Source organism: Argentina silus (genome assembly GCF_951799395.1).
Source record: "Argentina silus genome assembly, chromosome: 8".
In the NCBI taxonomy this organism is placed as follows: domain Eukaryota; kingdom Metazoa; phylum Chordata; class Actinopteri; order Argentiniformes; family Argentinidae; genus Argentina; species Argentina silus.
Window position 1 is genome coordinate 7,523,211 of NC_139662.1, and position 56,718 is coordinate 7,579,928.

General features: G+C 40.4%; 2 protein-coding genes across 7 annotated transcripts; both read right to left on the reverse strand.

Annotated features, from left to right (window-relative positions):
• Positions 1–24,263: 24,263 nt before the first annotated feature.
• znf217 (zinc finger protein 217) lies at positions 24,264–32,464 on the reverse strand. Of its 3 annotated transcripts, none has more exons than XM_083675397.1 (6): positions 32,359–32,464; positions 28,282–29,909; positions 27,744–27,869; positions 26,053–27,525; positions 25,782–25,886; positions 24,264–25,665 (listed from the first exon to the last, which is right to left on the reverse strand). In XM_083675397.1, the coding sequence occupies exons 2-5, from the start codon at positions 29,603–29,605 to the stop codon at positions 25,783–25,785; spliced, it is 3,027 nt and encodes a 1,008-aa protein (XP_083531523.1). In that variant the 5' UTR covers positions 29,606–29,909; positions 32,359–32,464; the 3' UTR covers positions 24,264–25,665; position 25,782. The 3 variants fall into 3 exon arrangements, with proteins under 3 accessions (XP_083531523.1, XP_083531522.1, XP_083531524.1); XM_083675396.1 differs by lacking the exon at positions 32,359–32,464 and adding an exon at positions 32,251–32,284; XM_083675398.1 differs by lacking the exon at positions 32,359–32,464 and adding an exon at positions 31,517–31,644.
• Positions 32,465–39,209: 6,745 nt separating this feature from the next.
• On the reverse strand, positions 39,210–55,481 carry bcas1 (brain enriched myelin associated protein 1). 4 transcript variants are annotated; one of them, XM_083675620.1, is made up of 13 exons: positions 55,175–55,481; positions 54,713–54,772; positions 54,520–54,601; positions 53,304–53,650; positions 46,797–46,985; positions 45,623–45,679; positions 44,892–44,939; positions 44,478–44,696; positions 42,122–42,157; positions 41,715–41,837; positions 41,546–41,626; positions 40,887–41,108; positions 39,210–40,635 (listed from the first exon to the last, which is right to left on the reverse strand). In XM_083675620.1, exons 2-13 carry the CDS (start codon positions 54,752–54,754, stop codon positions 40,558–40,560), a joined length of 1,524 nt encoding a protein of 507 aa, XP_083531746.1. In that variant the 5' UTR covers positions 54,755–54,772; positions 55,175–55,481; the 3' UTR covers positions 39,210–40,557. The 4 variants fall into 4 exon arrangements, with proteins under 4 accessions (XP_083531746.1, XP_083531747.1, XP_083531749.1 ...); XM_083675621.1 differs by lacking the exon at positions 42,122–42,157; XM_083675623.1 differs by lacking the exon at positions 41,546–41,626 and having other exon boundaries at positions 41,715–41,834.
• Positions 55,482–56,718: the final 1,237 nt, after the last annotated feature.

The window sequence follows — 56,718 nt, forward strand, 5'->3', positions numbered from 1 at the left end:
AATTCATCTTTTTTCAAGCAATCAAGTCCTCAATTACCACCACCCATCAAATCTCTGTTTTATAACAGGCAACTGACATTTGATGGTAAATGGGAGAAAGCACATGGGCGCTATGGTGATTTGAATACTGTGACACCAACTTGCCCTCTATTGTTGGAAATGAGCAGGCAATCACAGTTGTTCATCAGATGACTCCTAATGCAGTTAAAGTATTCAGCTATAATTTCTCCTTGCATTTATAATTACTGTCATAGACCACACACCTCAGTGAACAGATTAAAGCTATAAATTATTTAGTGCCTCGCCTCACCAATGGATCCCTGATTCGTCTGTAGAGCCATTATGTTTTAGAGTAGCAACTTATTTTAAATTGAGGCCAGAAAATGATCTAAGATATGGCAGAACAGTGCGGAGGTGGGGGGTGGGGGGGGGGCTATGAACACAAGATTCCGGTCGTTTGTGTTTATTAATTGAAATTAAAATGGGTAATCATTCAGAATTCACCATTTTGTTCTTTATAAAACTATTACAGAAATCCAACACAGCAGTGTGTGGGGATAAATCATTATTCATAGCATACAAGGTAGGTTCTGTGGAATCAGCACAACATGCAAGTGAAGCACATACATTAGGCTTTCAAAAGAAAAATGCTGTCATCAATGCAATCAGCAGGAGGAAATTTGTTGTTTTTTACCTTAATTTGGTCTAATAAGTCAAAGTCACATTGGGATTTATTGTTGCTGTGCAGGAAGAGCTACAGTATCTATAATAATAATAATAATAATAATCCAACTAAAACAACATGCCGCAAGGTTGAATTTATATTTCATTACACCAATTTGTAGATATGTTTTGTATAATGTATAATCAAACCATTCAAAGTGTAAGAAAATAATCAAGACATACAATTAGCTGCAATACATAAAACATAACTAAATTCCATGGTAGAAAAATGCAATGAGTTGCAATGAGTGATATATATTTATCAAAAGTCAATTGAACCATTACCATTAAAATAATAGATGGAGGAATAATATGATACATAAAGAAGTTTATCCTACACTTAAGTCCCCTAGAGTGGCCCTTTTCTTGGGATGGCGCCAAACACTTTGCTTGTTGAATAGTGTTCTCTTTTGAAAGAACAGAAAGACAGAGTGAGCAGGCAGACGGAGTTCTATACAGTACTGTGCATCCAGCAAATTACACTTGTGGTGTTCTGATGAAGCGAGATGGTATTATGTTTCATCATATTCCTTCTCAACCATGAAAAGTTGAGCGAAGGAAAAATAAATAAATAAAACTTTAGCAATATAGGGTGTAAAATCCTCCATCTTAGTCATCGCGAGTTTAAGAAATTATTCCTACAATGATTTGTAGACAATAACAAGTAACAGCCTGCCTATACCATTATACACAACGTCTAGCTGTAAAAAATTGTTTTGAAACATTTAAACCATCTTAAGGTTCATAAATGTCATGATTCTGATTATTCATAGTCTGATGGATTCAAAACATCAGAACAGATTACAGTCTCCACATAGGCCTGGCATGGAGTTTCTTTTTAAAACTGTACTAATAGCTTAGTAGAAAAATCAAATTATGCACATAAGTATGCTTGCATTGCAGAGGCGGCATTGAAAACCGAACTTAGCAAAATTGATGCCAGCTCGCATTTGCAAATCCTTTGTCAATCTGTCATTAAACATGTTATCAAATAATGATAAGTGTACGCTCCTTGCTTGCATTGCCGTGCTTCTCTCTGATGTTGATGTGCTGTAATAGGGCAAATGTGCATTGGAATTTGCCTGCTTGGATACACACAAACATTTACTATCTGCCTGTGGCAGACGAGGATGGGCTTTCTACATTATCTGTAAATCATAGGGGAAAGAGGGCTCAAAAAGAGGGCTCAAAAAGCTCATCACACAACATGGGTAAATCTCATTTGTTTAATGAATGACGATAGACATGATAAGCATAAAGACCTGGAACGTTGCTCTTCTCGATCATTTCACATTCCTAAACTCTTCATGACTTGTGATTACCTTTTTAGACATAAAAGACATCAGAATCATACCACTCCATCCCTGCATTTGCCCTCTACATCTGGTTTCACCACCTGAGCTCTACTAAATTGGTGCAAAATATGTGTCTTATAAAAGGAAATGTGTCGCTAGCTGCTAGATCGTGTGGCTTAGTGTTATACCTTCTCTGTTAGATAATTCTGTTGTTCCAATATGTTAATTAAGTCAAGCAAGTGATAAATGGAATACATTTGATCAATCAAGCAAATCCCATGATACTGCATATTCATCTTGCATCATGAATATAAAATCCAAGTCATTTATCAATTAATAGCACATTCATACAGTACCTTATTAATCATACAACCTGATACTTAATTTTAGTCAGAAAAGCTGAGGGATGATGGAGCAGGTGAAAACTGAATGTGGTGATGAGCCAAAAGGTGTCATTGAAACTTTCTTTCTCAAATAGTCAGTCCAAACTATAGCTTGTCATAATGTTCACATGTATTTCTGCCCGTCTCTTGCCATTCTCGCTTCCTCCTTCTTTGACTGTCTCTTATGGTTCAACTTGTAATGGTTGTCCTTAATTATTCATTTGTTTCATGTTACATCCCTGTGTTCGATACAAAGGACATAGTTGATGCTTTGAGTCATGTTGCAACTTCTCTGTGAGAAGAGAACCATATTTGAAAGGCTTCAAATCCATGTCTGTCAGTCAATTGAAGTCACCTTTAAAGAGTTTCTCTCTTGAAGTATTTTGTACAGTAAGCATAGAGTGCGAAGCTATAGGGTGTATAAGTCTTTCACTTTGTAAAGAGGACAGAGGCTATGGTCCCATAGAACAAGCCATCACATCTATCTCAATGTTCTGCAGGGCAAAGCTTTAAGGCTTTGGATTCAAATTCTGTCTGTCGTTGAAGTGACTCAATCTACTTTATATGCTGCCATAGTACAGTACATTCTCAAAGATATGTCATACAACTTATGTGATAGTGTTCATCATGTGATAATAAATCTCTGATGATAAATCTGGTATAGATAATTAAGAATTAAGTGTCTGACCCAAGTTTCTGATGAAGTGGTATCACTTTGTATGTATTGGTGTGGTGATACATCTCGGATCCAAAACTGAGGGCTCAACCAATATGTTCCGATTGTTGTTGCAACTGTGATGCTTTCCTATATGTCAGAAATAGTCTCTAATCAAAATATATCCAAACTCTTCTTTTGAAGTTAATGCACAATTTGTATTTCTCTATTCCATTCCAAACTTCTTGTTCTAACTGACAGAGTTTTCCACAGAGACTCTGTGTTCTGTAGGAACGCATTGGTGTTTTCATTGCCATCGTTTCCTGGATGAGAGAACTACTGTAACACTCGATTGCCAGCAGTTCATCAGTGCATCCTTCAAATGTGTCACCCAGCTTGCCTCAAGGCAGCGTGCTGGCTCAAATTGAAGCTGACATCTCCCAAATATGAAAGCAACAAATCACACATTTTTATTGGGCCTAATCTCCAGCCTAGGCCCTTGCAGACGTCAGCACAATCATGGAAGCTTCTCTAATTCCTGCCGACTGGCTGCTTGTGCCTCCCAAGCATCTCCGGACTCACAGACCAAACGCAAATGGCCAGATGCCAGAGACGGGGGTGACACCTACGCCTAGACGACTCTGATACGGTTGTAACAATGTGTTTGTATAGTGTATGAAGCAGAAGTAATCCAATGGTGAGTTTGTAAATCAAGATTCAGTCTGTACCAACGTCCATGTTGATTCCAATTGGGTTGTTTGATGGATGGAAATGTGGGTGCACAAATGTGCATGTGTTGTATTTGTTATTGTATTTTGTGTAAAAGGCATCACAAGTCTGTATTGTCTACAATCTACAATATGGTTACCTACAGTAATGCAGTTTGACCAACATGATCAAAGACATGGTAGTGGAAGAGTGTGTGTGGGCGAATACATGATCATCATGAGATCCCCCTGGCTTGCAGCTACATACTGTAGGTCTACATGTAAATATTGAGTAGTGAAAAGCCTAATGAAACGGTAATAATGTGGCTGTAGGATGCTCTCCACTCCCTCTCTGTCTGTCAGTCTGTCTAGGTCTAGGAGCACACAGGGAGAGAGAGCAGGGGATGGGCTGGTTCACCTCTTGCCCTCCTCTCCTGTCATCTGTTGCCCCACAGCAGGCCAGAGGTTGTTGGCGTTTTGTTCACTTGTAATCCGTCTCACTGTCAGGCTGCCGGCTCCTGGGTCACCTGTCACTCAAAGTGACATGAATCAGCATTGACACCAGCAGATTTAAACCATTTCTCTCACTCTGTAAACAGAGCAAGGGTTCACGCGGCCTAAAGCCAAAGAATAACCTGCTCTAAAACCACTGGCCGGCGGTGGATGACCCACAAAACTGTAAATAATTTCAGACAACATGTTGTTGCTTTTTGAAAACAATCTACCATGTTAGCCCACTGAAGTATCAGCATAGGTACTAAGTATATTCAACAACCATAGAATGATAGAAGAAAATAGAAATAAAATCACAAAATGTAAATTAATCCAAATTAAACTATTCCAGTGAACATCTACAGAAGGAAATTCACCAGTGGAAAAAAAAGATGAGTGAATAATCTGATTATCTAAAACCTGGAACTGTAAATAACATTGCTATCAATCAATTGCTCGTCTTGTCATTGTGGTGGAGATTCAGACATGGACATGTGCGCTCTTAAAAAGCCCAGCCAGTGTGCAGACAGGGAAATCAATACAGCATTTTGTTATCTATCTCTATCTTACAGCTTAAAAGAGAAGGATTATATGTCATAGAATGAGCCTGAGCAGACTGAGGTGGAGATCTATCATTGTAGAGAGTCACTAGCCTTTCCTGTGTAAATCATGTGTCACATAGCCTGCAAGTTCATTCTCCGGCCACGGAATACATTTAGGGTCTGGACGTGGGCTTCCATTTTTCTTGTTTGATTGAGAGCTTCCTGCAGTGGTGGACTTGGGTTGTAGCCTAAGTAGATTATTTTCTAACATACCGGTACACCTTTTCATTATTTGTTGTGTGTATATTGTATCCATACACAAGGAAATAACAAAAGGTTTATAAATAGCTTTATGAATTTAAAAGAGGATTGTTTTTCTTGTTTTCCAATTTAATTACGAACTGTGAGAACTAACTGTGAGACCTGCCCGAAGTTTGATTATGACAAAGGTTTGACAGCAGGACAAGAAAAGCAAATGGCACACCTGTGGTAAACTTAAGACGTTGTTGAATCTCTCCCATCAGAGTACTCTGTGCCATACATGTCAAAGCATTCAGTGCTGCCACGGGACCCTCAGAACCCAAAACACAGATGGAGTGCCAACAGTGAATGATCTGACTTCATCATTTACAATCCCCTCAGCCTTGTGGAAGTTCTAGAACCATTTCTCACATGGAACATAATGCTGACTACTCCAACCAGTTGAAAAGAAGTAAGAAGTAGGCACACAAAATATGAACTGTGTCAGTGTAATGGATTCACTCTGAATGGTTCATTGACTCAGATCAACATACTTTTGGTTGAAATAATTGTACAAATAATGAAATAATTGTCAATTGGAATGGCGAAATACTCAAAACAGTGTTTAGACATGTATCTAATCAGCATTGGAGGGTCACTTGGTGGTATGATCAGGAATACTGATCATACCACACTCCAACAACTCCTTGAATCATAACATAATCAAATTGTGTGTTTTTTTTCTCATATATATATATATATATGCAATACATGATTTTCAGGACAGAGAGCACATTGTGAATATCCAGCTCTCCTCAGTAACACATGGGAGATTCAGATACAGATATCACACAGTATATTCTTGATCTCAATAGGTTCATACCCCGACCTGCAGGTAGTCACTCATTCAAGACATCTATATTACATCTGCGGGATGAGGTCCTCCAAAGACAATCATTTCTTCTCTTCACTTGCAGCACACAGAATCATCTTAAAGTTGTGAAAGTAGCTATGTGAACACTGAAATTGTCAGACAGCTCCCACTCCGAGCTTTCATCATTCCTCTCCTAAGCATTTCTATTTAATTTAAGTGTGCTGGGAAGTACTTTCATTTTGTTTTAATGAAGTTTCTAAAGTTGACTGATCTGTAATGTAAGCTATTCCAGTCCAATGTTTCTCTTTCTCTCTCTCTCTCTCTTTCTACCTATCATTTATTCTCTGTATGACTCTCATATGTGATATGTGGACTTTTTAATCATTACGTTGTGTGGACTATTATGCACTTCTTTGCTAAACCTGAGAACTCAAAAGTGGATATAGAGGTACAGTAGGCTATAACTAGGGCCCGCGGTTTTCAGTGGTCAGGTCCAGTCGTTAGCCCTAGAGTTTAGCAAAAGAAAGCTTCAGATAAGGAACCATTCAAAGCAAACCTTAAAAGAATCCCACACAAAGCTTGACAACCAAACTTTCAGATCATCATCATGATCTCTTAGTACCAACAAACATGATATACCACTGCACCACCGTACTAACCTCACTGAATGCAGTCCCACATGATCCTATACTGAAAGCAGTGAAATTGACCCAAGATAAAGTACTAATGAAACAAAGACAGGTAAATGTCGTCAGCCACGCAAAAACAATGAGATATTACATTGAGTGTCATGACATTAAGTTCTAGAATGTTACAACAAAGAATCAGAACCATAGAACCATAGACAATATCTGCTTGGAAATGGAGAAGGCTTTTAGCTGCCACATCAAACTGCAGAAAAAGCCAGCACATTTGAAAGCCTAAAGGCTTAAACTAATACAAAAAGTCTAATCAGACTAGCAATCCCTGATGTTAATGAAGGTGTCACACATTGCACAAAGAAAGTTGTGCCTGGCAATCTTCCATTTTTCGGCTGCCTACACCAGTGACATTTCATCTCACATTCAAAGAGCGCCTAGGCCTTAATGAAATGCATAATTAACATATTCTAATTGTGCTGAGCACAGTGATGGTTTTGACAGAGCTCACTTTCCATGTCTAATTCAATGCTAATTTAATCTGTTCTTTTCCCGCCGACATGACCTTTCTTGATTGAGTTTCACCGCAAAGAATTTTTTGATGGATTGATTTATCAACCTCGAGTCTTAGAATGCAACAAAAGCACCAGTTTCAGACAGTAAAAAAAGAGAAAAGGTGGAGAAAATGAAGACAATGAAGAGAGAGGAGACAAAATCAGGTGACAGGAAAGAGAGAGAAAAAAACAATTAAAATTGAATGAAGTCATGCAACCTAAAGTGTGTCCAGTGAAATATCGTGTTATAAAACCATCTCTCTGCAACACATTTCCCTTCATTTCTTTATTTCAGAATGCTGCAGGTCTAATGGCATATTTTCCCAGTCATTTAATCACACTTGCTGAACATTTCTTAAGCCATTCAGCTGGCTTACCTTTAACATGGGGATTAGAGGGAGTCGAAAGGCTTCTTTGCTAGAAAAAGAGCAAAAGAGACCTGCTCTATTCATGAATCTCCTTTAATCTGAGTATTTACCAAAGGTTGATGCTGAACAGGCAGCTCAGAGTTCTTCAGCCCACTCAGGTAAAGACATTCCTCTCCTTGAGACTGGAAAAGGTTTGGAAAATATGACAATGTCTTGCAATGAATCACATTAATTTCACCAGGGCAAAAGACCGCATGACATATTAAGCTACTGGATAGTCTCTGTAACTATTACAACATGTTTCCTTCTGTCATTTAAATAAATTAGATAAATTGAATATTCTTTTCTCATACATGACATTCGATATTTCATTAAATGTTCGTTAAAGTGACATTTATACTTCAATAAAACAAATGGGATGTGTTGATCAAAATTCCTTTCAATGGCTGTTTCCATGTCCCACTCTTTGTCAGAAATCAGAATCAAGGTATTGAAATGGGGGCTGGGGGGGGGGGGGGGTGGGATTCTGGGGAAATATGGAGCTGTCTGTCTGTCTGTCAGTCAGTCTCTGAGATGGGGGATTATGCAGGGCTCAGAGCAGTAATTGAACACCGTCGGGCCCGCCCTCATTTACATCTTTCCCTTCCGCCGGCTTTGATTGGCAGCTGTACATGAAATGCCACATCAGTTGAAAGTATGTTGTGAGCTGGCACTAACAATCCTGTGGCTCCGGGGAGACCTGCCATATTGTAATTTGGTTATCAGGCATGAAGGAAATAATTCTAAGTGCCAGGAAATGTGAGGCAGAATAAATGCTTCATTGCTGCAAGTTGCCCAGGGTGACAGTTCTTATTTAATGTACAAGAGCGTCCTGTTGCCTGCAGGTTTTAGGGAAGGGAAGGGGGGAAGTAGGGGTGGTAGAGAATCATTTAAAGAATTTCAGTTTTCTACTCAGAGAGGTGGGGTTGGAAACCTGCTCTTACGTAGACAAAACAAATTATACTCCAGATGCATAATTTTGGAGTTAGATTTTCATCCTATTTTCAGTCGGGGAATAAAAAGATAGAAAAGAAAAACCTCAGAGATACACAGTTATTTATCTTTCCCAATCCATATTAAAGGGTCATGCAGAGGACTGCCAGACAAATGGGTGATGAGGACATGGTAAGACCTCTATATGAATGGAATTGATGCACTTCCATGTGAGCCCTTGCATCATTCGGTTGACATGTTGTGAAAATGGGCTCTGATCGCAGCCACGTCTCTTAAGTGGCGAGGGCCTTATTTGTTTTGATGCACTGTTTTTGCATGGGGAGTCTTTTCTCATGAGATGGAGCTGTCACATTGTAAAAAGAGGCCCTCGATGCTGGCAGCAGCCCCCGGGCAAAATGAAAACAAGTAAGTGGCATAGATAAATCATGCCAACCAACGTCTTCCTGATGAATCAAATAAGACCAGAGCATCTCAGGAACAACTGGGCATAATGGAGGTCCCAATGGCAGCTGGGGATGGAGTTATAATAAATATATTGTGTTGTTTTTTTGTATATATTCTCAATAACATTTTAGATAGATAGATAGATAGATAGATAGATAGATAGATAGATAGATAGATAGATAGATATGGACATAAATGGATTGACCACCATCTCTCACAATTAAGCTAATTATTCATAAACCATAGGGTTAACAGAGAGTGGCCTCACCAAAACATCCTTCATGTGAATAGACTGAAAGGCGTGATGGGTTGACATTCTCTGGCAGAGTGTGGATCATTTGTCCTGGGGAATTGGAGCTCCACAGTTCCAAATGCCATGGTGTGGGGTGCTCAGACAATAGGATCTGTGCTGGTCTATTATCCCCAGTGTCAGCAGGGATCGCCTTCCCATTTGAAGAGGTCTGCTCGTCTGCATCCATGCCGCCTCTGAGAAACATCATTAGGTGGCCTGTCAATTTTCCCCCAACGTTATCTGGACTGGATGCTATAAATACTGTACCGTCGTTGCATCACTCTCCTCATATGTTCTTCATACCATACCATACCATTCCACACAGCTTCTGGTCATGGGTAGATGGTCTGCAGAGTGCCAAACAATCTCTGCAATGCTCACCCATTTGTTTTTAATGGTTATGGACAAAATGGTACAGTTGGCAGCCAAATGCCAGAACACATGCATTAGGGCCAACCTTACACCATGTACTGTACACCAAGATGTCTCTCTTCCTCCAAATATAGAGTATTTCTCTCCAGTGTAGTGAGGTTCTGGCATATTGTCATGGTGTATACCTTCACAAAACATTTAAAACGTACCGTATCTCCTCTTACAGCTCATGCAGTAGCAACCTGCAGCCTTTTCAACTTTTGACTACTCCATGGTCTGTTGGATCCTCAAGTGCTGTAGCCTTACCAAGACAGGCTGACAGACAGGCTGACGGACACTGACGGATGGATCCGTCAACAGACCTCATAGTAACCCTAATGTTCTGAGGTAACTGCTGAGGCTATGTGGAGGTAGTGGTGGTGGTGATGGATGCTTGGTGTGGCATCGTCGATCTGATTCCTGATCAAACAGCCCTGTGAACTGTCAGACTCAGGGCATCATTAGTAGCTGACACAGTGAGGTGGTGGTGGTTGTAGTTACCCTGCAGATGAGACGAGCAGCCTAGACTCACTGGGTGTCTGTCGGCCCCGAGGTGTTTGATGCCCCCGATGATATCTGGTCGTGGCTGCTCAGTTGGTCGGCTGGTTGATGTGATGGTTGATCCTCTTCTCTGGGTCAGGTGGGAGGAGAGAGCCTCATTAACATCTCTCGCTCTGACTGTTACCATCACTATCAGATCTTCCAGGGGGGTCCAGGGGGTGTCAGTGGATGAGGGATGTTAGTGGTGTCAATGGATTCACAAAGATTGTACAACATCTAACCCTATTGAAGCAATGTACAGTAGCAACCCCCAAAGATACCATTATACCATTCTGGTGGTTTAGGTGAGTCTTGCAGGCCCCATAGTTTAGCAGACCTCTGGCCCTCCCTCTTGACCATTTTATCACAAAGCCTTTTGCTCACAAATCAAAGATCTTGACATAAATCAGTAAACCTGCTGAGCAGTTCAGTAATTAATGTATGTCAGATTAGAGTAGGGGGCTAGATAGAGGGAAAGATGAAGTTAGCTAGGATTTGTAGGGGTTATGTTTAGTTTGCTCAGATTTATGTGCAGAGCTGCGTTTGACACATCTCTTACTCATGCTCTTGGCTTGTCTTTATACCTCCCTTTGGCATTGCCAGACTAAGTTATGTGGATTGCCTGTGAAGATGGGATATCTTGGAAGCACTCAGATTGCCCCAAGAGAATTGGTCTGTAAACCATCATTAGCAGGAAGAGAAGGGTAGTTTTTAAGATGTTGGATCCTGTCGGCATTTTAGTTATAACCCCTTAATTCCCACTGACAAACCAAACCATGCAAAATCATGTATAATTAGGGCAAATCCGGTCTTGTCTTTAGAATAAAAGGTTTTGTTAAACAATGAATTATAGATTCTAAAAAATGAAGTAAACGAGGGCAATAAGAGATTGTGTTTAACATAAATTGACCTTTGCCTTATGTATGACATACAATGAACTTTTATCACGACAGTATTGGTATTAGTACCAGTGCTGAGGCTGTTCAACAATCTTTTTGAGAGAGGAAAAATATTTGATTGGATAATCTACAACATAGAGAATCCGAAACAAAAGCCACAAATAATATGTTGGCTTTTGTCTTGTCTCTTGTGATGTTGTGGACTTCAAAAAAATTGCCCTGACTTTTGATGCAGCCGTAGGACAGAATTTCACATTTAGCTTTGACATCTTTGACAATTGGGGAGAAAGGCAACCTTCACAACTTTAAAGCAAGTGCACATACAACTTAGATCAATTGTATTCTTTAAAGGTGCTGACGGAAGTCACGACACTCAAACCCCACTAAATCAACATTTCAAAGTCTTTACAGACCTCTCTACTTTTGTGGTGGAAAAAAGTGGATTGGCAAGGCTTCATTTACATGGTTTAGAAATAGGTAGCTGGCCTACATTGAAAAAGAATTGGGGCTTTAATCAGATATATTCCCTTTACAAGGCTGAAAAATAAACTTTTCCTTTCATTCAGAGGGGGAAAAGTTGAAAAATAAATACTTTTGAACATCAAAGGCAATCATAATTGACATGTTACATCCATGTAAATACATCAAAAAAACCTTCAGAGAGATTTCAATGAAATAACCTATAATGTAGGATGGAGGGAGTTGGGTTCAGAGTATGATAGATTTTAGATTTCCCCTTATACCATTCTGGTCTCAAAAAGTGAGAGAAAGAGCTGGGATTGAGAAAGCGAGAAAGAGAGAAAACTAAGTTTGAGTGACTCCTTGAGCGAGCCAGATCTGTGGACCTGTCAGTTGATTAGTTCCCTTGATTAGCATTTATAAGAGGCCCCAGTGCTCTATTATTTGCATTCCTATTTAGCTGTGATTTTGTGGAGGGCACACCGTGATTAAACTTGTCACTAGGCCTGATTGACAGGGTCAAATCTTCACATTCCATTCTACTAGAATAAAAAAAGGAAAATAAAACCCTGAGTGTGTCAGTTTCCTTCTTTTGCACACCCACCAAGCTTGGTAATTATTGGTGATTCTCTCTCTCTCTCTCTCTCTCTCTCTCTCTCTCTCTCTCCTGCTGTCATGTCATCTCAGATAGGTCAGGAATGTTTTAATTTTAGGGATAGATTCTGCCTGTCAAGCAAGGCGCGATGGCGTGTAGTTCAGGAGATGAGATGTGAAGGGTGTAAAACAATAAAAAAGAGAAGGAGATGGAAGAGAACAAAGAGGAAAGAGGTTCACTTTATTGGACAGATTTAATTACTCTGAATGGAGATTAAAGCAGAGGATTCACTGAGGTGTGAAATTAACCCTTGATTACTGATGAAGCTCGGTAGAGAGACAGAAAACAACAGTTTGGGAGAAAAAGATTGACCACCTTGTAATGGTGAAACAAAATAAAATATATATATTTTAAGTGTAGGCCTAGATCACATTTCCCTGAATATCAATGTTCCATGGTAGCATGCATAAATGGCTGGGGATAGGTGACTACATTATTAACCATGCTGAAAATGCTAACAGGAAAAGACTCAACATGATCTGAAATGCAGCAGCTTGGTTGCATCAGAGACTGCTAACCTTTCGGTTAGACTGAGCTGCCTCCCCAAGGACGGGGTCCTTCGAAAAAAATAAAAAAATAATTAAAAATGCAGAAATGAGGTGATGCAATCTGCTCAACCTGAAAGATGTTATGGACTTTCATGAAATTTAAAATGTCTAACTGTATGTACTGTATTTTTTATATAGTTGTGAGAATTATGGATAGAATTGATAAATAAATGATGTGTTATAAAAGGGAAAATACTTCAAATGTAAGGACTTACATCTTCTTTAAAAGTACTGCTTTAGCTACAGTAAAAAAATACATTTTCTGCTCACTTCATCAGTTTAATGTGTAAAACATCCTACTTGTCCCTCAATTGTCTTAATTGTTGCCTTTGCTGTTCCTCCAACCTATTCTAGTCTACCTATTCTAGTCTAGTACTACTGTAGGCAGACTGAAGCCAAAGTACCTAACAACATAATGTGTATTCATCTCACTATGGGCCACACATTATTGAGCAGTCATCCAGAAAAGAAACAGGATATCTTTCTCAGTTTAGACGTGATGTTCACAACTCAGATGCGGAAAATGTACTGCCTCAACAAGAGGGTAGATGTTCGTATAATTAGCAGTAATTAATGAAGAGAGAGGGAAGACTCGTTTGTATTTTAAATTATCTTAAATGATCCCATTAGCTCTTGTCATACTCGTGTACACAAAACAGCATGAGTTCAATTAGATTTCATGTCATATTAAAGTGGTTTTATGCCACTAGATTTGAAGTCTTAAACTAGCCATTTTTTATCATGTTTTTGGGTCACCCAAACCCATAGCTTACCCATGCTAGGATTCAGTTGTACAATACACAATGCAACAATTAATAATCTAGGATAGTGACAAAGACCTGGTGTGATCAGATCCACTATTTCATATCCCTATCAGGAGGTATTTAGGTGCCCAGTGAAATTCCTCAGACATTTACACAGCATTGCAATCACAGACCAGAACCTATTTGAGTATAAGACAGGAAAAAGGCCTTATATCCCACCTTTTTATATCCTATCTATGGTGGCATGACAGCATGCATACAATAAAATATGTACCCTGTCTGGTCTTTAATGCACAGTCACACATCTCATTCCTGCTGGTGGATAGACAAGGGAGGAGGGCAGAGAGGAGAAATAAAGTGCCATAATGAATCTAAAAGGCATAATTCATTCAGATCAAACGCACTCAGGGATGAGTCATGCTCTGGTGAACTCTTCTGACCACTGACAGGGCTATAGACAGGGTAGGGAAGGGAAGAGAGGGGGCGGGAGATGACGAGCATGCATAAATTCTAATTATTCCCAGTGTATATTATCCTGAAAATGGCCGTCCTCACAGTGCTATAGCCAATGAAGCTTTTCTCTAACAAAAGCCCTCTCTCAATGTCCCCACAGAGTTCATATGAGAGGGCTTTGGAGGAGAGAAACGTGAAAGAGGGGCTGTATGTAGCTAGGACACAAGAAATGAGGGCAGTATGGTACTATATAGTAGGGGAAAAGACCTCTCAAGCAGTAGGTTTGGTGAAGGAAAGGTAAGATAATCAATTAATAGTGGCAGTAATTGGGTGTGTGTAAAGCGGTAATGCTGTAATGAAAGTCATCCATTGTGCACGTTCTCTCCCTGGCCGATGAACCATCCCCCCCATCATCCTTTGGATCTCAGGTGCTTAGCCATGCAAATCTGCCTGACAGCCCAGTACATCTCTGTCTGCCTAATTGGACAGTATAGAGTTGTTTATGGATATTGCAGACATTTAGGACTCAGTTGGGGGCTGCTCAAAAATCATTAGCAAAGGGCCCCTGTAACTGGACTGTCAACTTCACTCCACAAACGTCAAAGCCTGCGATAAAAAATGTTTATCTCTGTCAACCACACCGAAAGGAGCTTTTTAAATGTAACAGTATACTTGCTGAACACTCAAACATGTTATAATGTGAGGAGCTGAGTACTAGCAGCTTGTTATAAGCTAATTAGCAAACCAATCCATCTGTAGGATTTGTATCGACTCCTTTAATGTTTACACAATACTTGAGAATAGAAGTATGGTATAATATGAAATGTCTAAGTCCCATTACAAATATTATTTGGTAGTGTTAGGAATAGCTAGATGAGAGTAGAGATAGTAGAAGGCTGACTAATTGGTTTCGTAACAGTAGTGAGTGATAAACATGACTGATTTTAGAACTGCTTGACATGGTCTGGTTCATGCCACCTAACCACACACACACACACACACACACACACACACACACACACACACACACACACACACACACAATGACTCAATGACACCAGGGAGAGTACACATATTTGATGACTTCCACATCTTAGTCACTTTAAAGCAGAGGAGCTTCCTCTCCCAGCACTCTTACCTTAAGTGAATCAGTTAGAAGTGAACGCTGCCAATGCTATATCTAGACGCCACAGTATTTTCCTCACCTGAACATCCCTTTGGATACAAACAGATGAGCAGCCAGGTCCTGGCTTATGAATCTCCAAATAGAAGGCACTTTGATTTGCATGGGTGAACATGGCGAGGCTGGGGAATAGGTCAGGGGGCTTCAGAGCTTTTAGAGTGATGAGGCTGTGCCAAACCAGGTGACTACTGTGACCTCGTACACAACTTCAGTAAAAACCAGGGAGAAGACACTAATAAGGTAACATCACCAACGGATAGCAGGATGACTAAACTCAGAGGGTAATCTAGACCACAGTGAAAAAAAATTCAATGCACTGCTATATGTTTATCACTAAAGCTATGGTAAATCTGTTTTTTTTACTTGCTCATTAGTACATTTGAATGATTCGTGTTCAAACCTGATCTGCAACCTCAAAGAGAGTAGGTCCTTTATATCATGTTGCTAGGGTCTACATACTGCCTGAGGTTACCCGTACGTACAATCCATGAAAGACAAGCTGCACATGCACATCTGTATGAGGTTAAACAGTACATGCTACTCAGCTAGATCTGTAGGCTACAGACAACCACAAGGCATTTCTAAACGAGATGAGTAGCAACAACAATCAATAATGCCCCTCTGATGTGGAGCTCTGGTGTTATTTTGTAAGAGGAGAAATTGCGTCTGTATCAATTACAAATATCATTGCATTTTGTAAATCCAGTTGGGTCAGTCAGTTGTATTGATTGAATGTAATTGATTCACTGATTAAACGTAGCTAACTACAACCTTTGATAGCCCACACATTAGACGATACAGTACACACAAGATGAGAAGACAAGACAAGGGTAAATCCAGAGGAGGTACCGGCCGACCCCTCATATCATTTCATCTTTATTGCTGAAGTCCAATCAATGGCAAACCAGTGTCTATTGTCTGCCGTGTTCTCAGTCCCCTTTGCCTGTCCCTGTCCCCCCCACCCCCACCCCCCCACCCCCACCCCCCCACCATCCCCCCATTACAGAAATGTTTCTTCCCATCAGTGCCTTTACTTATCACTTTCCGGGTGACATTGAACTTCCTATGCCCCGGCCGCTGAGACACATCTCTGAACTCGCACAATTACTCTTCATCCCCACTAACAATTTAGTAATGAAGTATTGATTTCCAGATTCCCCTCTTATGGATGATTTTAGATTTTGTTTGATAAACTGTGCCTGGGCCTCTAATCTGCACTGTCCCTTTCCCCACTGTCTGTAAAACAAAGTGCCACTGGAGGGATAATGACCAGGGAACATCGATGAACTCATTTCATCAATTTGTAACACTTGACAATGAAAAAGGGCAGACATTTTTCAAGCTGCAATGTCAAAGTTTATTGCTCAGGGTACGGTCTTATTGGAAGCCAGACATCTTGAGCAGCGTTCAGCTCTAATTTATGGGCCCCTGTGTGCCAGTTACTTTTAAAGGAAATGTTTGGATACTGGGAGGATATTAGTGTTGCACCTGGGTTGTCTGATTTTCAGGGCCACCAGGGATTCATGTGTCATGTCAGAAAATACAAAAACAGAGAGGAGAGCCTGAGACTTTGGCTATTTGCAAAGCAAGAAGAATGCTATTGTGTACATGAATCATGTTGTGGAGATGTTACATGCTAGTCACACACACAGATGTAAGGGCGGAATGTACTTTGAATTCCAATGTTTTCTAGCCAAACATGCCCTCATTGCCCAGCTATAGAGTGCTGCTAACACAACAAAAACATCATTATGTTTTCCAGATTTCTAGATTCGTAATACATGGGGCAGCAGTTATTATAATGAGAAATACTTTTTTCTATTAATTTCAGTCGTATTCAATTCATGTTGTATCTACATAATAATAAGAACAAACAATTCCTTAGAATGCTAGATAAAACCAAACAAGTTCAGTATACTGAATTTAAATGTCGGTCTCTTAAAGAGAACAGCCGACAGTAAACACATAGACTCATGTTGCTTACAGTATTCCGTACATTATACACACACATTTAAAGATCATATTTTGAATAAACAAACTCACATCCTGAACCGTCTTGCCTCTGTCCTCGGGCATCTTTTCTGTATGCATTTCCATAGTGTTACATTGCTAGAAGCAGATTGGAACAGCTGACAGAAATACTAACATCATATCACCTTTCATTCTCCAACCAGCTTGTTGAAATGATACTACACTCTCCAGATTTGATTGACAACAGACGTTTCTTAAGCCTCTCCTCTTTACCTGTAACTGTAGGTTTTACTCCCAAATCAGAATTTCACAAGTGAGAGCACACACCTGTCTTTAGACTGGCTGAAGAGTAGAGAAGGAAAGCAAAAGAGGCCTTTCAGGGCTAGATGGATGATATCTCCCTTAGACCCAAGGCAACCTCTCGAAATGCCCCATCTGACATAATATTCTCGCTCTCCCGTTCTCAAAACCATTGGTCTTGTTTTATTTCACCTTAATGTCAGCTGTTGTGTGGACTATTATCCAGTGCAAAGTCAAATCATTTATTTCCCCTTGTTGTTCATTCTGTGTAGACGGTGAGATCCGAGGAACATCAGACAATTTAGAGGGAAAATCCCAGTTCAGCTCAGAGTAATCTGATTTCCCTTCTCCCCAGAAATCTACATGCATAGTGCTTATCAACTAGATTACTGGCAGGTAGGAAGCATAACCCAATTTGAGGTTACTTGTTTCTCTGTATGTAGTTTTCAGTGTCAGATCGCATTAGAGGAGGAGGGTTATTGCTTTGTGAAATAGGTGTAACTGCTTCTCTTCTTCTTTTTTTACCAGCAGCTCTATCCATTCATTCCCACGCCTGTGAATAACAGTGGCACTCTGACCACAATGGTTAAAACCAAATCACTGTTAGACCGACAAATGTAAATGCACAAATAGTATAGCTCCACATCTACAGATAACTCAACCTGTGACCTATGTGAGATGAATGCACTGTATGATGTATGTGACACACTTCATTGTCCTAACTATAGCATATTGAAGTGCACAGCACACCCCCCCCCAAAAAAAAAATACACTTGATAGAGAAACTGTTTGTGCTATTTTCCACCATGCGCTAGAAGTGACAGATTTGAGACCAAACCACTGGAGTGGTGACAGGGCTGGGAGGGCTCTTATGTGGTTACACGTGTCCCAGGACGGACAGTTAAGGCACCATTTCCCACTTCCTGCTGCACGCGAACTCCCTCTACTCCTCTCCCCCACATCCACACCCATTACACAAGACCTCGGTGTAGGACTGTGTTACAGATGACCCCTGTCCATGTGCTCTCAGAGGTCAATCCCCCCACAAACGAGAGCAACGCTCCCTCCCCCTCTCCCTCTCTCCCTCCTCAGAGGTGATTATTGATAAAGAATGACATGCTGATGCAGACACAGGGGGAAATACACTCTGGGGGGCAATCACTTCTGCTTTTCTGCTTCTCACCAGGGAAACCAGTCTAATGTATAAATATACAGTAGAAGTATTCCCCTGACTTGTGAAGAAGCACTGTAAATAAAACAGAAGGGGGGGGGGGGGCATCAGGAATGCAGGGAGCCATGTCTGTTTCCTTTAGACACGGGGCTCCCTAATATCATTTAGAGTAAACAATCATCTTTTCTGCTGCACTGGAATGGCCCATGACAGGCAAGGTCAAGTTCATTGAGACCACATGCATTGCTATGATGTATACATCATGGGGCCAACAGTGAAAGTGTCATTTACTTTACCCCTTCAGACTAAGACCGTGTCTCTATCCTTAGTGCGGGTGATTGTGACGCATTGTAGTATTCAGATCTCTAACCCAAAATGAAAGCTAGAAAGACATCGATATTCAAAGCAAACAGCCTGCTTAATGCTATGAAAAACATGAGAAACATCAAATGAGGAGCTAAAGGTAAGACGATAGTTCTACTGTATTTTTCCTTTTAGGGCGTATAGTGTATGTCCTGTTTGTGAGTGCTGTGGGGTGGGAAACTCAGGCAAACAGATAGCAGTTGTTTAGGAGGTGCCATGTCCTACCAATCACCCTCCCCTTCTAAAGGGGCTCCAATGGCACCTGAGGGGAAATCTCATGGCTGTCATCCCAGAAAGCCTGCCGCACTGATGCCTGCTTACCATCTGCTCCCCATATGAACAAAAAAAAAAGACCAATTGTCTCAGAGAAGGCACCTCAATCACAATATCATTGTACTGCTATAGCCTGTTTTGGTATCATTTGGGTAACACATTGGAATCTGTGGTACCGAAAGACCTTTTTGACTTCAAGCATGAAAGTCCATGATCGACATCACACTATGGTGTCTATCTGGTGCTTTGAAAATGTATGTTCTGTATATCATGGAACCTGTCCTATTTCAGCTTGGACCTGGCATCTGATGATGAGTGGGGGGAAAACAGTACAGTGGGACCCTGTCAACATAACACGTCCTGTAAATAACCCCTCCATGCCTTTGGCTTTATCATTCTCTGCAAATTATTCCTTGTCCCTCCAGAGCCAACAAGAAATAGCATTATTTTATGGCATGGAGAGAGAGAGAGAGAGAGAGAGAGAGAGAGAGAGAGGGATATGGAGAGAAATAGAAAAGAAAGATAAAAAGAGGAGTCAGAGATAGAAAAAGGGAGATGGGCTAAAAAAGGTCCTTCAGGGAACATGGTGTAAATGAAGTTCCAGGAATGACACAGGCGAGCAATGAGGCGTGGATGGAAAATATACGCTGCACATCATCGGATAGAGATGCCAGTGGAAATGGCTTCATTGAAGTGTCAGCCCTCATCCATCAATCAATCATCCGCAAGAAACAATAACGCCGCGCGGCGATGGGGCGGCTTTTATGGGGCTTACTCATGGGGATCGGAAACAGCACTTAAGTGTAGTTCTGACACTGGGAGAAAAACAGAGGTGAGGTGCTGGGGCTTATTTCACATGCAGGTAGAGTACATAAGAAAAAGATGGAGAGGGGTGGATGGGGTTTGGGAGGGGGGGCGGGGGTCTAAGTAGACAGTAACCTCCCCCCCCCCCTCCACCCCAACCCCCCCGGCAAAAAAGGCTTGAGACATATTCTATCTATTCTTTTTTCTTTATTTTTTGGTCTATATTGTTGTGTTATGTTATGTTTGCTTTTTCTACACAGGCAAAATACCTACACTGTTCAGCATGATGAGTGCATCAATCCAAACTCGTAATGTCGTTTAGGAACATTTCTTTAAATAAACTGGTTGGTAGTTTATCATGTCAGTAAAGTTTTATGATTAATTGTATTATTATCAAAATGTTAACAGGAAACTCTCCTTTTCATACAGGAGAAACAATGTCTGTGTCTTGCTCTAAAATAATATCAACATTGGAGTATACTTCAGATAATTCACAATTACCGTTATAGATTAAGAATATCAGGCAATCTCAATAAACCAAACTAACAGAAAAAAACAAAAACATTCTCCCCAAAACACTACAGAATTCAGAGGTTCATTGAACGAACAGATCATACAATGGAAAAATAAGCAACATTTTTAAATGCTCCAACAGTCGCTTTTGCTGTATGTAACGTCTTTTGATTTCCCCAAACCGAGTCTCTTGATGGCTTCTCGGCCACATGAAACATGACACGTCATCCATTATTCTGTACGTGTGCCTTGCTATCTTAGCCCGCTCCATATGGCCCCTGTTGTCTCCAGACACCCAAATCCCTTTCCTGAGGCCAGAGGCTGTTTTTGTGGGAACCATTACATTGCTCCTCATCCTCAGAGGGATGGAGTGATGATGATGAGCAATCACAGCCAGAACAGACTTTCTGCCTCAAATTCTGACAGTATATTCTGCAATTGACCGTGTCCGCTTTGTTGGCCCAATTGCTAATTCATGCAAGTTGACAATCTGTTGACATTTGTTGAAAATAAGAGGAAAGTGTACTTACAGAAAGACAAACATGGAGTTTATTTTCTGAGTGAGGAGGGAGAAAGCTATTGCAGCACATACAGGCTGATATTCTGACACCAACTATTACAATGACATCCTTTACAAGGAGAAAAGCAGTCAGAGATATCTGGTAGACGCCTAATGAAGCCTTCATAATTCTTAGTTTTGGTTTCAGTCGTGGTAAATGTTTCTAAAACTGAACCAAACTATGCAAATCTAATATTGTTGTACAGATTAATTAATGTTAATATAGGCCGTGTTTAATTGTGCGCTTAAGTCTGCTGAGTGGAACTTTATTTGAGGAAAGAAAACTGAAAATAACTTGTTATGTCAGGCCATATACAATATAACCTGCATTTTTGTATTGAAAATAGAACCTGTTCACCTTAGATAGTTACCTTACCCTGTATCACAACAAACTGTCAGAGCGATAGGAAGCATTTTGTTAGAGATTGCCAACAAAGGAGGAATAATGCTATCAAATAGGAAAATTATGTAGCAATCAAAAGTTAAATGACAATGATCTCATGATATTTAGCACCACGCCTAAGAAAGTAATGTCTAGCTCCACTACATTGGAAGGTTGCCTGCACTCAAGTGACCAAAACAAATGTTTCTGTTTAATAAGCATATTCCCTGGAGTATAGGTCAATAATGAGTATCGCCATACATGTTGTATTTGTATTTGTATTGGGTTGTCCAAAAACTTGCCAAACACAGGTTGCCCAGGGTGAATTGAGACTAAAACATTCTAAAAAGTTGTGTTATAATTTTGAATGTTGAAATCATACACTGAAATGAAACCTTTCATCTAAAACATCAGCATCAATGCTTGTTGAACTCCTCAAACTCAGTGGAAAAAAGTAATATTTGCAAATAAACAGTGGAAATACAGAGTATCCTTTGCTTGTTATGGGGCTTTTTGACATAAAACCCTTGCAGCAAGTTTTGAAAAGCGGAAACTCTTACATAGAGAAGCATAATCTTGGAACTTGGGGATTGAGAGTAACAGGAAGCATGTCACAAGATGAAGTCTGCTTCCGTCCACTGCCACGCATCTGCACTAAGTTTGCCACAGTGTGGGGGGATCTGAGGGTGATGCTAAGTGAAATGCTCATTTTGCGTTTGTGATTACAAAGGCCCATGGGCGATATGCACTAATGTGAGCTAATGCAATAGATTACACAGCACTGGCCCTGGGGAAAAGACAGCAAACAGATGTGGTATACTCAAAAAGGAAGAGAAAAAAAATCAAAGTTTAAAGTGTTCAATGTGCTGGAGACTGTCCCTTGTAATTTATCGTGAAAGAATGCACAACAGTGATATTTTTTGTCAGTCTCCTTTTCCTCTTACGATTCAGCATCAAGGACAGTCAACAATACTGTGCCATTTTATGACTTCTCAATCTGAAGGGTACAACAACCCATAGTCCTTTGGGATAGCAAATCCAGGTTATTGCTGAGTCTGTATATTAATACATCCATGTTGCCATGGGGAAACACCACTAATATGCACAAGTGAATAGAGGGCACTGTTAACTAGATGTGTTTGATGGCAAATCGGATGTTATTGATAAAAAAATTACTAATGTCCATCATGTCCCTCCTATGATGCCAAACATATCCCCCTGCTTACACACAAAATAGTTGGCAGCATCAGCAACACCCATATCAAAACCGATCATACATTACAAACACACAGCACAATTATGTACAGTAGCTACTGTAGGCATTCCGGTGCATATTGAACCACCACTTCTGAGAGACTGGACTATATAGTTTGTATCTACTGCCCTCTAGTGTTTCGATTCTAGAGACAATAATTACCAGATATTCATTGGCCATACCATAGCTACCATAACCTTAAGGCCTATTGATCCTAAAAGGTTGATCAATTATTGCAGATGAGACTAGAAAGCAAAAACATATCCTTGTGAAAATTTGTTGAATGCTCGTATGACATATGTTCATACAGAATTGGTATAGCAATGCCAAATGAAAAGATGTACATATACATTTTTAAGCAAACATTTCAACACAGAAACAGACATGTTGCAAAGTTCAAAATCGTTTATTTACAGATGCAATGACCGGTTAACTCAATAGACAGTAAACCACTGATAAACGCATTTCATATCATCTAGGTCAAACACTTCAAGAGCCATACAAGAGTCTGTCAAATATTTTAGTCCAGGTCTTGAGGTGGATTTCTTCTTATCATACTCGTCCAGGATGAAAACATTTCACCATTATCTTGAAGACTATTCCAATCTAAGAGTAGATTGCTAAAAGAGCATCACAGTGATGTCACCTTCCTGAGACGAAGAAGCAGTCGACCCAGAAATGCCTTCATTTTTATAGGTCACTGGTATTGTTCTGTGGAGGACTGCATGTTGTTTTGTTGTGAAGAGGAGGATCAATTTTCATGAATTAAGGTACTCAAATCAAATAGTGCATAATTCTGTTTTAGCACCAACACAGAAATTAGGGTATTATTTCTCACTGTCTTACAAATCTTTACTGTGCAAGAAGAGGATAATGTTAAAAATATATACTATGTTCATTAAGACAATATACAATTTTGAATAGGCAAAGAATACCAAATCATTTGTAATCCAGTAACTGTAATGGTTGACTTGTTTATCATTCAACAAAAATGTAACTTCTGTAGTAGAAAGTGAAGTTCTGTATTTAAATGTATATTGGGTCCATCCACACTGTAAATCATTGAGGAGTTGAGGATAATACAGTACAATTGATGTTATTCAAAAGACCTTTCTACAACATACAAAGTGCAAACTCATAAAGTGAAAACAAGCGAACATTAATGCCATGGCTATAATTTATTAGGCCATACCAGGGAAAGTCATAGAGAGCAGCATAGGCCAATAGTGGAGTGATTTCAACCAAACTGATGGAAGACAAGTATCTGCCAAAAGCATTAGCTAACACATAAACCTCAAACTTAGATTTAGACCTGCTCAAAATAACAGCAAGAAGAAAAAATGAAGAAATTACATTCTGGCTCCCTGTCCAATTACAGTGAACGGCAGCAATTGGTCTTCAAAACCTCAACTGTCTAAAACTGTCATCTACAAGTGGTTTTGAGATTACATCAAAAGGAAGGTGGTCAAATTTTACTTAATGAAATTCTACCAGGAGCGATCTCACAGCACAAACTTAACAAACAATACTATGATCAGACTACACGTCTATGCCCCAAAATGTAATTGACTCTCTCTCTTTATTATATTGTAACGGTCATACAAATTTCAAACAATATTCACTTTTTACATAAGTACACACGTGTATATGGAAAACAAAACAAGAATGAATGGAAATAAATAAACAAAAACACAAAATCATTTGATAATGGCAAAAATTTGAAATTACAAAAGTCTGGTGTCTCGAAATTGCTTGAAAATAGCAGAAAACCAAAAAGCTTTTCACATTATTTGCATTAATTTGTAATGGTTAATGCAAAATTGAAGCAGAATTGTATCAGAGCTCAAACTTAAGTCTGAAACCTGAGACTGTTATACCTTTTTTGTCTTTCACAGTGTATATAATGTTGAGCTATTCCTGCAGTAAAGCTTCTGCTCTCCCTGACATACAGTATTAATACCGAGTAGGCCACCGCGTCATACAAACCACAGATAAAGCAGGTGACCAGGTTAACGCAACACAACTTGATACAAATGACTCGGTAACTATTTCAAGATGCTGCATAATATAAGCAGAGCCCTGAACGCTGTGTAAACGAACAGCCTGTCTGTCTAAAAAAAAAAAAGGAAAAAAAGAAAAAAGGAAAATCTGAGCAGTTTTGCACACAAAAGTAGAATCCCACAGGAATTCTGATATTTGGTCCATGTTTTACCACTGTGTCACAGCATAGTGGGTTTTGAGGCACCAAGAAGCAGATGAGAACCACAAGTCTTTTCTGTATATCAAAAACACCTGGTGGAGGAACAAATCCCTGGCTTCCAAGCTTGGATCTCAATCTAAATCATATTGTCATATCCATACAGTGAAAACTACTGAGGCACATCATCATCAAGACTCACTTAAATGTTCTGGCTCAGTTGACATGATAGCTACAACAGCATCATCTCGTCACAAAAATAAGAGATTCTTTAAAAATCTCTTTTAAAAAAAGGGTCTTGAATTTGAGGTACGTTGTCAAAATAGGGCTACAGCTTCTAACAGCCTGTTTGTAAACTACTAAGACATCAAGCTATTGGACAGATAAAACCCTACCCATGAGCGCTTGGACAAAAAAAATGTAGTCCTTGATTGCTGACTGTACAACCTGTACAATCAGACAGAGCAGCGAACAAACACACGAAAAGCAACATAACTAACCACAGAATAGTATGTTCCTAACCCAGGAACAATGTCTTTTTTTCTTTACACAATGTCTAACTAGTACAACCTTTCACATATGGTGCTCAAACAGCCATAGATCAATACATAGGCAACTAAAGGTAAACTCTGTTGGTATTTCAAAGATGTCTATAGGTAGATCACAGTGAGTCATCTATGGGTCAACACTTTCTTCCATTTAATTTCCATCGAAGTTAATCCACAGAAGACGGTGGCAGCATGATGCTCTCAGCATACTTCAAACCTAGAGAGGGAAAGAAGTTGACATGAAAGGTTTGACATTAGCCATATCCAAACACAAAAAAGACAGGCAATGGGACTATAAGTTAACCACCTGTTACCATTGTAGCGGTTACATACTTTAGTCGGTGGGTCCACAGCGTTCATTAGTGACAGTGCTGGAATGGTCTCTCCTCTGCAGGTTAGGTAGTGTGGGCAGCTGTTGGTAGAGTGATGGTCTAATCCCTAGGTGAAAGGGACAACCATTTAAATCTTTTAGGACCAGTAAAATATGATTTAACATAATGCTTTATGGACTCCTGGAGGACACTTCATGATATTTGCAACTACAATCAGTACCTTAAAGAAATATTACTCATGACCTCAAAATTTAAAAAATGTGAGTAAATACCAGGTCTTGGGTTGGACAGCCCTCCATGACTGGGGTTTGACACAGTGGGGTGGTAGAGAGAGGCCAGGTCGCTGGGGCTGTAGGAGCGTAGGATGTTAATCATATTCCAGTCAGTGTCCACCATGCTGCTTCCAGGGGCTGGAGGGGACGCTTTCATAGGGGCATAAGACTGAGGCGTTTTGGGGGGAGAGCTTCCTTGCGACAAGGTTTTCACATTTCTCCCTGAGGTAAGGAGTCTGTTAGGATAGCCATCCCCTATCCTAAAGCCAAGCACCTCAGCAGTATCAGTTTCCCTGCCTGAGGGAGCAGAGTACTTGAGTCTCTTGTTGGAGGGTTCACCATTGAAGTCCATTGCGGGTAGATTCCCAAAGCGGGTGGAGAGGCACAACCTGGCAGAGTCTGAGGGCCAGATCACACCGTTTCTCACTGTGTAGCCCCTCTGTCCAATCCCCATTCTGTCAACTGGGCTTGGTCTCTCCACAGCGACCCCGCCATCTTTTCTACCACCGGTGCTCGATTCTTCCACTATCTCTGTAAACCTGGACTGGCCGTGAGTGGAAGAGCGAGGCTCCATCATCATCCTGTACCGCTGAGCCTCCTGCCCAGTCTCCCTCTGCCCAGTCTCCCTCCGGGGTTCATTCATGGGGGACCGCTTAGGCACATTAAGAGGTTGAGAAGACTGTGCTATCTTCTCTGCAGGTTTTGCTGGCTGAGGAATTGGGGATTTTGTCCGGCGTGGATGACTCCTGTCAATCGGGGGAAGTGGGGTGACATCTTTTCCTTCAAGGGCAGGGGGGCAGCCAGTGTACCTCTTTTGTTTCAAACCGCCTCTCAAGCCGTTCTTCTTGGTCATGTCTGACTTGTCTTTATGAACCAGCTTTTTGTGCATAAGCAGGACCTCTGGGTAAAGGGTTTTATAGGCACAGGAGGAACAAGCGATTGGGATTAATGCATTCTGTGGTTCCGAGGTGCCTGAGATGGAGAGTGACACTTTTAAGGACAAATTTAATGGGGCCTCAAAGCCCTCCTCATCTTTTATTTCCTTTCTTTCCATCTTCAGGTTAACAGGTACGGGGCATTTTATGTGTGCTGCATCATCAGCAGAAGAGTAAGCAGCCATGGCAATCAATTTCCCATGCTGCTCAACATTCGCTTGGGCAAGGGGGCTGGCAAGTTGGCCGCCACCTATCCTATCAAGTCCATCCTCTGATTTAACTTTGGCACGTAATTTGGTTGCTGGCCCGACTTTGGGAGTCGGCCATAGTTTGGATCTGTTTGGGGCCCGCTTGTCGTCTCTGTTTCTGGAGCATTCTTTGTCATTTGGAGAGGGCGCTGATAACACAGGCTTGCTGGGAGGCTTATTGGGGATCTCAGTGTAAGGTTTGTCCTTGTGATGCCTGTCCAGATGATATCTCAGAGAGGTCTTCTGTGCTCCAGCGTAATCACAGTACACACATTTGTATGGTTTTTCACCTGAAACATAGATAAAAATAAATTAGCACATGGAAATTACAGTTCAGATTGAGTCACTGTCCTTGAACCTAATACCTACTGTATACTGTTCAAGAGTATTTAGAGAAATTAATTTGAATAATAGGCTGCAATAGCCTCTAAACTGACATTTCCCAATACATCAGACTTCCTTTGTCAACCTCTATAATGAGCCCTCCAAGCATAACATTAATGTTTACCTGTATGTGTCCTAAGGTGAATGTTGAGGCAATAGCTTGAACGGAATGTCTTGCCACAGTAACTGCATTGCCTTGAGGATGCAAGATTTTTGACCTTCATTCGATAGAAGCCATCTTCACCTTTATCTGTTGAACACAAAGAGTGAATCAGAAGAGATTAATGATGTGGAGAAATCATGCAGTTCAGAGGAATAGAATGCATTGTCCACAAATGAACAGCAGAGGGAGCCTTAGCAAATGTATGTCATAAAATGACCAATACAGAAAGGTGTTAACTTAGTAGGACACAATGTAGGACACAATCTCTTATTCTAAAAAAATAAATGATGGTAAATTAAAAATCATTACATGATGATACACATGATTATCCTAAGAGTTTCATCCAGTCCTAAACAAATCAAACAAATGGTCCTGCAAGTTGAACTTATCCAACTATACTAGTTATACAATTAAGACACTTTCTTTACTATTAATAATTTTCTTATGACTTAGACAGTTATTAGTTATCACTTTTACTGCTTTTCATCATTTAGCCAACCTGAATAGAAAGTGTCTGCAGTAGTTCCCTCCTCTGAGCCATCCTCTGAGCCCTCCTCGGCTCCGTCGAGAGAGTCTGCTCGCGACAGCTTGCCATCAATGGAGGCAGTGGGGCTATCCTCACCCCTCTCCTTCTTGTGCACCCTGGAGTGGAGCACCAGCTGGCGGTACGTCTTGAACGTCCTCCCACAGTCCTCGCAGTGTGTCGGCTTGTCCTTCCGCATCAGGGACCTCTGATCTGGCTCAGGTGATGGGTTCTCTCCTCCTCCGGTCTGCTGCTTGGACCTCAGCTCCCTCCCCAGGACTTCTTTAGCAGGCTTGTTGTCACCTTGGCCCCCTGACCAGATGTTATTCAGTTCTTCCTTATCAGAGCACGAGTCCTCGTTGTCTGAGCTGGCATCTGGGCCCACTTCTTTAGCTGGATTTGGACCGATTGCTACTTTACCCTTGGTGGCTAGTTGCCAGGCCTGGTATGTATTGAATGGGTCTAGTTGGGCAATCCACCTGGAAAATCTCTCTGGTTGCATATTATTAACTTCCTTTGATGGGGGGCGAAGCTGAAAAGCCTGTAAAAACGCTTCCTGATTGAGGGGAGATTCAGCAGCAGTCGGTCTGTCTTTATGCCTGTCTTCATGAACCTCTGGTTCTTTATTATGCACTTTGCTGTGTTCTACCAGACTTTCTTTATCTGGGAAGAAAAAGCCACAGGCCACGCATATTTTGTAAGACGTGACGACAGGCTCTGGAATTTGGTCTTGGATGACATCATTAATAGTGACTGGAGTCTCAAGGTCCTGCTGGGCCTTGGTCCTGGCCCCAGCCTTGTTCCCATGCACCCTCATGTGGCTCTTGAGGAACCAGGACTCCTTGTACCGCCGGCCACAGATGTTGCAACAGTGAGTGAAGTGGTCCTTGTGCTTCCTCAGGTGGGTTTCCAGCTCACTAGCATCCTCTGCAGCCTGACCACACACAATACAGCTAAAGACCTCCTCCTGTTCAGATAGTACGCTGGGTTTGGACCGGGTCCTCTCGTCAGGGACCCGGAATTCTGCATCCACGCGCAGTACGGCTGGCTCGAACAGTGTGGTGGGGTGCTGGGTCAGTATGTGGGGGCCCAGATCATCCTGGTGTGTGAAGGTTTGGTCACAGAACATACAGTCCAGGGGCAGGCTACACTCAGCCTGTGGGTCTGACTTCTCGGCGACGGTACTGTGAGGTGTCATACTGGAGCCAGCCCCTGGCATGCTGGCACTGCTACTATTGAGGAAATCTTGGCCAAGTCCATCAGGACTCTCCACAAAAGGCAGCAATGGGTGAGTCGGCATATCCTCCAAATGTGGTGAAATGTGTGTAGTATGCTTGTTTATATCTTTCCTAACAAAATGGAATGGAATATATGTAATCTTATACTTTTAGCAGCAAGGCATATGAGCAGATGTGAGATGGAGTTTGGAGGAGTAAATCAAGAGGTAATTTTCAGGATGCCATGCCCTTGAGAGATCTTTGATTTGACATGTTGAATAAACAAGGAGGGGCTGTTAATGACAGTTACTGGTAGGTGTGCCCATCACATGACATCTTGGAAGGTTACCAATGATGTTCCAGGGAAGCTAGGTCTTGGTAGGTAGTCTGTAGGATATAAGGAAACAGGTATATTGTTAGCATTATAGCAACAAGATGAATAGGTCTGGTGTTTTTCATAATTAAGATGAAAATTCATGAGAACCTAGAGAACACAAAGGAAATGGAGTTGTTTCTCATATTGAAACAGGAAATGTGTCCTTTAGCAATCTTCAATACGTAGGCTTACATTTCCTCTTGGTTAAAGCAAGCGATAGTGTAATAGATAGACCTAAACTGAATAAGAGCAGACAGCCTGCAGACAACTGTGACTTGCAGTTATATATAGTTAGAATTTTCAGAAAGGATACAGAAGTTGCTAGTGCTACAGTGTAGTCACCAGCCTAGAGAAAGTGAAACGGTTCTAGCGTTACATACCTGAATTAATTATCTATTCTGTTCTGGAATGATCCTGGTACAGAGATTAGGGTTGGGCCCATATGAGATATTATCGAATATCATAATATTTGGAAACTGGAGGACATTGTGATATTGTTCTCTTACTGTAATAGTCTGTAAAAGTGTTTAAAACTCCAGATATGTGCATAACTACAAGTGCAATCCTGCTTTTTGCAAGGCAAAGCACATCTAGCAGTAAAAACATGTCTATTTGTTTCACCAGACTAGTTACAAGGCAGCAGTTGAGTCATTTTTGCCCACCTGGCATGTCTCCACCAAACTTCAGCAGTTAACAATATTTTAATATATTGTGATATAAGTAATATTGTCAATAAGAACATTTGGATATCACCCAACCCTAATAGAGATACCAATTTCATGACAAGTGAGTCATGGAACTTTATGGTAAGCCTACATCTTGAGTTGGAGACATTCAGCTGAAGTTACTACATTGTTATCAAACAAATGTTAAATATAACTCCTAGCCCATACAATCAGATAAGAATAACAGTAGCTTGTCAATTTGTTTGAACCAGAAAAACAACCTCATCAATGACTCTTTGGTGCCTGTTCAGACAATTAATGATCAAGACCAGCTGTTGCTTCCTTATTATTGTTCCTCAAAGATACAATACTAAAATTGCAACCACCACACAGTCTAAGAAAACCATAGGAAAGGTAAATAACATCATACAATTGCATAACAAATTGATACATTCAATATGGTGATCATATGGCCATACAGTGAAATCAACCTGGATTACTTTGGAAAAAGATAGAAAATTCGTTCAGAAATTGTGACTATTATTAACTGAATATTGATGATTTGATAGACATCAAATTAACATTGTTTTACAGCTTGGCAATTACTTCACAAATACTAACAATTGCAGGTGAAGAATTCACTTAGCTAAATTTAAAAGATACATTCTGGCAAGCTAAAGCATGGCTAACTGGAAAAACAAGTCGACAACACCATCACTCCAGCACGCAGCTAAACAGCAAACTACACGTTATTTTAGTCGGCTATTGTAATTTCATCATAAAGTAAAGTTTGACGACTTCTTACTAAAGGTATTCTGAATAAACTGATCGTCACCATTCTTTAATTCGTTCGGTAACCTGGAGTTAGGGATAGCAGCCGAAGTTGTCGACCGTCTCATAAGGAAGTTGGTTAGATTATGCAGAAGAGAACCATCCCAAACTCATCTACTCACCATTGGGTACTCGAGTCTAGAAGTCTTTGTGTGCCTGCATTTATATGGATATTTAATTCCATATTTTCGTAAGACAGTTTACTAGCATTACATTATCAAACGTACAAATTGGTCTTAGGACACTAACTAAATCATTGTGTAAAGACCTATTTATTGTTCCCCAGCGCATGCAACCACCGCGTGATAAAAGAAAGACAAATGATGCACTCGTCAAGGTGGTGGTAGTAATCCAGGCGAAACTGGCAACGGTTAGCTATAGACAACGTTACTTTATGACTGGTGAAACCGTGGTGAATTATTATGATTCCGGATTAATAATCAGTTAACTAATGTGTTATAGCGACACAATAACAACTCGTATCTACCATAACATATGGTATTCAAAAGAATAACGTTAACTAGATAATAACAGTTAGAATGTCGATCTGACAGATTCTAAATTCATGGCGCTAATACTATTACTTTTTCCTATTCAGATAAATTGATTAGCTAGCAATATAAGATGTGTTACCTATCCCATCTGATGCTGGCAAATGTGTAGTTATAACGCTAACGATCACTTTACTAAAGGAGTCGTTACTGAGTAATAGTAGCTCCAACTAAGCTGCTGGTTGCCTCGGCTGCAACCAATGAACTTCAGACATGGTTCATTCGTTAGCTAGCTAGCTAGCTAACCACAGCTAACGTTACTGCTGTTTCAGATAAGACTTGAGAGAACTCACCACAATACCTACCAATTCAGACTTTCCAGGTTAAATTAAGATAGAGGTGCCTCTGCAAGAGTGAAATAAGTCACTACGTGTTTATGTGTCGTATCAAATGCAGAGTGGTAGATAGTTCACCTTGCTATTCAATTGTTTGTCAGTCATATTGTTCGTTTCAGTGTTTGCAAATCCCTCACTGTGCGGTGCAGCTGTTGAGTTCTGAAGCGCGCTCTCAACGACTCTCGCCAGGGACAGATCATAGCGCGTGCACAGCCTAAAAACCCAAAGTCTATGAAAAAAAAAAACAAGGAAAGTCACGTGGCGTAATGAACGTAATTAAATCAAAGATTAATTAACTGCATTAAATATAGCCTCAACACCGCCTAAAAGTAGTACATTAACCTAGTATGTTTTGGTTCTGTATTGTAATTGCGCTTTAATGTTAGGCTATGTCTTTATGAAAGGGTGTGTGGGTCATCACTGAAAAGAGGAACAAGTGGCATGCCGAATGCGATTCTATTCATCATTAGACTATGTGTTATACCGCGACTGCATGTCACAGGGCCACCGTTTAAATGGACTGTTGCAAAATCATGAAGCCCATTGAATTGCCTCCTCTATTCGACAGTTGATTTACCTTATATCCCTACTCCACTTCCCATTGCAATAGAACACTGTGGCTGGGGGATGGGGATCTACACTTCTGGCAGCTACGTGCGGTAATCCTATTCACTTAGCAGGCAGCAGCAGGTAGGCTATTATGGCTGGCTGGTCGTCTATTGAATGATAAAAGTGTAGCAACACATCTGTATATCAATGGAACGCAATGACATATCGTATAAGTCTGATTAGCATACAATCTGAAATATCAGATTGATCATTGTGGGACACATCCTGAAAGTTAACAGCAGCGTAGGCAAACTGGGTTGTTTGAAGGTGCATACCGGTAGTAAAGTTGCTCTAGACCAAAAGGTTATCAGTATTAACATGATGATATAATATGTTATCATTCTCCTAATTGTATCCTTAATAAACAAAACAAAACAATTTTAGGCATGTATAATCATGCATGGCTAAAACCATCACAAAGAGAAATATAGATATCATTATTGGAGTGGACTTGTGATATCTGACCTGCCCTGGATGGATTAATTTACCAAGAGACAGCTGAAACTCCTTACAACTTTGTTCTGTCTTTATATTGATCACCTTGCCTATTCTTTCCTGTGAGTCACATGCATGTCAAAGCAACTGTAGTTGCCCCTCCTAGTTGCCCCTCCCCCACCCAAACAGCAACTCTGACAACCAGAAAGAACATTTCCAGAGGTTCCTAGCTCAATGATTATGCCATTGTCTATGCTCAAAATACATTTGGAATATGAGTTCATATAACAAGTAACCAGTGTTTTCCCCATGAATGATCCCATGGCTGTTGTACTTTGTATTCTCTTGTGTTTTTGTCTCTTTGTCTTCTCTCTCTGCTTTTATACATTTTCCTGTAGCCTAAAGCACATTGCCCAACGTGTATGAAATGTGCTGTATAAATAGTTGGATTTGATTTGATATACTCCTAGCAAAAAGAAAATAATATGGAATATATGGACTTTTTCGACGAAGAGAGTACACTCTTGATCAGCTCTTACTTTTTATGTATGCGTTATTTGAATATTTGTTTTCAATGGCTTAAGAAATGCCTCACACTGCAGTAGTCAGTCAGTGGGAGAGAAAACGCTCAGTTACCAGCCCCAGCTGTCCAGGCTGAAGAACAGTGAACAAATCCACATCGACCGCTGTCAGCAAGCATTTGCCAAAACATCTCCAGCGACTGGCTGGAACACTGCCATAGATCTCGCCCAGCCTGCATGATCAACACACTGGTGATAGTGTGGAGAGCCACAGCCAACAGGGGTGTCTCCAACTTACATAGTCTTCTTGTCACAGAACAGGTTAAAGCAAATAACAGTGATAAGAATTTCAGACTTTATGTCTCTACTACAGCCCTCATGTTCAGGACACAACAAGGAATCTACACTCCAATACACACTGGTGTTTCTATGTGTTTATTTGATTGTATTTTATTACAATAATGTTATCCACATCAGTCATTCACATTATATGAACAACCTAATGGATTTGAACACCATATATACACCATGTGTATATCCAAATAAAGTTTGATGAGATTTTTACTTTAACTACAACAGCAACCTCTGACCTACACAAATGCCTTAAACATATGGCTATGGAGACGATCTACTGCATCAACAGGTTGCATCAATGAAGTAGCAATATTATACAGTACCATGCGTTAAACAAAACATTGGGCACTTGCTTGCCCTGTTCTGCCATTTTGTTATCCTTGTTTTATCCTGAGATAGATGAGATCCTGTCATACAAACAAGTCTAGAATGTTAATCAAAGGCACCACATGTGACACACAGAGGCCTCCCGCTCATTTCCTATTGTTCTGTGACCACAAAGGCTTTGTGAAAAGCTAGCAATCTGGAATGGCAGTATTATGTCTGAGGGTGATGAAACAGCCTGTGTGACGCTGTTGCTTACAGGTTGTTTTGCCCTAAGAAATATGCATATCATATACAATATCATACATTTTTCTAGCTCTCATTCAGACAATTTTTTTTAAAGCTTTTATTTTTTAATTGATTGCATAGAACTGATTCAATTGCTGATGACAACAGATAAACATTTGACAAACACATAATTCTTCACTTTTCACTGATTTAATCAACTCTGCCTTACACTTTGATTTGCCTGTGCTGTAAAATCTCTTGCAAAAACTCCCAACTGATTGTTTCTTTGGATGATGTAAACATCATTGTTCACTCTCAAAGTAGATTTGGATACAAACATATTTTTAAAAAACCCACTTACAAATAGATCTATACAGCTGGTAATCAGTATGAGTACAAATAATTTAAGCAAATAGACCATCTTTAGGTTGCATTAAGTTTATGAGAAAACACTAAGAATATCCCCTCTAATTTAAGCCATGTTTAGTACTATTGTCTTTTCAATAAAGAAGATTGGGATCAATCCGCAGAGAATGATACCAACACAAAATGTTTCTAATTTAAGCCAATAACTAGAGAACAAGTAAGGTGCTCTGTCTGTTAGAGCACACAAGTAGACACAAACAAATGAAACGCCAAAAATACATTAACCTCCTATACCGGTGAAATGACTATTACTAAAGAAGCAAATGGAAGAACTGGTAGTATAGAGTTGGTGATAAAGGTACGCTACTTAGCATAGCGAAACAATGAATGATTTTGTATTCAGCACACAGCACTGATATGTATTGGAGAAACGAGTGGGTGAGGTCCTCACAGTCTGTGTCGACTTGTTTTTTTGTCTTGATGTGTCAGGAGCAGCTGACTGCATTGTTCCCCTCCAGACTCACTGCTCAGCTTCCTTTATCACCATAGTGCTGTGTCTGAAAGACATTGATAATATATAATCTCTCCTAGTCTAACCCATATAGGCTGTCATGATTGTTTATCTTTTTCATCATCAATGATATTGAATAGAATAGAATACAAACAAACAGTGATTTTAGGTTTATTCAGAATGTCCATTTATCAAAGACATTGTGATAGATAGATAGATAGATAGATAGATAGATAGATAGATAGATAGATAGATAGATAGATAGATAGATAGATAGATAAATAGATAGTTAGATAGAAGGGCGGTAGGTAAGGAGTGGGAGATGTGAAATAGAAACACAAGAAACCTGGAAACCAGATAGATTGGTATACAAAATAACATAAAACTTAAAAATAACTTTTTGGTGCTAGAGGCCAGGAGTGCATACATTTTCTAATGACCAAGAGAGACAAACCACAGAGTACAAATAGGATGTGTGTCAGAGAGATGAACAAGTCTTTTGTCCTGCAAATATTCCATTGAGGTCTGTGTTAAAACCCAAACCAAGAGCTTTTGAAATGGAAACGTAGTTGTTAGATGTAATCTGATGTGGTATGGGGCCTCATTGATAGGTCTTAAAACTGACATGCTCACAAAATGGATGACATCGAAGAGGAAGCATTATGAAATCAAAAGGAAGAATATCTCAAGACTCATATTAAATCATTGAAATGTAAAGTGCCCTGGTTAGAAGGCGACTGGAAAGCAAACAGAAATCTTCACAAGTGTCAATATGTGGCTTGAATAGATAAGTCTATTGTCAGTGTTGACTGATGTTTGAGTAGAATCAAGTCAACAATAAATTGAATTACCGGGATTCAAAGATCAGGTTGTGGAGAAAAATATGTTTATAACCATGTGCAAAGTCAACACTTTCGTTAGTTGTGTTATAAACACTTGAACATTGGTCAAGATAATTCAAGATATTTCATGTCTGCTGGAAAAGTCATGCTTAGTTATGCTTAGGTTTGTGTTCAGTGTCCCCTTGTGGCAGAACATTTTAATGCATAGGCAGTGAGTTACACTTTTGTCTAGTGCTGTACCCACTCCAAAAACATTTCCTTTTGAATGTCATATACTGTATGTCATCATTTTAAGAATATGGACCTTTAATTGATCACTTCACCATATGTACCCTCTGCACATCTCTCTTCAACCAGAAGGACCAGCAGCTGTTCCCCACAAAAGGCTCTAGAATTCCCCATAATCCATGACAATAAACACAGGTGTGTCACTTTTGAACAGCATTGGTATCTGAATGTTTTTTCACCACTACGACAATACCACTGCAACGCAGTATAGGGAGTATAGCCCTTGCCCTATCCCTTCCCTGATCTCTCCTCCCCTGCTCTGCCGTTTCATCTCTGATTGGCTGTATTTGTATCTGTATGTTTATTTATATCTAGAATGTTGAAAGAAAAAGGTTGTACCTTTCTTTTTCTCTGTAAAGTGTATTGAGACTTTGATAATGCACTAAAAAATCACCTTTGACTGGACATGACTATAGGCTATCAGTGGGGTTAAAATGTCATCCGGGGTTAGATATTGCTATTAACCTGCTATAAGGAGGCCTGGGAAATGTGCTGTGTGTGTCTTCCTGGGTCCCTGGAATCTGATCCTCTTTTCTTCCCTGTGGACAATCTGCAGCAGAGGAGCGTTGGCTGTGATACGCATTAGTAGTGACAGCAGGCCTCCCTACCCACTGTTCCCCTGTCTCACCCCCTCTGGGCAGGGTGCATTCACACACTCACACGTATTGTCCTGAGATGAACTGAGGCAGCGTGGTCGTAGATCAGCCCCTCTGAGGAATATAGTTTCTCAATAAGGAGTTATTACTGTGCAGTCTTCCGACCTACCTACCCCTCCCACTTCATAGTGAGGTGTCTATTCCGCCGCTAGCTGTCCTGCTTACTGCAGAGGCAGCACAACATTAGGGAGTCATTGCATGCACTCTCATTGCTATATTTTGCCTCTTACAGGCACTGTATGAAGGAATATCTTTCACTTTTACATAGTGTTAGTTCATGTGCAGCTGCAGCTAGTAGTTATAATTAAGTAGGAGAAAGTTGCCTTGTAGCTCTTGCTTGTCAAGAAAATTAAATGTATAAACAGTAATGCAAATAAGAGAATAACTTGTGGAGTAATGGACATGCAGAATGACGTAGGAATGGTGTGGAATAATGTGAAGGAAAGATCTACCTGTTAGAGTAGGTGTAGTCACAGGTCTTTAGTTCAGATGCATCGATGTATTATCATGACATCTCCCACTTTTCATAGCAGTCTGGTTTGAAATCATTAGTCAAAGCACATTCAGAAAATAGTTTTTTCCATGGTACCATCATATGCCACCATTTACAGAGGCTCTTATGAAGGTAAAGAGATTTCACTCACTTCTCCCAGACACATTAGTATTATATGGTTCCTGTCAGAGTATGATATTGCATCTTAAATTGAAACGATCCAAAGGAAAAAGGACAGACAATGGACCAAATAAAAGTCTACGACCCTACCTGAGCTTCCTCTCTTTTTCTCCCTTCCACTTTATGGCAATTACTTTGATGCACAATTTCAAATGATCACACCTATTATAGGGAGCAATGCAAGAACAGTGTGCCTCAGATTACAAAGGACCAGTGTGAGTTATGCCCTCGGGGACCGCGACTCATAGCTTAATAGTGGATGATCTCAGACAGCGCTTTCTAAAACACATCCTTCCAAAGACTGACTTCATGATGCACACTCTGTCATATATCATCACACAAATTAATATTAGGAAGCTTGAAAAGATTATAGAGGTGCTCTTCTGTCAGAGGCACCCGATCCTTCAGATCCAGTTTTATATAATTTGCCTGTGAGGTGTTTTCATACACAATCTCCAGACACTCTGTTTCTCATAAACTGGGGAAAATAATAGAAGTTTCAAAAGATTAGACTCAACATTATTCTTACTCTAGTGCTCATTGTTCTTCAATTCCACCAATTATTTAAGGATTTTTCCCTCTGCTGCCAGTTGATTTGTTTTGTTTCTGACTGTCAGATGACCGCAGTAGAAAAGTTCCTGGGGGAAGGATCATTGTCTTTCAGCAATGGGGAAGGATTAGAAAATAACATTCCCACACCCTTTGTTGAAATGTGTGGCATTTTTATGGTGAATCAGAATAGGGATCATACACATGATTCTTTCACCTCAGCAACAAGTTGCTGAACTAGTTTGGGGTTTACATTGGGTATACAAAATGTTAATTTGCATGGTACATGGTATACTTTGAGGCAATGTCTTCTCATGTATTCTCATAAATACATCTGAAATGCATACATCTGAACTTCCATTCAGTGTTTTTGAGTTTACTGAGTTTTGGATGTGTTCAGTGAGGTGTGGACTTATGGCATAGTTTTACAGGGTTGACAAACTTGTTAGGTCATGTCTTATTTTTTGCAGTTATTATTGCAACACTTGACAATCCTGCTTGTTGTTTAAATGAAAGAGAAGTAAAGGGGCTATTTGATTGAATCCTACATTTGGAAAAAAGGAAACAAGGAAAGAAATAGTATACACATTTATTCTCTTATAACAGTTCATGTTACAGAAAAATATAGCTTCCAAAAACTAAATTTCATGTTAATATGTCACAGATTTGTTGAGGGTCATTCAGTACTCCCCTGCATGTTTTAAAGATAGTAATTACAATGATAACCATTAGGATAATGTTCAAATTATTTCTCACAATGGAAAATAATCAAATGGCAGATTCAGTCCATTAGCAATTCATTTAACTGAGAGGCAGAAACAAACAGGCATGATCCCCAACATTTCAACAACTTTCTCAAACAGGCACACACATTTAGCAATGCAATCAAATAAATACATACCATTCTCAGGAAAAGTGAATCAGATGTAATTACTAGCATGAAACTATACTGGATATATGAGCAATCAGAATAGAGGTGGCAATATTTTTTTTAGAAGTTAGAACATTTTGAAGTTCATTAGTAGCTCTAACAGGTGTTAGGGGCATGTAATATTCTGAGTAGTTACCCCCCAAAATATAAAGATTGTAACTTTCATCTGTGTAGGATTATGGTAATGAACTGCAATCAAGGACTTGATATGTGATATGTACCTGCATCAGTGTATGGTACCGTACCTGCAATGTTTAAAAGTACATTGTAAAGTGCAATCTAATGTTAACATGATGTGCTTCAATAAAGTTATCCTATCAGGGATGTCTATTATATACTATTAACTGTTAACACCTCCATTTTTATGTTGAGTAGATTTCAATGTCATCTCTATCTCAAGATGATTTGTATTTGTTCAATAATCCCATACTATAGCAGGAACTACAGCCACAGTTCTGTTTTTTTTGTGCCAAAATCAAAGAAAGCTGAATGCATGCCAACGTGTTTAAGTGATTCTTTCTGGCTGGTAGTGTTATTTTATACAACATGAAAAAATAAAGCAAAACTTAAAATATCTCATTAGATTATTAGACATATTAATCAGTGTAAGCAAAGATAAATACTGTAGCATTGGCAGAGACAGAGGTCACGTTTAACAACACAGTCTATAGAAAACAGATCTTTCTCTCTGTATGTCTTATCACAAAACCACTCTTTTCTTTGCCTATCAAGCCTTGAATAGCCAAAAAATATATTTTTTTCATCTTCAAGACAAAGTACAACTCTGAAAATCCTTCACTACACCAAACCATATCATCATTGAACCTCTTCTCCTCAACAAACAAACACTTGCTCTTATCCCTATAAGAATTCAATCACCTTTCTTTCCAGAGCATGACCAGATTGATATGACTCAAACAATTCAAAAGTTCATTTTCTTTTTGGGGGCAAAGACAGGGGACTTGAAGTTTCAGGGGTATTTCTTATTTTCTATTTAGCCTTCTCAGGTGCAGACGCAGCGGTCACAGGTTCTGTTTGGACTCCTGCATCGGAATGGCGTTTCTGAGCCTGCAATTGAATGAAAATGTCATTTCTCTGAAGGTATGTCCTTTAGCTGCTGTGAAGTAACTCACTCGGATATTTAGTTACTGAGGCCATCTAGTGGATAAATGAATATATACAGCTAATTGAACAGTAACACTAGGCAGCAAATTTGGTGCCTTTCCAAGTGAGATTAACAAAGTTTTAGACCACTGGACATATAGTAAACCTTTGATGTTGAGACAATCCAAAGTGCATGAGATGTATGTTTGGCCTACCAGGTTTCTGAAGAACAAGTGGATGGAGTTTCTCTTCTCCAGTCTCTTAGGAATATTGGCAGAGTCCTCCCCGCCCTGGGATGTCTCTGACACAGACTTGTTGTCCACAGGGGCCTCTGGTGACTTTGCCACCCCACCCTTAGGCTCCTCCTTGACTTTCACACTCTGGGCAGCTGCTGCATCTGCTGGTGGGGCAGTGGCTTCTTTCTTGGGCTCAGCATTCTGATTGGATTATGACAAATATTCAGAAGATCAATTTGAGAGCATAATTGTCATGATTTTAATGCGGATATTCAAGCCAACAAGTTATATTATGATATGGCAGCCTAGCACTCACAGCGGTTTAAAAAGCCCTCACATAAAAACAGGAGCACACATTAATTATGGTCTTAGTGGTTGTTTGTGAAGGGATGACAGGATAAAGGGGAACATTGCCGTGGCTGGTAGCCATTATCAAATGATAACAAAAGATAGATGGAAAACTATCACTTGAGTCAAGACAGCTGTTTTAGACAGAGCATATATGCAATGTCCTAACAGATACTGTTATGATATAGTGTCAACTGTAATGCAGGATACTGCTTTTCAAAGGGGTAGTAACAGCATAAGCTGAACTCAGTGAGATCAGTGATGTTAATCTGACATATATTGTCATTTACCGCTCCAGATGCTCTCATGAGGAGTCGGGCTCCACTTGTTGAGGCCGCCTGGACTTTTGAAGCCATTTGGTTTAGCAGTACCTCAAATTCACATCATTCAGTTATTGTCTGACACATTCACTTATTTTCCGGTCATTTCATTTTGGCGTAAGTAAAATGTCTGCCTTACCTTAGGTTTGAAAAAGGAGCGGAAAGGAGAGGATTTCGTTGGTACTTTTTGCTCCTCCTGTACAGGTGGGGGTTCTGGTTTTGCAGCAGCCTCCAGAGTGCTGGCCTTTGAGGGATCCACCTTCTTCATCAAAACAGCCGGGGGATAAAAAATGTAATTATGAACAAATACCCAGCAATAAAGGAGCTAAAGGGGCCATTAGAAACAAATGTCTGCCACCTGCAAGCAACAGGAAAGATCCCACAGCAGAAAAGATAGAAATGAGGAGAAATGGAAATGGAGGAAAATCTGCGCTTTGGAACCAAAACTGAAACGGTGAAAGTGACCGGTGCTGATTAATGAGACCCTGAGACCAAGAGAGGTGTGGTGAAAATGGCACACGCCAAGAGAGTTCTTCACTAATTTACCTGAACTTCTACTGGTTGTGGTGCCGCCTCCACTATCTGTTGGAGAGCAGAATTATGTTTAACAGATATGGGCTGCATGGCAAGGCGTGCAGAATCACAGTTCCCTGCACAAATTCAACATGTATGAAATGCTGAAATTAATTGAATGGTTGGTCTGTGGTTATAATGGCAGTTTCCCTGTTTGGTGAGGAAACGGATGTGATTCAAATGACTGAATTAGAGTTCATTGGGTTTATGGAAAGTTGTGTGAAAATGCTATTATGCTGTTCATGTTTGAGAAAGTGAATGTGTTGTGTATTGGTGGTAGAGGGAAGGAGTGGCACATACATATTTATTTACACCTTGTTAAAACCAATGCAGACCTGAGCCTATTCTCAACCAGCCATACTGTACAGTAACATAGTCCCTTTGAGGATTAGCTTGTAAGAGGTACTATACAGACGTTGGTGTTTTCTTGTATGAGATGATGTCACAATCTGGTATAATACCAGTTATAAAACAGCATGGAATCACACACTACGTCAATAAAAATACTAAGTGTAATCTCAGGACAACCTCAAAAGCAATTTAAGGTTGAAGAGATGTGAGGGTCAACTATGTTCTCTTCTCGTTAGGTCTCTCTACTGAGGTTCTGCACAAGCAAAAGGGCAGCAGTCTGTGCAATGGTTGGTATTAATAAAGTTAAGTGAAATGATTGATCTCACAGTGAGCTATGCTCTGTTAATATCAAAATGGCTGACATGTATTTTCATTTACCACTGCAGCAGGCTTGACAGGGGCACTGGCTCCACTTGTTGTTGAGACAACCTTGGCTTTAGAGGCCTTGAAGCCTAGCAGTACCTCAAATTCACATCAGTCTGTTATAATCTGACACATTATACACATCACATACTGTGTACATACTGCACACCAGACCTGGGTCAAAATAGTATTTGATTTGAATGTTTGCTTGACCTGGAGTGCCAGACAGGTGGAGTGTGGACTTTTTGGGCTATTATATTGCTATCATTGTGCTCAATCAAGCACAGCTACTGTATAATGATTTCAACAAGTTTGAACCCAGGTCTGCTGTATATCCTCATTATTATTATTATTATTATAATTATATACAGTGCCCTGCGTAAGTAATGGGACAGTGAAACATGCTCTACACTCCCAACATTTGGATTTGAAATCAAACAATTACTATGAGGTTAAAGTAGAGATTCTCAGCTTAAATGTACATTTTCTGTACATATTGGTTTCACTATTCAGAAATTACTCCACTTTTTATGCATAGTCCCCCTATTTCAGGGTACCCAAAAGTAATGGGACAGATTTATCAAATGTCCAAATTAAGCACTCATGTTTAGCATTTGGTGGACAATCCTTTGCATGCAATAACTGCCTGAAGTCTGCAACCCATTGACCACACAGACACCAGGTATCATCTCTGGTGATGCTCTGCCAGGCCTGTAGTGCAGCCATCTTCAGTTGTTTTTAGGTATTTTTGCCTAAAATCTAACCCTTATCATCAGGAAATGAAGTGCAATTGGATTTAAATCTGAAGATTTATTTGTCCAGTCAAGACCTTTCCACTGTTTGGCCCTGAAAAACTCCCTAGTTGCTATGGCAGTATGTTTTGGGTCATTGTTTAACTGTATGGAGCGCCATCCAATTGGAGGCATTTGCTTGCACTCGAGCAGACAAGATGTTTCTGTACACTTCAGAATACATTCTGATGCTGCCGTCAGCAGTTACAATCATCAGTTAAGGCAAGTCAGCAAGTTCTAGTGGCAGCTATATATTCCTAAACCTAACACCCCCTGCACCATTCTTCACAGATGAGGTGGTATGCTGTAATGCTGTAGATCCTTTTTTCTCCAAACTTTCCTCTTGCAATCACCCTGGTCCATGATAATATTCATCTTATCTGTCCACAATACATTTTTGCAGACCTCTGCAGGCTTTTTATGTCCTTTTTATGTCCTAACCCTAACTGTAACCTGATCATCCTTTTTGAGGATAACTAGTGGTTTGCACCTTGCAGTGAAGCGTCTGTAGTTTGGCTGGTGACACATACACCTTTCAAGCCAATTGTCCCATTACTTTTGGGTACCCTAAAATAGGGGGACTATGCATAAAAAGTGTTGGTGAAACCAATATGTACATTAAAAAAAAGCTGAGAATCTCTACTTTAACCTCATAGTGATTGTTTGATTTAAAATCAAAAACGTTTGGAGTGTAAAGCCAAAATAAGAAAAATGATTCACATATATACATATACATATTACATATTTACATATTACAATATATCATCAACTGGATTTGCAAAACAACTGCCTCTTGTCACCTTTTAGTATAGGTGTTGGCTTACCTTTGGACTGAACAGTTTACTGAATGGGCTGCCCTTTGCAGATTTCTCCTTGGGGGCCTCTGGCTCCTTGGCAGCTTCCTTTGGCTCCTCTTTTGGTGTGCTCTTCAAAGCTGGAGCTGCTGCCCCCCCTTTGCTTTCCATTTTTGGTGGCTCAGGCGGTGGGGGTGGTGGAAAAGACATTCCTTTGGGTACTGCTGGAGAATCTACTGCTTGTATAGCCTATTGAGTTAAGCCACACATTGTTGAGTTAACTTCCCATTACCACCCAGATTTGTCACCAACGCCATGCAGCTTTACTGTTGACTTTTTCTATAAAGTATTATGTTTGCAAGCATCATCACAAGCATCATTCATTTGGGGCAAGAACCAAGCCCTGGAGGTGTTTAAACAGTACTTTATTAAATATGTACTCACAGCAGTTGCTGTTGCTGTTGTTGCTGTTGGTTGGGGCTCCTTCTGGGACTGTTTAGTAACAAGAAACTGTTATCGTGAGTGTTCTAGTTTTCAAACAATAATAGTGTAATCGTAATTACTATGCTAGTACTGCTAAGAGTGTCTCGTAGTTGTGTTATGAAAGGTTGTATTTTGTGCATTATCGCGGGCATGGGAATATACAGTAGTGCGTTGAACGGCATAAACTGCATTGTATGACAATTGATGTGTTTTGTTTGGCCGTGTGCATCTAAAGGTTTCTGACTGAGTTGGCCCCACCAGCCCCATTTTTGTGTAAATGACCCCACTGCTACGATATCATGTACCTTCTGTCTAAATAGCCTGCTTAGTGGACCTGCAATGGCATTTTTTGAACAACAGGCTCCAGATTTTTGGGATCTGCAGCTGAGGAAGAGGCCCCCTGGCCTGCAAAGGTTGTCTTAGCTGGGGCCTTGAGCAGAAAATGGAGGCCAGTTATGGCACACTAGTACTGGTTCTGGTTCAGAAGGTTAAGTAAGGGGCTGCAAGGGGCCAAAACTATCGTAAATTAATGAGGTTATTGATTAGATCCAGTTTTGAGGCTGCAGCCACTATGTTGCAGGGAGAGTCTAATTTTTCATGACTTTTCAAAAAGCACATGAATTGTATTATGTATTCGATGTTGTGCTTTCGAATATGTATAATTCATAAAAGTTTCATGAACATGTGCTTACCTGGTCTTTTGTAACATCTGGAATAGCTGTTTCCTTTTTGGGTGTTTTAGGAGTCACCTGTGTAACATATAATATATGAATATACAAGAGTTACAATCTTGGGTGAAGCTGATATCTAGCAATCAATTAAATTAAAGTTAAAGTGTGTCTTCATTGCGTTGTTAAGTGTAGCAAACAACAACGTAAAAAGCAAGCAACGAATATTTTGATCAGACAGTGGCCTAAATGTAACAGGAAGAATGAATGTATTATTTCGACAAGACAGATGTCTTTCAGTTACATACTGTAGACATTGCCATCTATGATAGGTTAACTGAGCTAGACAAAGTACACACAGAGGTCTCTGGCAGAGCACATACAGTACATGCGCTCTCCAGTGTGATGGCCATTGTGCTCCGGAGATGGCGTAGGCCTGCCCTCGCTCTATCTTCACACATCTCAACTTCCAATCGCACAGGCCTCCCTTGTGAGCTCACACTAAGGGCTGAACAATAGGCCACCACATTCCCGCATGTTCAAAGGCTTGATTAGCATGGGGCTGGGGCTATGTTAACTCTTTAAAGAGGCATGATTCCAAAAAGAAAGGCATGATGAAGAGGAAAACACAATGGCTGCTTGTGTCGTCCCCTTCCTTCAGTCACGGTCACCATCGCACAGATTTCTTAGGGATGCCCTTGTTGCCCTGAAACTGCCTCTACACATACTTTCACATACAATGAGTGCAATCACTGGACAGCACTATAGCCTACAGTCTAAAGACAATGACATCACTGATTAACCACTGTTCCATCATTTAATATCTATGGCCCCTTATCAATCTCTATGACAAATCAAGCAGATAATGTCTCTCTAATATGTCATGTATTACAGTACAGTAGGTGTATTTGTCAAGAATCTAGACACCTTCATTCATGATTTCAGAGGATATGTAGGATTTTGACAGCAGAATCATATCCAACAGTGGCCCATCAATAGTTTGTGTCTTCATATCACAATGAAACTTAAGTTATGAAATATGTTGACAAATTATGATCTTACATTCTGAAATTCCATCACTGAAATTCGTTCACAAAACCCTTTGAAATGATAGCAGTGTGAAATGTTATTCTAATACTAGGAAATAGTTGAAAGCATCTGAACACTGTAGAACAATATAATTGTGAAATATACTCACTAATGTTTTGAAGAAGTTCATAACTGGATTCTCTTCTGTCTGACTATTCTCCTCTTGTTTTTCCACAAGGTGATTGATATCCTCACCAATTTCAGATGTTTCGACTTCCTCAGGACTAGGGTTGATGAGAGACACGCTATCTGGCTCCTTGGATGACTCTGTATCCCCCTTTACGTCAGTTGGAGGCTCCTAAAGACAACCTCAAAGAATTAGCCCTTGGAAATGTATTGGAGCTGTGGAGCTGATATGCAGCACTGAGTCTCTTAATCGCAGCATTGAGATGGCAGCACAATTCCAACCATGCCTCTGCCTACTCATGGCTCCATCAACAATCACCCTTTTATTAATGTCTGTGTCACCCCCCCACACTCATTGATATTCAGCAATGTTGGACTTTTCTGGCTCTAGCCTCTGAGAAATGTCAGGAAACTTGATTATTTTATGTTTTGTGGTATGTTGATATTCTAATGAAAATCACCACCATTCTTAGTTGGCTGTATAATTGGATATTCCTTAGAAGTAATATGGCTAGAATTTAGCTAGCACAATGAGACAATGCTCATTCATCATTAAGGCTTGGTTCCAGTCACTGAACAAGATCTGTTCAACCGGAACAAGAGTTCACTCTATCCGATGTATTTACACGTTAAATCATAAATTCTTATAACTGCACAGACAAGGAGTTCTAGCTTAGACATACAGATGTCCTACTTTGCTTATTAGATATTAAGGGAGGCCGGAGCTGGAGGTTGTTGTGTGTTGATTTTTAGGGAAAACTCCAGTTGTTATCAGTTGCCCCATTTAATTTGTTTTATTTATTTATTTGTTATTAGCTTTTAAAGGTTGCAGGTATAAAACATTAATTTGTCAACATTGTTGTTATTTTCATCATTATTCATCATCATCACTGTGATACAGAAATTAAATAAAATAATAATAAATAATGAAAAAGAAAATAAGCAAACAAATAACTACTATGTAACTACATAGTTTATACCTGCCATCAGTTGCCCCATAACGTTTAGGGTTGGTTTAGTGGTAGAAATATGGCAAAATCCCTTAAACATGTTACAATTGATTGAACAAAAACTATTTACTTTGAGTTTGTTTTTTCTTGTGTTGTTGTGATCACATGTTTTCGGCAACTTTCTAATAAATGAGTTTATAAAGGCTTACAGGTTTATAAAGGCTTACTTTTTATACTTTCAACACTTTATTTGTAGCACACAGAATTGCGTTAAAGATAGACAGTCTATAGCAGCCACAGTCTACTATATTCAATTACAATGATAAACATACCAAAATGTAACTTTAAATTACAAGAATATAACTTCTCAAATGTAACCATTTACCATGTACTTTGAATCACATCATCCAACAGTGTCTAATCCTCAAATGGTCACTCATCTCTCTCCTTAAGGCCTACAACCAATGTGATGAAAATAGTGGACACCCCAACACTGACAGCTCTATATGCAGATTCTTCATTAATTTGTTGACAAGCTGATTGCACTTGAGAAAGATAGAGATGAATATAAAGATGATGATGCATCTCCTGGAAGTGAGTTGCTCTGTTCTCCATCATTCTTCTCTGCCTCACCTACAACAATGTCCTCCTTTGATGATTCAACATTATCCTCCGACGTCACCTGAGCACTGACTTGAGATTCAGATTGTTCTGTGTTGCCTGCCTCAAATGACTCAGTGTCCACTTCTACCTCTGGGATAATGGATGTAGGTTCTTTTTTATCCACATTTACAGGTTCTCCATTTTCAATCATCTCAGTGGTCTCCTCTGTTGTGTTTTCAGGTGTAGGAGTAGTTTCAGTTGAAGTGATGTCCACCTCCTCCACAGCAATAGGGCTCTCCTCTACTGTCTCCTCCACCATTTGATCAACAGTGGGCTCTGTTTCCATCCTGACAGGGATTTCTTCATTAGATTCTGGCTCAACACTTGCCACCTCAATACTAGAATCACCTTCAACACACTCTTCCTTCGACACCACCTCAGTGGTCATCTTCTCTTCAGGAGGGTTGACACAGTCCTCTATGATTGTGACCTCCGCAATCACTTTAACTTCAGTCTGTCCTGATACTTCTGGGACATCTACAGGGACCTCAGCCTCCATTACCTCCAACTCCACAGGTAAAACTTCACTGTTATCCTGTACATCCTCAGATGGGCTTTCTTCCACTGTGACTTCATCAGCAATAAAAGGGGTTTCTTCATCACCTCCAATACACTCCACCACCTCTTCAACACCAGGTTCTTCATTGGTTTCTGACTCCACAGGGACCTCAGCCTCCATTACCTCCAACTCCACAGGTAAAACTTCACATTTATTCTGTACATCCTCAGCTGGGCTTTCTTCCACTGTGACTTCATCAGCAATGAAAGGGGTTTCTTCATGACCTTCAACACGCTCCACTACCTCCTCAGGGATAGTTTCTTCTTCAAGAGGTCTGACACACTCCTCCAAAACCTCTTCAGCATTCATGGGCTTAGATTCAGGTTCCTCAGCTGTGGTTTCTGACTCCACATCAGCCACTGCATCTGTTGCCTCTACAGAAGATTCCTCCTCCTCTCCCTCTGTTACTGTTGTGTTTTCAATCAGGGTGACGTCTGATTCCTCTGTGATTGTGACCTCTGCAATCGCCTCAACTTCAGTTTGCCGTGATTCTTCTGGGACATCAACAGGGACCTCAGCCTCCGTTACCTCCAACTTCACAGGTGAGACTTCACTGTTATCCTGTACATCCTCAGCTGGGCTTTCTTCAACTGTGACTTCATCATCAATGGCAGGGGTTTCTTCATCTCCTCCAACACACTCCACCACCTCTTCAAGACCAGGTTCTTCAGAGGCTTCTGACTCCACAGGGACCTTAGCCTCCATTACCTCCAACTTCACAGGTGAGACTTCACTGTTATACTGAACATCCTCAGCTGGGCTTTCTTCCACTGTGACTTCATCATCAATGGCAGGGGTTTCTTCATCTCCTCCAACACACTCCACCACCTCTTCAACACCAGGTTCCTCAGAGGCTTCTGACTCCACAGGGACCTTAGCCTCCATTACCTCCAACTTCACAGGTGAGACTTCACTGTTATCCTGTACATCCTCAGCTGGGCTTTCTTCCACTGTGACTTCATCAGCAATGACAGGGGTTTCTTCATCTCCTCCAACACACTCCACCACCTCTTCAACACCAGGTTCCTCATTGGTTTCTGACTCCACAGGGACATCAGTTTCTGTTACCTCCAACTCCACAGGTAAAACTTCACTGTTATCCTGTACATTCTCAGCTGGGCTTTCTTCAACTGTGACTTCATCATCAATAGCAGGGGTTTCTTCATGACCTTCAGCACACTCCACCATCTTCTCAGGGATAGTTTCTTCTTTGAGAGGGCTGACACTCTCCTCCACAAACTCTTCAGCATCCATGGGGCTAGATTCAGGTTCCTCAGCTGTGGTTTCTGACTCCACATCAGCCACTGCATCTGTTGCCTCTACAGAAGTTTCCTCCTCCTCTCCCTCTGTTGCTGTTGTGTTTTCAATCAGGGTGACGTCTGATTCCTCTGTGAGTGTGACCTCTGCAATCGCCTCAACTTCAGTTTGCCGTGATTCTTCTGGGGGATCAACAAGAACCTCAGCCTCCATTACCTCCAACTTCACAGGTGAGACTTCACTATTATCCTGTACATCCTCAGCTGGGCTTTCTTCAACTGTGACTTCATCATCAATGGCAGGGGTTTCTTCATCTCCTCCAACACACTCCACCACCTCTTCAACACCAGGTTCCTCAGAGGCTTCTGACTCCACAGGGACCTTAGCCTCTGTTAACTCCAACTTCACAGGTGAGACTTCACTGTTATCCTGTACATCCTCAGCTGGGCTTTCTTCCACTGTGACTTCATCAGCAATGACAGGGGTTTCTTCATCTCCTCCAACACACTCCACCACCTCTTCAACACCAGGTTCCTCATTGGTTTCTGACTCCACAGGGACATCAGTTTCTGTTACCTCCAACTCCACAGGTAAAACTTCACTGTTATCCTGTACATTCTCAGCTGGGCTTTCTTCAACTGTGACTTCATCATCAATGGCAGGGGTTTCTTCATGACCTTCAGCATACTCCACCATCTTCTCAGGGATAGTTTCTTCTTTGAGAGGGCTGACACTCTCCTCCACAAACTCTTCAGCATCCATGGGGCCAGATTCAGGTTCTTCAGCTGTGGTTTCTGACTCCACATCAGCCACTGCATCTGTTGCCTCTACAGAAGTTTCCTCCTCCTCTCCCTCTGTTACTGTTGTGTTTTCAATCAGGGTAACGTCTGATTCCTCTGTGATTGTGACCTCTGCAATCACCTCAACTTCAGTTTGCCGTGATTCTTCTGGGACATCAACAGGAACCTCAGCCTCCATTACCTCCAACTTCACAGGTGAGACTTCGCTATTATCCTGTACATCCTCAGCTGGGCTTTCTTCAACTGTGACTTCATCATCAATGGCAGGGGTTTCTTCATCTCCTCCAACACACTCCACCACCTCTTCAACACCAGGTTCCTCAGAGGCTTCTGACTCCACAGGGACCTTAGCCTCCGTTACCTCCAACTTCACAGGTGAGACTTCACTGTTATCCTGAACATCCTCAGCTGGGCTTTCTTCAACTGTGACTTCATCAGCAATGAAAGGGGTTTCTTCATGACCTCCAACACACTCCACCATCTTCTCAGGGATAGTTTCTTCTTCAAGAGGTCTGACACACTCCTGCACAACCCCTTCAGCATCCATGGGGCTAGATTCAGGTTCCTCAGCTGTGGTTTCTGACTCCACATCAGCCACTGCATCTGTTGCCTCTATAGAGGTTTCCTCCTGTTCTCCCTCTGTTACTATTGTGTTTTCAATCAGGGTGACGTCTGATTCCTCTGGGATTATGACCTCTGCAATCACCTCAAGTTCAGTCTGCCCTGATTTTTCTGTGACATCAACAGGGACCTCAGCCTCTGTTACTTCCAACTCCACAGGTGAGACTTCACTGTTATCCTGTACATCCTCAGCTGGGCTTTCTTCCACTGTGACTTCATCATCAATGACAGGGGTTTCTTCATCTCCTCCAACACACTCCACCACCTCTTCAACACCAGGTTCCTCATTGGTTTCTGACTCCACAGGGACCTCAGTTTCTGTTCCCTCCAACTTCACAGGTAAAACTTCACTGTTATCCTGTACATTCTCAGCTGGGCTTTCTTCAACTGTGACTTCATCATCAATGGCAGGGGTTTCTTCATGACCTTCAGCACACTCCAACATCTTCTCAGGGATAGTTTCTTCTTTGAGAGGGCTGACACTCTCCTCCACAAACTCTTCAGCATCCATGGGGCCAGATTCAGGTTCCTCAGCTGTGGTGTCTGACTCCACATCAGCCACTGCATCTGTTGCCTCTACAGAAGTCTTCTCCTCCTCTCCCTCTGTTACTGTTGTGTTTTCAATCAGGGTGACGTCTGATTCCTCTGTGATTGTGACCTCTGCAATCGCCTCAACTTCAGTTTGTCGTGATTCTTCTGGGACATCAACAAGAACCTCAGCCTCCATTACCTCCAACTTCACAGGTGAGACTTCACTATTATCCTGTACATCCTCAGCTGGGCTTTCTTCCACTGTGACTTCATCATCAATGGCAGGGGTTTCTTCATCTCCTCCAACACACTCCACCACCTCTTCAACACCAGGTTCCTCAGAGGCTTCTGACTCCACAATAGCCACTACATCTTCAGAAACATCTACGTGGTCTTTCACTTCAGCTAGGTCAGTGTTTTCAGGTTCCTCCAATTCTTCAGCTTCAGTGACAACTTCTATCACCTCAACTTCAATGGATTTTTCTGGGACATCTACAGGGACCTCAGAGTGTGTTACTTTCAGCTCCACTGCCTCTGGTTCCAATCCTCCCTCTGTTCTGATGGAGTCATCCCCAACACACATATTAGGCTCTCCAGAAGGCACAGCATCTTCAGAAATATTGTCCTCTTCTTTTGGAGTTTCTTCTTGTGCCTCTGGTGGGGTTGTTTCTTCAGCCACTGCAACATCCTGCTCTTCGGATTGTGTCACATCTTCAGTCACTTCAATCTTTGTCTCAGCAGGTTCTTCTGTGGCTGTCTCAGTTGACTCTGGAGCAGTTGATTCAGACCCCACTGCACACACTGCCTCTTCATGTGCTGGTTCAGTCTGTGTAGATGTTTCGACTTCTTCTGCAGATTTCAACATTTCTGACTCGAAGTCAGTGGATGATGCCAAGGAAATGATGTCTTCCATGATGGCATCCAATCCAGTATGATTTGCTAGGTCCCAGCTCATGAGACATGACTCCTTTGTAATAAGAATCAACATTTATGTTTATGAGTCACAACGACTACGAATTATGGTATTACTACACAGATATAAGAGCAATTTTATGTGAAGTGGAACTAATGGTAACCCTACATGTGTGGATCATGAATGAGGTACTTACAGATTGGATGGCATCAGTCTCTGTCACAGGAACTGTCTGATCTTCAGTGAAACTCTCCTCCACCGTCTCCTCTTTTGGTGTAGTTTCCTTTTTCTTCTTGAAAAGCTTGTCAAAGAAGTTAACCTTTTCCTCTGAAGTTTCCTTGGGTTCTTCTTTTTGGGGAGTTGGATCAGGCGTGGTTTGAGGCTCCTCTGCATTTTGGTTCTCTTGTTTCTCTTCCACCTTCTCAATGACATGATCCTCAGGCCTGTCAACGTGATTATTACCACTGCCCTCTACCTCATCCAACCCTGGGTCTGTGGTGATTAGGGGCTCACTTTTCTGCTGCACTGCATCTTCACTGACAACTGCAAGAGAGAGAATGGCCAATTATTTGGTGTGACAGGAAATAGTGCATTTATCATCAGGTTAATTGTAAATGAACTTGTCTACTTGTCTAAAAAGTGTCAATTTCAATGTCCTCTGCTATGATTTAATATTTGTAGACAGAAAATGCTTTCCTGTTATGACCAACTGGCTGTCTGCCATTAAACACATGTTGTTATTTCCCAGCAGTACAGGTATGCAAGTGCAATTCCTCTTTGCCAAAGGAGTTCCCGAATTATATGACCTCTGTGACTAACCAATGCAGTGCTCAGATCATTCCATTACGGTGCAAGTTAAATCTTTCTTTATACATGTAGGTAATCTAACAAGCTACTGGAGACAGATATTGTAAAACAAAGGTAACCTAACCTGTTATGTAAATAGTGGCAGTACAGGCTCAACTAGTCCAAAATCAATATTATCTCTTTGGAAAATTATCTTCAATTGGTCCTGTGAATACTAGTACATGACTCTTGATCCAGTGTGACAACATACACAAGGATAGATCAAACAGCTGTTCTCCATCCATGTCTGAGGATACGCCTATAGTTTACATTGTAGGCTTGTACACTATCCAATACACCTATGTCATGCTGCTGTATTTACAGAGAATTATGAGACTTATAAACTGATCCAGACAAATCCAAACAACTAAAAAATTATTAAGTAATACTTTCATGTAATTTGTATTGAGAAATGGTTAAAACAACAAGGAGGTTATAGAGGAGCAGCAACCGTTTGGTTCTAGCCAATGATGAATGCAACAACAGCTTACCAGTAGATGGGTGACATCAAACAACTGTCACCTCACATTAGTAAAAGTGATAATGTTAATAATAATGATACCTACCACCATTTTCCAAGTCCTTGGAAGAGATGACTGTCTGACCATTCAGTCCTCCATTTTGGTGCTTCTCAAGACCTTGCTCAGCCTATGACAAACATTGGTATCAGTTTCCCACATATTACAGTTGTTCATCAATCAACATAACACATACAACATACAGTAGGCTAATGTAAATTAATGAATAACACTACTGTACCTTAGTTTGAGATTTTTTGTTCTTAGAATGCTCATTGCCCATCTTGATCACAGTTGATACCTGCAGAAACAGGTGAGCCAGTGCCATATGTGTGTTAGATTTGCATGTATTGGAAATGTTTGCGTGGTAAGGAGATACTGTATATCCCTCTTGCATCAAATAAAGATGTGTTCCCTGTCACTTTGTAGCAATTACTGTAAAACATCCAAATTTATATTAGCCCATATAGCTCCAATAGCCTTGCAATACATCAGAGCAGGATCAATAAAAATTTGATGATATAAAGAATAGCAATAAACCACTTAATGGGAAAACTTTAATAAACAAGTAAAACAAATATACACAACAGCATACACTCACATTTGATTTGGTTATAAAGAATAGAAATTGACTAATATTCATCCTGAATAAACTAACATTTGAAGCGGAGCTAATAGTGTTTGGGTGCTTATTATTTCCTACCTTATGCCACCTAAATAGAATATAGAAGATAAATCTCACAGCTCCAGCTCAGAAGTTAGTGTGGGCTACTGTAGGTATCCTTCTGTAGTATTCCAGTCACTGGGGAAGCGAATCGGAGAATGACCTGCTTTCCAACCCGATAAACTGTGTATATATACCTAAGTGCTTAGCCCTTCTTTTTAAAAGGCGGAGCTGTCAGTCACTAATCAAAGGGATATCTTAACTCCAACAACGACGATCAGTCTCACAACTGTTGAAGCATCTTTTTAATTAATGCTAATCTCCTCAGAGTTCTAAGAAAATGAAGTTCTATGAAGCTTTCCTTTATCACATTGACTTAGATTACATCATATCTGAGAGTCAGAGAAGCCCTGAGAAACTCCAGAGGGTGGGGAACTTGCTAACTAAGGTGTGGTTGGGAAGAAACAGGATGTGTGTGTAGGATATACATGGTTCAGGTAAACAAGATTTCTTATTAGTTTATTGTGGCGCTCATCCAAACACAGGACAGATAGATGTATACTACTATACTGTGTTCTCTGAAAAGAAATCAATGTAGAATTAGACACGGTGACTTATATTAACTTGACGTCTCTTCATAACTGATGTGATTATGAACAAAGACAGCACACCACCAAACAAATCCACTATAATGTATTTAGAGTTATTTATTTGATTTACTTTGTTGATTCATTCATTCATTCTAATATCAATGACCATGTCCATAGTAATTCAATACAGTACATCACTGTCAATCAACAGACAAAGAGTTTTGTAATCCAATCATCAATTGACTGTAAGATTACTAGATTACTGTGGTGAACATCAATTAACCAGGCCATTATATGACAATAAAGCTTGAGAGGCTTTCGTTGATGAAAGCAAATTGACACAGACTCCAGGAAATAACTATCGATAGACTAAGATTGCCATCCAGGCTGAGTGTATTACAAAACATGCAAAACTTCTGAAAAAAGAATGTTGTCCTTGGTAACTTTTCAATGTTGTGCTACAATTCTGAGAGAATAATAATGCGGCTTGTGAGGCATTTTCTTTCAGCTGTGAGTGGCATGAACAATACACAGACTTTTCTGAATTCCATGGCGTTACTGGAGACATGCCAAATCACTCCCACTACTGTGGCTGAATCATTCTTTGCAAACTTAACCTTTTAAGAATGAGCTTTCTGAATTCACCATGCTGTAAGGCTGAAATAAAAATGTGTATTATTTGTCATGAAAACACACTATCGTGTACATTCATGTGTGTTCATGTGAATAGAAAATACAGAGAAATGGCCAATAAAAAACAATTTAATTTAAAAAAAAACTCTTAAATATACATATTGAATCTCACTGAAAATTTATAACAGTAACAGGAATCATATCAGAATAAATAATCACAAATCTACCTAATGAATATGTCAATATGTGTGAAAATACATAGATTTCGGTAGATACAATGTCACATTGTATATGTTGGGGGTAGGAGTTGGATTCCCCTGTGGTTGAACTGTGAACTCGATTGACATGATGCAAGGCATG

Coding starts and splice junctions, on each gene's coding strand:
- bcas1 (XM_083675620.1), bottom strand. CDS start 54,754: ATGGGCAATGAGCATTCTAAGAACAAAAAATCTCAAACTAAG. Junction 44,940..45,622: donor CAGATGTTACAAAAGACCAG/GTAAGCACATGT, acceptor GTTACTAAACAG/TCCCAGAAGGAGCCCCAACC. Junction 40,636..40,886: donor ACTTGTTCTTCAGAAACCTG/GTAGGCCAAACA, acceptor ATTCAATTGCAG/GCTCAGAAACGCCATTCCGA.
- znf217 (XM_083675397.1), bottom strand. CDS start 29,605: ATGCCGACTCACCCATTGCTGCCTTTTGTGGAGAGTCCTGATGGACTT. Junction 27,526..27,743: donor TCACCTTAGGACACATACAG/GTAAACATTAAT, acceptor TCTATGTTTCAG/GTGAAAAACCATACAAATGT. Junction 25,887..26,052: donor GCTGTCCAACCCAAGACCTG/GTATTTACTCAC, acceptor CCTTTCACCTAG/GGATTAGACCATCACTCTAC.